The sequence below is a fragment of the Triticum urartu genome, chromosome 3A (genome assembly GCF_056163025.1).
Source record: "Triticum urartu cultivar PI428250 chromosome 3A, HENAU_Tu73, whole genome shotgun sequence".
Classification (NCBI taxonomy): domain Eukaryota; kingdom Viridiplantae; phylum Streptophyta; class Magnoliopsida; order Poales; family Poaceae; genus Triticum; species Triticum urartu.
Genome location: NC_141875.1, coordinates 5,753,954 through 5,813,968, shown reverse-complemented (window position 1 = coordinate 5,813,968; position 60,015 = coordinate 5,753,954). Strand labels below are relative to the sequence as shown.

Here is a 60,015-nt window from a genome sequence, read left to right as displayed (position 1 = left end):
ATTGATAGGAAACTCAGATACATGTGTGGATACATAGACAACATCATGTCCCTAGTAAGCCTCTAGTTGACTAGCTCGTTGATCAATAGATGGTTATGGTTTCCTGACCATGGACATTGGATGTCGTTGATAACGGGATCACATCATTAGGAGAATGATGTGATGGACAAGACCCAATCCTAAGCATAGCAATAGATCGTGTAGTTCGTACGCTAAAGCTTTTCTAATGTCAAGTATCATTTCCTTAGACCATGAGATTGTGCAACTCCCGGATACCGTAGGAGTGCTTTGGGTGTGCCAAACGTCACAACGTAACTGGGTGGCTATAAAGGTACACTACGGGTATCTCCGAAAGTGTCTGTTGGGTTGGCACGAATCGAGACTGGGATTTGTCACTCCGTGTGACGGAGAGGTATCTCTGGGCCCACTCGGTAGGACATCATCATAATGTGCACAATGTGATCAAGGAGTTGATCATGGGATGATGTGTTACGGAACGAGTAAAGAGACTTGCCGGTAACGAGATTGAACAAGGTATCGGGATACCGACGATCGAATCTCGGGCAAGTATCGTACCGCTAGACAAAGGGAATTGCATACGGGATTGATTAAGTCCTTGACATCGTGGTTCATCCGATGAGATCATCGTGGAACATGTGGGAGCCAACATGGGTATCCAGATCCCGCTGTTGGTTATTGACCGGAGAGTCATCTCGGTCATGTCTGCATGTCTCCCGAACCCGTAGGGTCTACACACTTAAGGTTCGGTGACGCTAGGGTTATAGAGATATTAGTATGCGGTAACTCGAAAGTTGTTCGGAGTCCCGGATGAGATCCCGGACATCACGAGGAGTTCCAGAATGGTCCGGAGGTAAATAATTATATATAGGAAGTGCTATTTCGGCCATCGGGACAAGTTTCGGGGTCACCGGTATTGTACCGGGACCACCGGAAGGGTCCCGGGGGTCCACCGGGTGGGGCCACCTGCCCCGGGGGGGCACATGGGCTGTAGGGGGTGCGCCTTGGCCTATATGGGCCAAGGGCACCAGCCCCTAGAGGCCCATGCGCCAAAGGGACAAGAGGAGGGGAGAGTCCTAAAGGGGGAAGGCACCTCCGAGGTGCCTTGGGGAGGATGGACTCCTCCCCCCCTTGGCCGCACCCTTCCTTGGAGGAAGGGGCAAGGCTGCGCCCTCCTCCTCTCCCTTGGCCCTATATATAGTGGGGGGAAGGGAGGGCAACCAGACCTAAGCCCTGGCGCCTCCCTCTCCCTCCCATGACACATCTCCCTCCTCCCGCAGCGCTTGGCGAAGCCCTGTTGGAATCCCGCTACTTCCACCACCACGCCGTCGTGCTGGATCTCCATCAACCTCTCCTCCCCCCTTGCTGGATCAAGAAGGAGGAGACGTCGCTGCTCCGTATGTGTGTTGAACGCGGAGGTGCCGTCCGTTCGGCGCTAGGATCATCGGTGATTTGGATCACGACGAGTACGACTCCATCAACCCCGTTCTCTTGAACGCTTCCGCGCGCGATCTACAAGGGTATGTAGATCCACTCCTCCCTCGTTGCTAGATGACTCCATAGATTGATCTTGGTGACACGTAGGAAAATTTTGAATTTAGGCTACGTTCCCCAACAGTGGCATCATGAGCTAGGTCTATGCGTAGTTACTATGCACGAGTAGAACACAAAGTAGTTGTGGGCGTCGATTTTGTTCAATATGCTTGCCGTTACTAGTCTTATCTTGATTCGGCGGCATCGTGGGATGAAGCGGCCCGGACCAACCTTACACGTATGCTTACGTGAGACCGGTTCCACCGACTGACATGCACTAGTTGCATTAGGTGGCTGGCGGGTGTTTGTCTCTCCCACTTTAGTCGGATCGGATTCGATGAAAAGGGTCCTTATGAAGGGTAAATAGCAATTGGCATATCACGTTGTGGTTTTTGCGTAGGTAAGAAATGTTCTTGCTAGAAACCCATAGCAGCCACGTAAAACATGCAAACAACAATTAGAGGACGTCTAACTTGTTTTTACAGGGTATGCTATGTGATGTGATATGGCCAAAAGGATGTGATGAATGATATATGTGATGTATGAGATTGATCATGTTCTTGTAATAGGAATCACGACTTGCATGTCGATGAGTATGACAACCGGCAGGAGCCATAGGAGTTGTCTTAATTTATTTATGACCCGCGTGTCAACATAAACGTCATGTAATTACTTTACTTTATTGCTAACCGTTAGCTATAGTAGTAGAAGTAATAATTGGCGAGACAACTTCATGAAGACACAATGATGGAGATCATGATGATGGAGATCATGGTGTCATGCCGGTGACGATGATGATCATGGAGCCCCGAAGATGGAGATCAAAAGGAGCAATATGATATTGGCCATATCATGTCACTATTTGATTGCATGTGATGTTTATCATGTTTATACATCTTATTTGCTTAGAACGACGGTAGTAAATAAGATGATCCCTCATTAAAATTTCAAGAAGTGTTCTCCCCTAACTGTGCACCGTTGCTAAAGTTCGTCGTTTCGAAGCACCACGTGATGATCGGGTGTGATAGATCCTTACATTCACATACAACGGGTGTAAGACAGTTTTACACATGCAAAACACTTAGGGTTAACTTGACGAGCCTAGCATGTACAGACATGGCCTCGGAACACAAGAGACCGAAAGGTCGAGCATGAGTCGTATGGTAGATACGATCAACATGAAGATGTTCACCGATGATGACTAGTCCGTCTCACGTGATGATCGGACACGGCCTAGTTGACTCGGATCATGTAATCACTTAGATGACTAGAGGGATGTCTATATGAGTGGGAGTTCATAAGATGAACTTAATTATCCTGAACATAGTCAAAAGGTCTTCGCAAATTATGTCATGGCTCACGTTTCTGTTCTACTGTTTAGATATGTTCCTAGAGAAAATTTAGTTGAAAGTTGATAGTAGCAATTATGCGGACTAGGTCCGTAAACTGAGGATTGTCCTCATTGCTTCATAGAAGGCTTATGTCCTTAATGCACCGCTCAGTGTGCTGAACCTCGAACGTTGTCTGTGGATGTTGCGAACATCTGACATACACGTTTTGATGACTACATGATAGTTCAGTGCGTAATGCTAAATGGTTTTGAATTGAGGCACCAAAGACGTTTTTGAAACATCGCGAAACATATGAGATGTTTCGAGGGCTGAAATTGGGATTTCAGGCTCGTGCCCACGTCAAGAGGTATAAGAACTCCGACGATTTTCTTAGCCTACAAACTAAGGAGAAAAGCTCAATTGTTGAGCTTGTGCTCAGATTGTCTGAGTATAACAATCGCTTGAATCGAGTGGGGGTTGATCTTCCAGATGAGATAGTGATGTTTCTCCGAAGTCATTGCCACCAAGCTACTAGAGCTTCGTGTTGAACTATAATATATCAGGGATATATATGATGATCCTTGAGATATTCGCAATGTTTGACACCACAAAAGTAGAAATCAAGAAGGAGCATCAATTGTTGATGGTTGGTGAGACCACTAGTTTCAAGAAGGGCAAGGGAAAGAAGGGATACTTCATGAAACGGCAATTCAGCTGCTGCTCTAGTGAAGAAACCCAAGGTTGAACCCAAACCCGAGACTAAGTGCTTCTGTAATAAGGGGAACAACCACTGGAGCAGAATTACCCTAGATACTTGGTAGATGAGAAGGCTGGCAAGGTCGATAGAAGTATATTGGATATACATTGTGTTGATGTGTACTTTACTATACTCCTAGTAGCACCAGGGTATTAGATACCGGTTCGGTTGCTAAGTGTTAGTAACTCGAAATAAAAGCTACGGAATAAACGGAGACTGGCTAAAGGTGAGCTGACGATATGTGTTGGAAGTATTTCCAATGTTGATATGATCAAGCATCGCACGCTCCCTCTACCATCGAGATTGGGGTTAAACCTAAATAATTGTTATTTGGTGTTTGCGTTGAGCATAGACATGATTGGATTATGTCTATCGCAATACGTTTATTCATTTAAGGAGAATAATGGTTACTCTGTTTATTTGAATAATACCTTCAATGGTCTTGCACCTAAAATGAATGGTTCATTGAATCTCGATCGTAGTGATACACATGTTCATGCCAAAAGATAGTAATGATAGTACCACCTACTTGTGGCACTGCCACGTAAGTCATATCGGTATAAAACGTATGAAGAAGCTCCATGTTGATGGATCTTTGGGCTCACTCGTTTTTGAAAAGTTTGATACATGCGAACCATGTCTATTGGTATATATGCATGAAGAAACTCCATGCAAATGGACCGTTTTGTACTCACTTGATTTTGAATCACTTGAGACATGCAAATCATACCACATGGGCAAGATGACTGAAAGCCTCGGTTTCAGTAAAATGGAACAAGAAAGCAACTTGTTGGAAGTAATACATTTTGATGTGTGCAGTCCAATGAGGGCTGAGGCGTGTAGTGGATATCGTTATGTTCTTACTTCACAGACGATTTGAGTAGATGTTGAGTATATTTACTTGATGAATCACGAGTCTGAATTACTGAAAGGTTCAAGTAATTTCAGGGTGAAGTTGAAAGATCGTCGTGACAAGAGGATAAAAGATCTATGATATGATCATAGATATGAATATCTTAATTACGAGTTTGGCACAGAATTAAGACATTGTGGAAATTGTTTCACAACTAATACGGCCTGGAACACCATAGTGTGATGGTGTGTCCGAACATCATAACTGCACCCTATTGGATATGATGCATACCATGATGTCTCTTATCGAATTACCACAATAATTTATGGGTTAGGCATTAGAGACAACCACATTCACTTTAAATAGGGCACCACGTAATTCCGATGAGATGACACCGTATGAACTATGGTTTAGAGAAACCTAAGCTGTCATTTCTTTAAAAGTTTGGGGCTGCGACGCTTATGTGAAAAAGTTTCAGGCTAATAAGCTCGAACCCAAAGCGGATAAATGCATCTTCATAGGACACCCAAAACAGTTGGGTATACCTCCTGTCTCAGATCCGAAAGCAATAAGGGATTGTTTCTAGAATCGGGTCCTTTCTCGAGGAAAAGTTTCTCTCGAAAGAATTGAGTGGGAGGATGGTGGAGACTTCATGAGGTTATTGAACCGTCTCTTCAACTAGTGTGTGACAGGGCACAGGAAGTTATTCCTGTGGCACCTACACCAATTGAAGTGGAAGCTTATGATATTGATCATGAAACTTCGGATCAAGTCACTCCCAAACCTCGTAGGATGACAAGGATGCGTACTACTTCAGAGTGGTACATAATCCTGTCTTAGAAGGCATGTTGCTAGACAACAATAAACCTACGAGCTATGGAGAAGCGATGGTGGGCCCGGATTCCGATAAATGGCTCGAGGCCATAAAATCCGAGAGAGGATCCATGTATGAAAACAAAGTGTAGACTTTGGCAAAACAGCTCGATGGTCGTAAGGCTGTTGAGTGCAGATGGATTTTAAAAGGAAGACGGACAATGATGGTAAATGTCACCATTAAGAAAGCTCAACTTGTCGTTAAGAAGTTTCCGACAAGTTCAAGGAGTTGACTACGATGAGACTTTCTCACTCGTAGCGATGCTAAGAGTCTGTTGGAATTATATTAGCGATTACTGCATTATTTATGAAATCTTGCAGATAGGATGTCAAAACATTGTTTCCTCGACGTTTTTTTTTTGAGGAAAGGTTGTATGTGATACAAACCGGAAGGTGTTGTCAATCCTGAAAGATGCTAATAAGTATACAAAGCTCCAGCAATCCTTCTAAGGACTGGAGTAAGCATCTCGGAGTTGGAATGTATGCTTTGATGAGATGATCAAAGATTTTGGGTGTATACAAAGTTTATGAGAAACTTGTATTTCAAAGAAGTGAGTGGGAGCACTATAGAATTTCTGATGAGTATATGTTGTTGATCAGAAATGATGTAGAATTTCTGAAAGCATATAGGGTTATTTGGAAAGTGTTTTTCAATTGAAAGCCTGGATTAAGCTACTTGAACATTGAGCATCAAGATCTATAAGGATAGATCAAAACGCTTAATGGTACTTTCAAATGAGCACATACCTTGACATGATCTTGAAGGTGTTCAAGATGGATCAGTCAAAGAAGGAGTTCTTGCCTGAGTTGTAAGGTATGAAGTTAAGACTTAAAGGTCGACCACGGCAGAATAGAGAGAAAGGACGAAGGTCGTCCCCTATGCTTAAGACGTAGGCTCTAGAGTATGCTATGCTGTGTACCGCACCTGAAGTGTGCCTTGCCATGAGTCAGTCAAGGGGTACAAGAGTGATCTAAGAATGGATCACAGGACAGCGGTCAAAGTAACTAGTGGACTAAGGAATTTTCTCGATTATGGAGGTGGTAAAAGAGTTCGTCGTAAAGGGTTACGCCGATGCAAACTTTAACACTAATCTAGATTATTCTGAGTAGTAAACTGGATTCGTATAGTAGAACAGTTATTTGGAATAGCTCCAAAGATAGCGTAGAGATTTGCGAAGTACATACGGATCTGAATGTTGCAGACCCGTTGACTAAAACCTCTCTCACAAGCAACATGATCAAACCCAGAACTCATTGAGTCTTAATCACATGATGATGTGAACTAGTTTAGTGACACTAGTAAACTCTTTGGATGTTGGTCACATGGCGATGTGACCTGTGAGTGTTAATCACATGACGATGTGAACTAGATTATTGACTCTAGTGCAAGTGGGAGACTGTTGGAAATATGCCCTAGAGGCAATAATAAATTAGTTATTATTATATTTCCTTGTTCATGATAATCGTTTATTATCCATGCTAGAATTGTATTGATAGGAAACTCAGATACATGTGTGGATACATAGACAACACCATGTCCCTAGTAAGCCTCTAGTTGACTAGCTCGTTGATCAATAGATGGTTACGGTTTCCTGACCATGGACATTGGATGTCGTTGATAACAGGATCACATCATTAGGAGAATATGTGATGGACAAGACCCAATCCTAAGCATAGCAATAGATCGTGTAGTTCGTATGCTAAAGCTTTTCTAATGTCAAGTATCATTTCCTTAGACCATGAGATTGTGCAACTCCCGGATACCGTAGGAGTGCTTTGGGTGTGCCAAATGTCACAACGTAACTGGGTGGCTATAAAGGTACACTACGGGTATCTCCGAAAGTGTCTGTTGGGTTGGCACGAATCGAGACTGAGATTTGTCACTCCGTGTGACGGAGAGGTATCTCTGGGCCCACTCGGTAGGACATCATCATAATGTGCACAATGTGATCAAGGAGTTGATCACGAGATGATGTGTTACGGAACGAGTAAAGAGACTTGCCGGTAATGAGATTGAACAAGGTATCGGGATACCGACGATCGAATCTCGGGCAAGTATCGTACCGCTAGACAAAGGGAATTGCATACGGGATTGATTAAGTCCTTGACATCGTGGTTCATCCGATGAGATCATCGTGGAACATGTGGGAGCCAACATGGGTATCCAGATCCCACTGTTGGTTATTGACCGGAGAGTCATCTCGGTCATGTCTGCATGTCTCCCGAACCCGTAGGGTCTACACACTTAAGGTTCGGTGACGCTAGGGTTATAGAGATATTAGTATGCGGTAACCCGAAAGTTTTTCGGAGTCCCGGATGAGATCCCGGACGTCACGAGGAGTTCCGGAATGGTCCGGAGGTAAATAATTATATATAGGAAGTGCTATTTCGGCCATCGGGACAAGTTTCGGGGTCACCGGTATTGTACCGGGACCACCGGAAGGGTCCCGGGGGTCCACCGGATGGGGCCACCTGCCCCGGGGGGGCACATGGGCTGTAGGGGGTGAGCCTTGGCCTATATGGGCCAAGGGCACCAGCCCCTAGAGGCCCATGCGCCAAAGGGACAAGAGGAGGGGAGAGTCCTAAAGGGGGAAGGCACCTCCGAGGTGCCTTGGGGAGGATGGACTCCTCCCCCCCCCTTGGCCGCACCCTTCCTTGGAGGAAGGGGCAAGGCTGCGCCCTCCCCCTCTCCCTTGGCCCTATATATAGTGGGGGGAAGGGAGGGCAACCAGACCTAAGCCCTGGCGCCTCCCTCTCCCTCCCATGATACATGTCCCTCCTCCCGCAGCGCTTGGCGAAGCCCTGTTGGAATCCCGCTACTTCCACCACCACGCCGTCGTGCTGGATCTCCATCAACCTCTCCCCCCCCTTGCTGGATCAAGAAGGAGGAGACGTCGCTGCTCCGTACGTGTGTTGAACGCGGAGGTGCCGTCCGTTCGGCGCTAGGATCATCGGTGATTTGGATCACGACGAGTACGACTCCATCAACCCCGTTCTCTTGAACGCTTCCGCGCGCGATCTACAAGGGTATGTAGATCCACTCCTCCCTCGTTGCTAGATGACTCCATAGATTGATCTTGGTGACACGTAGGAAAATTTTGAATTTATGCTACGTTCCCCAACACCTTCTTGATTTCTGTTGGGTTTCGTAGTAATTTCAAAAAATTTCCTACGCACACGCAAGATCATGTGATGCATAGCAACGAGAGGGGAGAGTGTTGTCTACGTACCCAATGTAGACCGACTACGGAAGCGCTGACACGACGTAGAGGAAGTAGTCGTACGTCTTCACGATCCAACCGATCAAGCACCGAAACTACGGCACCTCCGAGTTCGAGCACACGTTCAGCTCGATGACGATCCCCAGACTCCGATCCAGCAAAGTGTTGGGGAAGAGTTCCGTCAGCACGACGGCGTGGTGACGATCTTGATGTACTACAGCAGCAGGGCTTCGCCTAAACTCTACTACAGTATTATCGAGGAATATGGTGGCTGGGGGCACCGCACACGGCTAAGGAATAGATCACGTGGATCAACTTGTGTGTTTCTGGGGTGCCTCTGCCTCAGTATATAAAGGATCCAAGGGGGAGGGTGGCGCCGGCCTAGGAGGAGGGCGCAGGAGGAGTCCTACTCCTTCCGGGAGTAGGACCCCCCCCCCCCAATCCTAGTTGGACTAGGATTCCCCGAGGGGGAAAGAGGGAGAGGGGGGCCGGCCACCTTCTCCTAGTCCTAATAGGACTAGGGGAAGGGGGAGGTGCGCAGCCACCTTGGGCTGCCCCTTTCTCCTTTCCACTAAAGCCCATTAAGGCCCATATGGCTCCCGGGGGGTTCCGGTAACCTCCCGGTACTCCGGTAAAATCCCGATTTCACCCGGAACACTTCCGATATCCAAACATAGGCTTCCAATATATCAATCTTTACGTCTCGACCATTTCGAGACTCCTCGTCATGTCCATGATCACATCCGGGACTCCAAACAACCTTCGGTACATCAAAATGCATAAACTCATAATATAACTGTCATCGTAACCTTAAGCGTGCGGACCCTACGGGTTCGAGAACAATGTAGACATGACCGAGACACGTCTCCGGTCAATAACCAATAGCGGGACCTGGATGCCCATATTGGCTCCTACATATTCTACGAAGATCTTTATCGGTCAGACCGCATAACAACATACGTTGTTCCCTTTGTCATCGGTATGTTACTTGCCCGAGATTCGATCGTCAGTATCCAATACCTAGTTCAATCTCGTTACCGGCAAGTCTCTTTACTCGTTCCGTAATACATCATCTCACAACTAACATCTTAGTTACAATGCTTGCAAGGCTTATGTGATGTGTATTACCGAGAGGGCCCCAGAGATACCTCTCCGACAATCGGAGTGACAAAACCTAATCTCGAAATACGCCAACCCAACATGTACCATTGTAGACACCTGTAGTACTCCTTTATAATCACCCAGTTACGTTGTGACGTTTGGTAGTACCCAAAGTGTTCCTCAGGTAAACGGGAGTTGCATAATCTCATAGTTATAGGAACATGTATAAGTTATGAAGAAAGCAATAGCAACATACTAAACGATCGGGTGCTAAGCTAATGGAATGGGTCATGTCAATCAGATCATTCAACTAATGATGTGACCTCGTTAATCAAATAACAACTCATTGTTCATGGTTAGGAAACATAACCATCTTTGATTAACGAGCTAGTCAAGTAGAGGCATACTAGTGACACTTTGTTTATCTATGTATTCACACGTGTATTATGTTTCTGGTTAATACAATTCTAGCATGAATAATAAACATTTATCATGAAATAAGGAAATAAATAATAACTTTATTATTGCCTCTAGGGCATATTTCCTTCAATTTCTACCTCCGCAGCTTTCAGCATTGCGAAGAGCTCGGGAATAGTCTTGTTCATCCCTTGCATATTATAGTTCATCACGAAGCTCTTGTAGCTTGGTGGCAGTGATTGGAGAATTCTGTCAATGACGCAATCATCCGGAAGATTAACTCCCAATTGAATCAAGTGATTATTATACCCAGACATTTTGAGTATATGCTCACTGACAGAACTTTTCTCCTCCATCTTGCAGCTATAGAACTTATTGGAGACTTCATATCTCTCAATCCGGGCATTTGCTTGAAATATTAACTTCAACTCCTGGAACATCTCATATGCTCCATGACGTTCAAAACGTCGTTGAAGTCCCGATTCTAAGCCGTAAAGCATGGCACACTGAACTATCGAGTAGTCATCAGCTTTGCTCTGCCAGACGTTCATAACATCTGGTGTTGCTCCAGCAGCAGGCCTGGCACCTAGCGGTGCTTCCAGGACGTAATTCTTCTGAGCAGCAATGAGGATAATCCTCAAGTTACGGACCCAGTCCGTATAATTGCTACCATCATCTTTCAACTTTGCTTTCTCAAGGAACGCATTAAAATTCAACGGAACAACAGCACGAGCCATCTATCTACAATCAACATAAACAAGCAAGATACTATCAGGTACTAAGTTCATGATAAGTTTAAGTTCAATTAATCAAATTACTTAAGAACTCCCACTTAGATAGACATCCCTCTAATCCTCTAAGTGATCACGTGATCCAAATCAACTAAACCATAACCGATCATCACGTGAGATGGAGTAGTTTTCAATGGTGAACATCGTTATGTTGATCATATCTACTATATGATTCATGCTCGACCTTTCGGTCTCCATGTTCCGAGGCCATATCTGCATATGCTAGGCTCGTCAAGTTTAACCTGAGTATTCTGCGTGTGCAAAACTGTCTTGCACCCGTTGTAGATGGACGTAGAGCTTATCACACCCGATCATCACGTGGTGTCTGGGCACGACGAACTTTGGCAACGGTGCATACTCAGGGAGAACACTTCTTGATAATTTAGTGAGAGATCATCTTATAATGCTACCGTCAATCAAAGCAAGATAAGATGCATAAAAAAGATAAACATCACATGCAATCAATATAAGTGATATGATATGGCCATCATCATCTTGTGCTTGTGATCTCCATCTCCGAAGCACCGTCATGATCACCATCGTCACCGGCGCGACACCTTGATCTCCATCGTAGCATCGTTGTCGTCTCGCCAATCTTATGCTTCCACGACTATCACTACCGTTTAGTAATAAAGTAAAGCATTACATCGCGATTGCATTGCATACAATAAAGCGACAACCATATGGCTCCTGCCAGTTGCCGATAACTCGGTTACAAAACATGATCATCTCATACAATAAAATTCAGCATCATGCCTTGACCATATCACATCACAACATGCCCTGCAAAAACAAGTTAGACGTCCTCTACTTTGTTGTTGCAAGTTTTACGTGGCTGCTACGGGCTTAAGCAAGAACCAATCTCACCTACGCATCAAAACCACAACGATAGTTTGTCAAATAGACTCCGTTTTAACCTTCGCAAGGACCGGGCGTAGCCATACTTGGTTCAACTAAAGTTGGAGAGACAGTCGCCCGCAAGCCACCTGTGTGCAAAGCACATCGGGGAAACCGGTCTCACGTAAGCGTACGCGTAAGGTTGGTCCGGGTCGTCTCGTCCAACAATGCCGCCGAACCAAAGTATGACATGCTGGTAGGCAGTATGACTTATATCGCCTACAACTCACTTGTGTTCTACTCGTGCATATAACATCAACATAAATAACCTAGGCTCGGATGCCACTGTAGGGTTTCGTAGTAATTTCAAAAAATTTCCTACGCACACGCAAGATCATGGTGATGCATAGCAACGACAGGGGAGAGTGTTGTCTACGTACCCACGCAGACCGACTGCGGAAGCGTTGACACAACGTAGAGGAAGTAGTCGTACGTCTTCACGATCCAACCGATCAAGCACCGAAACTACGGCACCTCCGAGTTCGAGCACACGTTCAGCTCGATGACGATCCCCGGACTCCGATCCAGCAAAGTGTCGGGGAAGAGTTCCGTCAGCACGACGGTGTGGTGACGAACTTGATGTACTACTGCAGCAGGGCTTCGGCTAAACTCCGCTACAGTATTATCGAGGACTATGGTGGCTGGGGGCGCCGCACACGGCTAAGGAATAGATCACGTGGATCAACTTGTGTGTTCTTTGGGGTGCCCTGCCTCTGTATATAAAGGACTAGAGGGGGGAGGCTGGCCGGCCAAGGGAGGGCGCGCCAGGAGAGTCCTACTCCCTCTGGGAGTAGGATCCCCCCCCCAATCCTAGTTGGAATAGGATTCCTTGAGGGGGGAAAGAGAGAGAGGGGGCCGGCCACCTCTCCTAGTCCTAATAGGACTAGGGGAAGGGGGGAGGCGCACAGCCACCTTGGGCTGCCCCTTTCTCCTTTCCACTAAAGCCCACTAAGGCCCATATAGCTCCCAAGGGGTTCCGGTAACCTCCCGGTACTCCGGTAAAATCCCGATTTCACCCGGAACACTTCCGATATCCAAACATAGGCTTCCAATATATCAATCTTTACGTCTCGACCATTTCGAGACTCCTCGTCATGTCCGTGATCACATCCGGGACTCCGAACAACCTTCGGTACATCAAAATGCATAAACTCATAATATAACTGTCATCGTTACCTTAAGCGTGCGGACCCTACGGGTTCGAGAACAATGTAGACATGACCGAGACACGTCTCCGGTCAATAACCAATAGCGGGACCTGGATGCCCATATTGGCTCCTACATATTCTACGAAGATCTTTATCGGTCAGACCGCATAACAACATACGTTGTTCCCTTTGTCATCGGTATGTTACTTGCCCGAGATTCGATCGTCGGTATCCAATACCTAGTTCAATCTCATTACCGGCAAGTCTCTTTACTCGTTCCGTAATACATCATCTCACAACTAACATATTAGTTGTAATGCTTGCAAGGCTTATGTGATGTGCATCACCGAGAGGGCCCAGAGATACCTCTCCGACAATCGGAGTGACAAATCCTAATCTCGAAATACGCCAACCCAACATGTACCTTTGGAGACACCTGTAGTACTCCTTTATAATCACCCAGTTACGTTGTGACGTTTGGTAGTACCCAAAGTGTTCCTCCGGTAAACGGGAGTTGCATAATCTCATAGTTATAGGAACATGTATAAGTCATGAAGAAAGCAATAGCAACATACTAAACGATCGGGTGCTAAGCTAATGGAATGGGTCATGTCAATCAGATCATTCAACTAATGATGTGACCTCGTTAATCAAATAACAACACTTTGTTCATGGTCAGGAAACATAACCATCTTTGATTAACGAGCTAGTCAAGTAGAGGCATACTAGTGACACTAAGTTTGTCTATGTATTCACACATGTATTATGTTTCCGGTTAATACAATTCTAGCATGAATAATAAACATTTATCATGATATAAGGAAATAAATAATAACTTTATTATTTCCTTTAGGGCATATTTCCTTCATTTACATGGGCCGAGCCCATTAATTCAGCCCATTTATGTTTTTTTGTCAATTTTCATGAGCTACATAGGCCAAGCCCATCAATTCAGCCTATTTATATTTTATATATCAGTTTTCGTCAGCCACATGGGCATAGCCCAACATTTTAGCCTTTTTATTTTTGGGCCATGGCCTTTGTTTTCTAGTTTTTTCAGATTCTGGTAAGTGGATCCGAAATGTCAGGTTCTATTTTGTGGGTCCCTCATGTCAAGGTCATGTTCTTCAGATTTCAAATATGCCAGTGAATAAATAACAAATATTTAAATTCAAACAGACAGAACACTAGTAGAAAAAGGGCCTTTAGTCCTGGTTCTGGAACCGGGACTAAAGGGTCGGTACTAATGCCTATCCCTTTAGTCCCGGTTCAATCCAGAACCGGGACTAAAGGGCGCGGCCACGTGGATCTCCACCTTTAGTCCCGGTTGGTAACTAAAGGAAATTTTATGATTTTTTTTTTGAAATTTTTTTGAATTTTTTTTTTTGATTTTCAAATTTCTGAATTATTTTAACCTCTAGTCTGTAATCACCATCCCTCATCACTTCTCAATTTATCCTCTAATCACCCCTCATCATTCCAAATCATCTAACTTCCCGAACGGTCACCCATCCTCCCACTCCCCCAGCCTGAGCACGCTTAACTTCCGGGTTCTATTCTCCCTCGCTCCAAGTCTGCACTTGTTGTTTTCCTGACAATACTAAGATGTCAATCCTATTAACCTTCAGGAATTTTGCTTGAGCATGAAGTGACACATTTCATAGTTTTATTTTGAAACTATTGTTTTAAAAATCAATAATTATTTAGTAACACTAATATTTCTTGAATAATTAGTTTGACCATTGTTTGACCACAGTTTGACCACAGTTTGACCAGATTTGACCAAAATTGAAATAACAGAAATAATTATTTAGTAACACTAATATTCTAGAATAATTAGTTTGACCATTGTTTGACCACAGTTTGCCCACTGTTTGAATTTTTTTCGATTTTTTCACTCTAGATCTTAAAAGCCCCGTAACTTTTTTTCTATTAGGTTTTTGAGGATTTTGAAAATGTTTAACGGGGTTCGCCAAGTTAAATTCGGATGTAACTTTTCGAGTAGATGATTTTTCATATAAAAAACTTTTTCATCCGAGTTAGTATGCAAAAGTTATGCCCATTTTTACAAATTTCAGAGAGATTTTGCAAATAAAGTCAAAATTCACATTTGTAAATTTTCCCAACAACTAGACCACATATCACATGGGAAACTTATTTTCTTGACATTTCCATCATTTTCTTTTATTTTTTTTTAAACTGAAAAGGCGATCCACGGGGGGGGGGAGGGGGTAGAGTTTGAAAATGGGACCTTTAGTACCGGTTCGTGGCACGAACCGGGACTAAAGGTCTCAACCCCATTAGTCCCGGTTCGTGCCTCAAACCGGGACTAAAGGTCTAATGTTTAGTCCCGGTTTGAGGCACGAACCGAGACCAATGGTTGTGGGCCAGGAGCGAGGCCCATTGGTCCCGGTTCATCCCACCAACCGGGACCAAAAGGTCCAGATGAACCGGACCAATGGCCCACGTGGCTCGGCCGCCCCCCTGGGCTCACGAACCGGGACCAATGCCCCCATTGGTCCCGGTTCTGGACTGAACCGGGACTAATGGGCTGACCCGGCCTGGACCAAAGCCATGTTTTCTACTAGTGGAAAACACATGTAATACTTCAAATAACAACAGCCAGAATCAGTATGTAGCTCTTGCTCTACCAATAACACGTAATACAATTGGAATCACAATATTACAAGCTCTACAAGTGTGATAGCTGGCTACAGTAATTTACAACTCCACAATTGTCTTCAATCTTCTTCCGAATGGAGCTCCTGTCAATAGCGATCACAAACTGGGCACATGCTCCTGCCATATGAACCATATGCCATACTCACTAGACGACCATAGTCAGGATTAGGCTGTGACCTTCATTACAAACAGCAATATGAATTTCCATCCCTTCCACGGTCACCCTGTCAAGGATTGGTGCTGACTCGCATTAAAAAAGATATAAAAAAGATTCCATACGGACTAGCATTCTAGAAACTAACTAGTCAAGGATCACATATATTGTTGTAAAGGCATTCCATACTATTAAGATGGACCAAATTCATGCAGATACAACATGTCTCACTAGTTCAAAGCGGAGCCATAGGAAGCTTACCATTGCGCAATGGATTTATCAACAAAAGGGCCAGGTAGACGGCGAGACCAACACATATTATCCATCCTTGGGTCCTCCAGCTTCCAACGTGTTGCCTCCTCCTTGCCCTTCCTTCAAGAAAAATAACTTCCTTCAAGAAAAACAACACATGGTCAGCGCTGCCCTAATATAGCAATCAAGAGTGCTCTAACTTTTGACATGGTTAGCTTCTATTTTTCTGGACATTTGGATCAACATACATCCAAAACTAGCTAAATATGAGCACAAGCTTGACTCGTGTGACCAACAATTTATTGATGAAAATCATTAATCAGGAACTAAATATAACATTTCGACAATCAACAAATGTTTGGTAAAATGACAACTTAAAGAAGAAAATAGGCACTCAAGCTAGTTCAGTTTCAGAAATGTACCCCATTCATGAGACCAGCAGCAAAGAACGCAACCCAACCAACGAAGCACTTGAGATAGCCTCGGTTCACCACGGGCTGGAGAACTTGGCGGGCAACACCAACAGTAAGTCTTCGCTCCATTCGTGCTTGCACAGGTACGCCTAGCCAAGGGAGTAGTCCAGCACTCGTTCCACTGGGACTGCCACCGCACTGCCGGACTCGCATATACCTGCCAACATCACGATACTATAACATAATTATAATCAGAAAAAATCAAATTGATTCAAGCATATTACTTGCTGGGGGTACCATACAACATCATTATGTGGCTACAATTTGTTGCTTTCTATATACCATTTTCATCAATCTCAGATTTAACAAAGCAAGAACTACAAATGCAACGTAGCCTCAAATTTAATAGAGCAAGAACTACAAATGCAACATAGCCTCAAAAACTAAGTTTGACATGTCATTTTAAAGATGTGTCGACCTTTATTTATTTCTATTCTTGGATGAGAAGGCTAGAGCAAAGTTAGCTTTCTTGTCTGCGTAAGGATGAGAAATAATAACTGTAGTGTTGCAACATAAGGACATTACAGATACCATAATAAGTTTCAGGAACATCACATCTAGCACAGTTGCAGAGATGGCACAAAATTCTTCTATGCAATTTTCAACATATTTGTAATAATTTTCATAAGCAATGAATTATGACAAACAAATTATGAGTTATGAAGTGGTTTCAAACTATAACAGTGAAGGACTAGACCCGCAAAACACAACGATGTATAGGCACTAAACGTACAGCAAGTAATAAGAACAGACACCATAAATGATACTGATCAAGGATAAAAACAGGTAGGTATCATATAATTCTCATCACAATCATACATTGAATTCATTAAAGGCTACAGTTATAGAAGTATCATGCAACCAAAAGGGTTAAGACCATACACAAGGATCAGTGTTAGCGGAATTGAGATATATTTGTATAGGGTAATGAAAGGTGCCAATCCAGTGCAAGATAATAGAGCAAATATGTCAAAGTTATTTAGATTTGCTAATGTGTTTGTCACACTACCAAAATTCAAGATAAATCATGACAGGGAAACGAGTGAATTACAGCAAAGGAGGCATCTAATTTGACTACCAGTACCACAATCATTGAGTGAAAGCAAACACCAGAGAATTCAAAAAATTTCTGAACTGAATGCAAGCAAGTTTGATCATGACATAGAAAGTCTGCAGTCCGTAATTAGATTAGATGTTCTAACTCATGATCCACATACATAGAGACCTACTGGAATCTGCTTACGCTTAAACTAGAAAGAGAACAAAAAAAACTGAACCTAACTATGCAGCAGAGAGAGATAGCATGGGGGGACGACCTATGGACCAAATTGTCCTTCACCAGATCGTTCAAGGAAGCACAACAGCAGTAGCAGACCTTGCATGTTCCTTCACACAACCAGATCGGAGCAACCTGCAAAGAAACGCATGAATTATCATTCGTTCATTAGCAGTATTGGCCTGCCAAAATAAATCTCAGTTATATAATTCACTGTTGAATACAGAGAAAGATAATTGCTTCTATGCAAAATGTTACACATCAGTTTATCATAAAACACAAATGGAAGTAGCAGAAGGATTTAGTAAAATGCTCACATAATAGATCATATCAGCCGAGCTTGCAAAGGCTTAAGATCTAACTGGCCGAATGGATTTGTAATAAGGTATTGGATTTATCAAAGTGTGTAATTATACATCAAGGTTAGCAGGTGCAAGAAATCCATCAGATGGATCATGGCATGCGCCACAAAATTTGATACAGTTTTTATTGAAGACAGTATGTACAGTATGAGCAGTGCAAAATAGAAACATCTCTTGTATATATCCTAATTTACCAGTTGTTTAGCACCATGGTACAGCCGTACAGGTGAGAGCTTAGTGCAGCAGTCACAGGGATCAAAAGGAATTACAGAATAAAACAGCAAGGCTGTTAATTCAGATTCAATGTCAAGGCTGAACATACTAGTGATTACATAACTGAACGAGCCAAGGCTATTCATTCAGGTTCACAGGAAATCAACAAGATGGCCGAGATCGGGACCAAGCAATATACAGAGGTGGTGGGATCGGGGGGCGCGCATGCGCGATACCTTGGAGGTACTGTTGCTGCTGGTGCTGGGGCGGCTGGTCGCCCTTGGCGGCGGCCTTCTTCCTGGCCTTGGAGGGCTTGTCGGGGTCGTCATCGTCTCCTCGCGCACGGGCGCACTAGCCATCATGGTTCCGGCGACCTTCGACAGAGAGGAGGGCGTCGGCGTCCTTGGAGTGGAAGCAGAGGAGGCCGAGGGAGCGGAGACGAGCACGAACTAGTTGCTGCCAGCTCCTCCAGCTCGCTGCCAGCGCAGGCGAGCCTCAGCCTCCAGCCCGCGCCGTCGTCCCTGCTGCGGCGGACTCTCACCACCTCCGTCCCAAACCGGACCGGCCCGAGGAGCTCGAACCGCCGCGCGAACTCCTTGGGGTACCATAGCACCGGGGAACTTGCTCGGGTCAGCGGAGGAGCGGACCGCGACGACGACCACTGCGTCTTGAAGATCCTGGCCGCGATCTCCTCGTTCTACGGTGGCAAGTTGGATCTGGGAGTGGGGAGAGGATCTGAGCCGCACGTCGTGGAGCAAGTCCTGGCCGCCGCTGAGCTAGATCTGGGCGCCGCCTGAGCAGCTCGGGAAGGGGAGAGGGTGGGGGCGGCAGCAGTGCGCCGATGGGAGAGAGCCTGTGCCCGCTGGCGCTGAGCAGCGCCATGGATCTGAGGGGAGAGGGTGCGGCTTTGCTTTCTTGGAGGAGGAAGGGTGCCGGGTGGGCTGGTTGGTTTGGTTGGATGGGAGAAGGGGAAGGGCGAGAGGAGTAGGGCGTGGGGGATGCCATGGACGGCGGCGTGCTCCGCCGAAGGGAGGTGGCGGCCGCGATCTGGAAGGAGGAGGTAGCATGGTAGTCAGCGGCGGCTGCGTCGCCGCAGAAGCTGTAGAGGAGCATGGTGCGTGGCGGTGGGACGTGAGAGCTTCGAGAGGTGGGAGGAAGAGGGGAGGGGGAGCTCGATCTGAGGGAGGGAGACGGCGGTGGGAGGGATCGATGGCGGTGGTGGGGAGCGCCGTCGATGGCGGCAGCGAGGAGATGGGGGGGAGGGGTGCGATGGGAGGAGGGGATCGATGGGATCTGGGTAGGGTTTGGGTAGGTGGATGCGGGTGGGGTTTTCTTTTTCATTTTCTTTTTTTCTGTACATAAATGGATGGATGTGGTATGGAGAGATGGATGGATGGATGGGCGCCATGTCATCGATCTGTGTGACAATGAATTCCACCAATGGGAATAGAGCACATATGATTGTGTTTTTTCTTTTGTTTTTCTTCTACTTTTTCACATGAAAAAAACAAATATTGATCTCATATTGTGCAGAAGAGTTCATCTTCAAATGCCAAACAATGTTTCCTAAGAAAGTTTTCATTTTCTTTAGATGAAAACTCAATTTTTCAATTTTCGAGTGCCCAAAATGGGTTTAATTGTGAAGGGCCTACCAAATAATTGTTGCCAAATTGGACCAAATCAATTTTCTAAAATACTAGGCCATATTTAATGCACAATTGATCAAATGGTTGGGTTTCAAAAGCTTTTATCCACCTCTGGTGAAAAAGACAAATTGCCGCTGATTCAACAGGAAGCGAGTCAAATTTGAACTGTGGCTGCCTCATAGTTTCCTCTTTATTTTTTCCAAAAATTATTTCTAGGTACATAAGTATATACTTAATCAGAGAAACATCAAAAGTTTTCCAAGATTCAACCACTAGCTAGGAACGGTCAAGCCCGCCGTTTTGACCGCATTTTGAAACGGGCATAAAAAAATTCAAAAGAATTCAAAAAATTGGAAAACCTTCGCATTGTGTTATTATATGTGACCAAGTTTCCAGGAAAAATAATAAACTTGTAATATGGAAATTATTTCAAAAAAAGTGTTCTCAGAAATGAGCTGTCATGCGTGAAGATTCATGGCTTTCAAACCAAATGATCAATCTTATGGCCAAATTCATGGCAAAGTTTGTTCAAATGATCTCATATTGTGCACAAGGGTGCATCTTGGAATTCCAAACAATGTTGACTAAGGGAGTTTTCATTTTCTGTGCACGGAAAATTCATTTTCCATTTTTCGAGTGCCCGAAATGAGTTTTTTTGTGAAGGGCCTACCATATATTTGTTGCAAAATTGGACCAAATCAATTTTCTAAAATACTAGGCCATATTTAATGCATAATTGATAAAATGGTTGGGTGTCAAAAGTTTTGATCCACCTTTGGTGAAAAAGACAAATTACCGTTGATTCAGTAGGAAGTGGGTCAAATTTGAACTGTGGCTGCCTCATAGTTTCCTCTTTATTTTTTCTAAAAATTATTTCTAGGTACATAAGTATCTATTTAATCAGAGAAATATCAAAAGTTTTCCAAGATTTAACCACTAGCTAGGAACTGTCAAGCCCGTCGTTTTGACCGCATTTTGAAACGGGCATAAAAAATTCAAAAAAATTCAAAAAATTGGAAAACCTTCGCATTGTGTCATTATATGTGACCAAGTTTCCAGGAAAAATAATAAACTTGTAATTTGGAAATTATTTTAAAAAAGTGTTCTCAGAAATGAGCTGTCATGCGTGAAGATTCATGGCTTTCAAGCCAAATGATCAATCTTATGGCCACATTCATGACATAGTTTGTTCAAATGATCTCATATTGTGCACAAGGGTGCATCTTGGAATTCCAAACAATGTTGCCTAAGGGAGTTTTCATTTTCTGTGCACCGAAAATTCATTTTCCATTTTCCGAGTGCCCGAAATGAGTTTTTTTTGTGAAGGGCCTGCCATATATTTGTTGCAAAATTGGACCAAATCAATTTTCTAAAATACTAGACCATATTTAATGCACAATTGACAAAATGTTTGGGTGTCAAAAGTTTTGATCCACCTCTGGTGAAAAAGACAAATTACCGTCGATTCAGTAGGAAGTGGGTCAAATTTGAACTGTGGATGCCTCATAGTTTCCTCTTTATTTTTTCCAAAAATTATTTCTAGGTACATAAGTATGTATTTAATCAGAGAAACATCAAAAGTTTTCCAAGATTAAACCACCAGCTAGGAACTGTCAAGCCCACCGTTTTGACCGCATTTTGAAACGGGCATAAAAAATTCAAAAAAAAAAAAATCAAAAAAATTGGAAAACCTTCGCATTGTGTCATTATATGTGACCAAATTTCCAGGAAAAATAATAAACTTGTAATATGGAAATTATTTTTTAAAAGTGTTCTCAGAAATGAGCTGTCATGCGTGAAGATTCATGGCTTTCAAGCCAAATGATCAATCTTATGGCCACATTCATGGCATAGTGTGTTCAAATGATCTCATATTGTGCACAAGGGTGCATCTTGGAATTCCAAACAATGTTGCCTAAGGGAGTTTTCATTTTCTGTGCACGGAAAATTCATTTTCCATTTTCCGAGTGCCTGAAATGAGTTTTTTTTGTGAAGGGCCTACCATATATTTGTTGCAAAATTGGACCAAATCAAATTTCTAAAATATTAGGCCATATTTAATGAACAATTTTTTTGAGGGTATATTTAATGCACAATTGACAAAATGGTTGGGTGTCAAAAGTTTTGATCCACCTCTCGTGAAAAAGACAAATTACCGTCGATTCAAGAGGAAGTGGGTCAAATTTGAACTGTGGCTGCCTCATAGTTTCCTCTTTATTTTTTCCAAAAATTATTTGTAGGTACATAAGTATCTATTTAATCAGAGAAACATCAAAAGTTTTCCAAGATTCAACCACTAGCTAGGAACTGTCAAGCCCGCCGTTTTGACCGCATTTTGAAACGGGCATAAAAAATTCGAAAAAATCAAAAAATTGGAAAACCTTCGCATTGTGTCATTATATGTGACCAAGTTTTCAGGAAAAATAATAAACTTGTAATATGGAAATTATTTTAAAAAAGTGTTCTCAGAAATGAGGTGTCGTGCGTGAAGATTCATGGCTTTCAAGCCAAATGATCAATCTTATGGCCACATTCATGGCATAGTTTTTTCAAATGATCTCATATTGTGCACAAGGGTGCATCTTGGAATTCCAAACAATGTTGCCTAAGGGAGTTTTCATTTTCTTTGCACGGAAAATTCATTTTCCATTTTCCGAGTGCCGAAATGAGTTTTTTTTGTGAAGGGCCTACCATATATTTGTTGCAAAATTGGACCAAATCAATTTTCTAAAATACTAGGCCATATTTAATGCACAATTGACAAAACGGTTGGGTGTCAAAAGTTTTGATCCACCTCTGGTGAAAAAGACAAATTCCCGCCGATTCAGTTGGAAGCGGGTTAAATTTGAACTGCAGTTGCCTCATAGTTTACTATTTATTTTTTCCGAAAATCATTTCTAGGTACATAAGTACCTATTTAATCATAAATACATGGTTTGGTGGCGATACGTCGAGGTTTGGGCGGTGACCGAGGCCCCCAACTCTAGAGCGCGTAAACTCGCATGCTCGCCGCGTGGCCACCGCGTAACTGTGGCGTTTCCATGTGTTCTGGGCAGCCTAGGCATGTCTAGTGGGTTGGGCACTCCCCAGGTAGGTTCTACGAAGAAAATCACAACATGAGATTCTCACGAGGAGACCGATCGATGCTCAAACATGAATTAGCAGTCAAGTGTTTGATTAGCGGTACGGGAAATGCACATGGCCAATGGGCGTGAGTTTTGGCTAAGGATGATCATCTACTAAGGAGAATGTCTTCACACATTTTTAGCTCAAAAGGAGGATCCTAGGTGGTACTTGCTTTGCAAAGTACCACGCTCGACAAAAATATGATTGTTGAAGATAGGCTCAAAATAATGAATGGATTGAGCTGAAATTTGGTGGAGAATGGTTATTTGGGCATAGGAAAGCATTGTAGGAAATTGATACCATTTGGACATGCCAAAGTAGTACTTCCTTCACAATGCTCTTCTATAGACAAAAACTTGGGAAAACTAGTGAGAGAGATTGAATGAATGAAATGAGCTAAAAATTGGTGTAGGTAAGTTACATAGGTATGGTCATGCGCTGGTAAATTTTCAGATCATTTGGGTAAGCCTAGCTAGTACTTACTTCACAAAGCTTCTCTCGAGGTAGAAACTTTGGAAATTTCCTGAGAAAGATTTACTAGGAAAATTGAGCTGAATATTATCATGTGGAAATGATTTGGATATGGAAGAGTGCCCGAAAAGTTTGAGGGTAATAGGAGGGGTATATATAACACTTGCTTTGCAACGTGCCAATTTGGCCATAAAATATAAATTGAACCTGGGCTCACATAGCTGATTTGACTGAGCTGCAATTTGGAGGAGGGTGATAATTTGGGCATATGAAGGAACTGTATAAATTTCATGTCATTTCGAGATATAAAAAAGGTACTTCCTTCACAATGCTTCTAGGTGGACAAAAACTTTGGAAATTTTCCGAGGAAGATTTGCTAGGAAAATGGAGCTGAATTTTGTCATGCGGTAATGATTTGGATAGAAAAGAGTGCCAAAAAATTCCGAGGGCAATCAAGAATATATAAATAGCACTTCCTTCATAAAGTGCTGTTGTGAACAGAATAGAAAAATGAATATTGTTGAATTAGTTTTGAACTAGGCAAGGAAGGATTTTTACATATTTGATGAAGATATGACCCAAAGAATTTATGAGATTTTTTTGGGAATTTTGGGAATGACAAAAATATAGGTTGCTTCACAACCTAGGGCAAAAACTGCCACATGGACATGACACATAGGCAAAACTGATGAGGTGGCGCCTAGTCATAGCAACCCACCACAATTTACAGGGTTATGACCATCTATATTGGTCATGATCAGCTAGAAATAAGGTAGCAGACCAGTGCTATCTGCTTTATGACCATTTCGTGTAAGGAAATTACGTCCTTTCTGACCAAAATAATCGTTATAGTTTAGGGTTTGGAGCCCCCCGAACAGCTTTTGACCAATTGGTCTGAAATTGTCATAGATCTAGGACCAATTCTTTTAGGGTCACTGACAGAAGGTCACTAGTTGACATATTTCTTGTAGTGCATGGTCACGCCCATGGTCGCCTGCCTGGCCCCGCCGCGCTCGCCCGCGGGCGCCCTGCTCTCTGCCCGCGCCCTGGCCGTGTCCACCTGAGCGACGCCGCCGTGGACCACGAGAAGGACTCCGTCGAGCTCCTCCTCGCGCGCCGTTGCATCGAGCGAAACGGCTCGTTCCTCGGCATTTGCAGTGGCTCGCAGGTGCTCAACGTCGCCTGCGGCGGCTCGCTCTACCAGGACGTCGGGCACGGGCACGCTAGCACGCGGCGGCGGCGGCGCATGCACGCAAGCCAGCCAGCCTGGGGCCTCGCAAGGACTGGATTGCTTTTTTAAAAAAACCAAGGATCCGATTGTTTTTTTAGCCGGCTTATGTGTGGGCCAACTCCGTCAGAAGCGCGCTTAAAAGAGCTAAATCGGGCTCTTTTCAGATTTGGTAGTTTTTTTATCACGGTTTAAAAAAAATTGATAGTTTTTCGCATAAAATCGTAAAGTGATAGTTTTTCGTCACGGTTTCATTAATTGTGATAGTTTTTGGTTAAATACTCAATTGATTTGGTACACCTCAAAATCAGTACCTATTGCCCACACCTCAAAATCACACCAACCACCGATCAAACCTCAAAGTCTTACTAGGGGCTGGCGTGTGCCCATCAAACCTCACAATCGTACTACTACCCCAGGGGCGGGGCTGGCGTGCCATCATCTTCAGACAAGAAACAAACGGGATACATATATCTAACCGAAGTGAAAGAGCTTTCATATGAATTCCCTGTTCCCTCCTAGGACCCAAGACACGAATTTTGCCACCTGCTGCTGCCGCTGCATGGTTCCAAAAGGAAGAAGAGCACACGGATTTGCAGGGATTTCAGGATGATTGTTGTTGGATTGCCTTTCGTCTTCCTCATTCTTGTAAACCTACGTGCTACTGGAGTGTTCTGCACGTACGTGATCATGACGCCCCGATGACCTCACCGTGATACCTCCATTATTGCCGCCGATTCTCTCCACTCATGGCCCATCCCCACCACCAACGGGGAACAGATGCCACGACACCGACCTCCTCCGCTCTATCTATATCCCACGCCCACGCCCACGCCCACATTCCCAGATCAACACACGACTCCAACCAAACCGGCACCGACGACACACGCAGAGCAACAGAGATGGAGGAGGCCAACGGCGGCGTGCTCTGCCGCGGCGGCACGGCCGAGGCGGGGGCGGGGGCGGAGGCTGGCCGCGCGCCGCACGTGGCGATGCTGGTGACGCCGGGGATGGGCCACCTGATCCCGCTGGCGGAGCTGGCCAAGCGCCTCGCGGCGCGGCACGGCGCCACGGCCACGCTCATCACCTTCGCCTCCACCGCCTCCGCCACGCAGCGGGCCTTCCTCGCCTCCCTCCCGCCGGCCATCGCCTCTCTGTCTCTCCCTCCCGTCGACCTCTCCGACCTGCCGCCCGACGCCGCCATCGAGACGCTCATGTCCGAGGAGTGCGCCCGCGTGGTGCCCGCGCTCACGGGGGTCCTCTCAGGGCTGAAGGAGACGACAAGGCTGGTCGCGTTCGTCGCCGACCTCTTCGGGGCCGACTCCTTCGACGCCGCGGCGGCCGCCGGCGTGGCGAGGAGGTACCTGTTTTTCCCGACGAATCTTCACGTCCTCACGCTCATCCTCCACCTTCCGGAGCTCGACGTCTCCATGCCCGGCGAGTTCCGGGACCTCGCCGAGCCCGTCAGGCTGCCCGGCTGCGTGCCCATACCGGGGCCGGACATCCTCTCGCCGCTCCAGGACAAGTCCAACCCCTGCTACCGCTGGATGGTGCACCACGCCAGGCGCTACCGCGACGCCGAGGCCATCCTCGTCAACTCCTTCGACGCCGTCGAGCCTGACGTCGCCCGGGTCCTCCGTGCCCCACAGCCCGGCCGCCCTCCGGTGTACAACATCGGCCCGCTCATAAAGACCGACGCCGTCGAGACTGACAACGAGCCGCGTGCACCGTGCCTTGAGTGGCTGGACCGGCAGCCGCCCAGGTCGGTCATCTTCGTCTCCTTCGGCTCCGGCGGCTCGCTTCCGGCGGAGCAGATGCGGGAGCTCGCGCTGGGGCTGGAGCAGAGCGGGCAGCGGTTCCTGTGGGTGGTGCGGAGCCCGAGCGACGAGGGCGCGGTGAACGCCAACTACTACGACGCGGAGAGCAAGAGGGACCCCCTGCCCTACCTCCCGGAGGGGTTCGTGGAGAGGACCAAGGGGGTGGGCCTCCTCGTGCCGTCATGGGCCCCGCAGATAAAGGTGCTGGCCCACGAGGCCACGGGAGGCTTCCTGGTGCACTGCGGGTGGAACTCGGTGCTGGAGAGCCTGGTGCACGGCGTGCCGATGGTCGCCTGGCCCCTCTTCGCGGAGCAGCGGCAGAACGCCGTGATGCTGAGCGAGGGGGTCGGCGCCGCGATACGGGTGCCGGACACGAAGAGGAGGGAGGAGATCGCCGCGGCGGTGAGGGAGGTGATGGCGGGGCAGGGCAAGGGCGCCGAGGTGCGGGCCAAGGTGGCGGAGCTGCAGAAGGCGGCGGCGGAGGGCCTCCGCGAGGGGGGCGCCGCCACGACGGCGCTGGATGAGGTGGTGCATAAATGGATCGGCGGTGGGGACAAGTAGGTGTCGGCAGTTGGCCCACCCAGCTTCAGGCCCTGTTTGGTTCCAAATAAGTCACCAACTTATAAGTCAAAAAGTGTAAAAAATGACTTATTTTGCCAAACAGACTCAACTTATAAGTCAACCCAACTTATAAGTCGTAAGTTGCTTCACCCCAATTTAAAACTTATAAGTCACCCCTTTTGCATGGGTCCCACCACCTTTACATAAAAAACAAGGTGAGAAGGTGTGCTCAGGTGACTTATAAGTCAGGTGACAATCAAATAGGCGTGACTTATAAGTCATTGGTTTTAAGTCACTTGACTTATAAGTCGGGTGACTTATTGAAACCAAACAGGCCCTCAATATGGTTGTACGGCTTGATGGTTTCTTTCCATGTTTCAATCACCATCATTGCATTTGTCCTATAATTATTATTATTTTTTGCGGGGTATTTGTCCTATAATTATTGGTAGGCAGAACGGGTCCCACGCATGTAGAGAAAGACATTCTTATTTTACATTTGTAACTGAAGGAATGCACATTTTTTTCATATATAAATGGAATCATGTTAATGCATTCATTTTTTGTATTTGAAGAAAGAAAACATACAAATTCGATCATCACCAAGAGGGAGCGGCTCAAATCATCTTGGACTTGGCGAAGCCCGTGCCACTAGATAGAACCTCTCTAGAAGACTTTTTTTTTTAGAGAGAGCTCTCTCTAGAAGGCTTTGGTAGACCCGTGCTGGTGCTACGTCGCGATCACATACAGGAGGAGGTTCTTGGACGAAACGGCCAGCCGCAAGAGGCTGCCAAGGAAACGGCCAAGGTAGTCCAGGAATGAAAGACAGCACGTGGACCCTCTCTGCAGCGCATGGTGACCACGTGGATGTGCGCGCGTGTGTCGTCACATGAATGGAAGCAGACTCCGTGCACCACTCAAAAAAGTGCCCGCGTCAAGATTCGCCGCTTATTGTGTGTATACTTAGCTAAGTGTTCGTGTGTTGCCACGGAGACAATCATATTTCAGTGATTCCACATCAATTACTCTCTCCGTAAAAAATATATAAGTGTTTCACTATTATAGAGACGTCGTGAGTGCTTTTTCTATGGCCCGTTCTACATTGACATTGTTGAGTACGAACATGTGGCAGAATGTGAAGACGGTAGTATAGCGAACAACAGAAATAATGAAAATTACATCTAGATTCATAGACCATCTAACGATGAAACTAGTTAGAATAAAAAACGAATGATGTTCTCCATAATTCACGAGATCCTTCTGTCCAACGCTAGACGACACTTCTTGCAAAAAAAGAGGCTAGATGATCTTTTTCAGAAATTGGATGTTTTTTTTGTTTTAAGGAAATGAGTAGAAGGAAGGTATAGTACTGATTTTGTTCACATTATTTCAAATTACTCTATATGCATTGGTTTTTGTTTTGTGCGGCATTGATTGATATAGTTTAAAAATTCTACGGTAACCAAACAGGGATGATGACGTGGGCAGGAAAAAATTGAGGAAGAGGTGAGGTGAATCTACCAATTCTTCTTTAATATTAGAAGATTATTAGATGGACAAAAATTCTACATGCTACCATGCGTAGAAATCGGAAATTTTGTTACTATTCATGCATTTACAAGACTTTGTGGCATATTAACATTCTAGTTCTACATTTTTTATGTCATTCGACTTGATTTTGTAGAAAATAACCATTGGATGGCTAGAATATTTTTGTTCTGTTGTATTGGTTCGACCATTATATAGTACGTACATGAATGTTGGAGTCCCAGGCTCTGCCCTCAACCACGTCCGCCACCTCCATGTCGTCCACCATGACCTCCCTCCGCCTCCCCCGACCTTCTACTTCTTGAGTGGCGCCGCCTTTGCCTTGTCTCGGAGTTGATCTTTCGGGCGAGCGTGATCGCCAGATCCTCCACCGCCGTTGTCTCCGGCATCTTCTTCTGCGGGTCCATGGGTCGGCGGCGCCAAAAAAGGACGGGAATTGGGTGGAGAGGGACGGGATGAAAGAGGAGAGAGGAAATTTTTGCCGTGGAAATAGTGCGGCCAGCTACAAAAGCGCGGGCTCTATCTCAATGTTGGGTGGGGCCGAGGATGTCGGAGTCCTACTTGCTCCCTCGGGCGGCACGCCGGAGCGATGTTATGCGGCGCCATGAATGCGTCTGCACTGAGGACCGGAGGAGGTACCTGTCGAACCGACGGTCTCCACGTGTGACCTTGCGGTCAATCTTACCTGGCACCCGCATTCGGACATCTCCATATGCGCCCAGATATAGGCCGGATATGAGGAGTGCCGGTCAGTTCAGGCATTTAGGGTGGCTATGGGGTGCCCGGTTGGAAGCCTTTTTTTCTTTTGAATATTGACCGAGCTGCCAGCTCGTTTGGGGGCAGAACAGGAGTCTGGTTGTAAATGCTCTCACCTCACCTAATGGAGGCATGATTGTGAGACGGGACTCGACGAGATCAGCAGCCGCACGGTGGTTGGTGGTTGTGGTCGTAGCATCACAGCAGCTCGCAGCAGACAGACACCGTCAAACTCAGTCGCAAGAGTAATGCGAAGCATGCAGTACCAGTTTGATGCTATGGCTGCCACGCTAGTCAGTTGCGCGATGCAATCTTGTACACTCCACCCTCTAAGATAATTTGTGTAAGCATCATAGAATTGCCAAACCAATCAGAGTGGCGCAGCGGAAGCGTGGTGGGCCCATAACCCACAGGTCCTAGTAGAGGGAGTACATAGGATGCATGGATTGATATTTGCTGGCGGTAGCCCCACAAAAAGAAGTTTCACCCAAATTGGAAGTGTTTGAATTTAATTTAAATAGGTTTAAACTAGAGGCCTGAGATTTAAAATGCCTATCGCACATGTTCATCTTTTCACTTTACTGGCCTTCACCAAAATTCTCATATTTTTAGGCATTACTTGACTGCTTCATCTAACTAGCTGAGCGGCTGCATGCATTGAGATGAAGCAGCCGCAACGTGAACTCGTTTTTGCTAGGGTGAATTCCGTATATGCCACTCAAAACTTGCTCGTATCCGCATATGTCATTGGAAATTTCCCTCTGTCAAATATGCCACCGAAAATTTGCACCGCATACAGATATGCCACTATGGCCAGTTTGACCGTTAGTTGACTGTCAAGTGGAAGGTGAAAAGACGATTTTACCCCTGGGCGTTCTTGTGCACTGCAGCACCAACTTTATCGATCCAGTACTGCAGCGTTCGATGCACTGCACAGAATACTTTCGCGTCCAGTACTGGAGCAACTAGTGCAGCGGGCGACGTACTGTAGTAACAATTACTGTAGCGCATGATTTTTTTGAATGTGTCCTTCTATATTGCGAACAATTTTTAATAATATTTTTTGAAAGTGAACAATTACTGCGACGGAGCCAGTGTTGCCAACAATTTTTTTAAAGTGAACAAAATTTGGAAAAAGTGGGTGGCACAGTTTTTTAAAAAAATCGCATGCTACAGTAATTGTTGCTACAGCAGGCTCCGTCCCATATTGCGAACATTTTTTTAAAGTGAACAAAATTTGAAAAAAAGTGGGCGGTACAGATATTCACATTTTTTAAAAAGTGGGCGCTACAGTGCATCAGATGTTGCAGTGTCGCTCGGTTGCTACAGTGTAGGTCAGGGGCAAAATTGTCTTTTCACCTTCCACTTGACGGTCAACTAACGGTCAAACTGGCCATAGTGGCATATCTGTACGCGGTGCAAATTTTCGGTGGCATATTTGACAGAGGGAAATTGCCAATGTCAGATGGGTGTACGGGCAAGTTTTAAGTGGCATATACGGAATTCACCATTTTTGCTACGCTGATCGGCTATAAACAAGCGGCTGCATGCATAAGTAAACGGAGATCGCCAAATAAATAAGAAGATCAGAGTGGCGGAGCGGAAGCGTGGTGGGCCCATAACCCACAGGTCCCAGGATCAAAACCTGGCTCTGATATTTTTTCCGCTGGGTTTTTTTCCTTCTGATTTTTCATTGGGATTGTTTGGCCCGTTTCATGCGTGGCCCATTTCGCTTTGTAGGATTGTTTGGCCCGTTTCGGCTATCCGATTAACCTGGGAAAAAAAGAGGAAAACCATGTTTGACGTTCTCTGCGTCAAAGTATCGGCCAGCCCACTATGCCACAACGAGACTATCGGTTTTGAGAACCTTCTTCCCTGATCATTTTTTCCTTTTGATTTTTCCTTTTCTTTTCTCTTTTTCTTTTTTTCCGTTTCTATGTTCATTTTTATTTTATTTATTTTCGTGAATTCACAATTAGCAAAAACACAAATATTCAAAACAATTTCAGAATTTGGAATTTCTGCTTTTTTAGAAAGTGTTCGGAATTACAAATATTTTCGCGTTTTGTAAAATGTTTGGAATTTTAAAAAAATGGTCATTTTTTATAAAAAAACGTTCAACTCTTTAACATTTGTTCAAAAAATGTTTCAAAATTATTAAATTGTCTGTTGTTTCAAAAAATGTTCACACATTTCCAAAATTTGCTCACATTAAATAAAAAATGTCCACAATTTCAATTTTTGTACATTTATTTTATTATTACTTTTTAAAAAGTTGTTCATGATTTCATATATTTAGAAAGCGAACAATTTTGTTTGTTTTTCTAGAAAAGTTCCTTGATTCAAATTTGTTCATATTTTTTCTAGAAACCTTAGTGTTTTTTCAAAAAATGTTCGTGTTTCTGAAAATGATTCAGAATTGTTAAAAATTATAGCTACAATAGCTTGGTTCGGAAGTTTGTCGCGTTATTCAGAAAAAATTCAAATTTTTCAGACATTATTTTTCCTTTACCAAATTGTTCACAATTTCTAATAAATATTCAAAATTCTTCAGAAAGTATTTGGACCTGGCGTTGCAGTTAATTCTTAAATATTCATATTTTTAGTTTGTCGCTTACACTCGTCAGCTCAACTAGATAGTAACACCAATTCACCAATGCGCCAGCCCAGTCAAAGCTGTGCGTGTGTGTGACGAACCTATTTGATGCAAAATGCGTCAAATAGGACTCCCAAAAAAAGACTTGGATCAATATGGGGGGGGGGGGGGGGGGGGGGGGGGTGGCCCTCCAATACTTCTAAATAGCTCGATCGCTGCAGCGGGTGATGTTGGAGTTCCATTGGTTCGGTTCAATGTGATTCCCAAGGGTAAACAGGAAGAAGTATCCGTGCCCCAGAAGATGGGTTTACTTTGATATAAGAACTTAAAAACCATGCTTCATGGGTCCAAAAACTCGGCTTCAATGTTCATCGAGATGTCAGCTTTGCAATAAGAACGCGCGGCGCAACTCTGCTCTTTTGCAAAAAAGAGAACACATTGTAATGAAATGAGTACCGGCATCCATGGGAAGCTGACATAGAAATCCCCTCCCCCTCTTCTGTCCAGGTTGCATCACGCATGACTTGCGCAATGGTCCAAGCCGATCGACTCGTGCTCCTCACCGATGATGGTGCGCCGTAGGTCCTCGATGCGCATCCCTAGCATCTCTGCCTCGCCCTTGAGGAGCTCCGGCCAGGTGGACACACCATTCTCGATCACCTTTGTCGTCTCTCGTGCCCTCGCGCATGGCTGCTTCGAGCTCAGTGTCCAATGGGATGGACAACTTAGTGGTGTCGGACAGGCCAGCACCAGAGCGAGGAGAAGGCGAGTGCCTTGGAGCCATGTGTCGCGCTCCTGCCATGGAGATGAAGGGGAAGCTAGGGATTGTGCTCATAGCCGGCGAGTGAATGTGGATTTTGGGATTACTTACGGGTAGAAAGGATAGGATGGAGGTCCTCTTATATATGCCAGTGGTGATAGGAAGAAAATGGCGGGAAGGGAGGCGTGACAGATACCGGGAGAGGCAGTGTGTGGTGGATGAAAATCTTTTTAAACCCTTGACTTTTTCCCCTTCATATCTTGGTCCAAGGTTGGGGAGGGGGGGGGGTCGTGGAAGCATGTGATTTCTTTGTGCGCTTGCCATTGCTGTCGTTTCGACGGTATTCACAAGGGTTATTTAAAAAAATCTCACTAGAACTTGAACTTACAGTTGCACTTTAGTCCTTATTTGTAACGCCCCGAGACCGATGTGCCAGGTGTCGTCCAGTTATTCGTTGTTGTTACCATGTCATTGCTTGCGTGTCATGCATTGCATATCATGTCATCATGTGCATTTCATTTGCATACATGTTCGTCTCATGCATCCGAGCATTTTTTCCCGTTGTTCGTTTTGCAATCCGGCGCTTCGTTCTCCTCCGGTGGTCAATTCTACCTTTCTTCCATGTGTGGGGATTAAACATTTTCGGATTGGACCGCGACTTGTCATGCGGCCTTGGTTTACTACCAGTAGACCGCCTGTCAAGTTTCGTGCCATTTGGACTTCGTTTGATACTCCAACGGTTAACCGAGGGACCGAAAAGGCCTCGTGTGTGTTGCAGCCCAACACCCCTCCAATTTGGCCCAAAACCCACCAAAACCTGCTCCATCATCTAGAGCGTTCGATCACGATCGCGTGGCCGAAAACCGCACCTCATTTGGACTCCCCTAACTCCCTCTACCTATAAATATGTGCTCCCCTCCCGAAATCGCGGATGAAACCCTAACTTCTTCCTCCTCCCGCAGTCGGACATGTCCGTCCCGCCACCGGACGTGTCCACCGCCGCCGCCACGTCGCCTCGGCCAATAGCCGCCCGCCACGTCACCAAATCCAGCCGCATCAGCCACTCCAGGCGCGCCACGTCGCCGCGCACCGCGCCCACTTCGTCGGGGCCCGGCGGAGCCCAGATCCGGCCCTCCCCGGGCCCGAGTCGGGCCGCCGCTTCCCGCGCGTGCCGCCTCCCGCGTCCGTCGTCTTCGCCATTTCCGGTCGCCGGACTCGCCCCGCCAGAGCGCGCCGCCTCGCCGGCGCGGCTCCCCACGCCCGCCGCCGGCCGCTGCCATGTCTTCGCGTCGCCGCCCGCATACGGCGCCGCCTCTCCGCCCGTCGCCTCGCGCCGCCTCCCGGAGCGCGCCGCCGCCGTCGACCCTTGCCGGAGGCCCGCCGCCCGCGCCCTCCTTCGTCGCCTCGCCTCGCCGGCGGGAACCGGCTTCGCCGCCCCTGCCTCCCCGATCCGATCGAGATCGAGGGAGCCGACGACGCCCCCGTTGACTCTTCGTGGGCCCCGTCTTCGGCCCAGCACGCCGGCCTCGTTAGGCCCAGCGCCAAGCCGGCCCAGCTCCACTCCCTCCGGCCCGTTATATTTTTTTTTCACGAGGGTATATATATATATATTTTCTTTTCTCGTCTAAGTCCTCGAGTTTTCCAGTTTCATGTGCACATGTTTGTAATTCCGTAACTTTGCATCCATAGCTCCGATTCATGCATATAACATATCAAAATGTTCAACTCAGAGAGTACATCATTTCATTCCATTGCATCATTTTCATTTGAGTTCATCTTGATGCCCGAAATGCTGTTAGAAGAGGGCTACTTGAGTTATTTGTCAGATCTGCTACTCCATTTAGGTTTTTGTCATTTTTGCCATGATTAATTTGTGCATGATATGCCCTGATGCTCTATATGTGTTTTGTTAAGGGTTTTGTCATCTTTCCAGAGGTGCAACCCATGTATTTTTGTGATGTGTGTGGTGACTTGTGCAAGCTTGCAAAGTGGTGCACTTGCTAATTCTGTTTTCAGGGACTTAGTGATTTCACTAAGTCCTGGAGCTGTTTATTTCATGATGCCATGTGTTCATGTTGTTTCCTAGTGATCCGTGCCTCTTTTGAGGATGATCAGTAAGGATATTTTATTAATCTTGTAGTGCTCTATCCATCCATGTCTTTGTTTGCAATTATGGAGAAACCTAGCTTGAGTCAATCGAGCTCTACTTTTGCTACTTTGTGAATCTGGGCAGATTGTCAACTTGTTTGCAATTTTGCCGGTGATGTTGTAGTTGATTCGTGCATGCTATGCCATTGTTCTTGCCATGTCTAGCTTGAATTTTGTGCCTTCTTGATGGGTGTATACTTGTCTTGCCATGACTTGCACCGTAGTGAGTGCATCGAGCTCGTAAACATGCCTACTTGAGTTATATTTCAGCATGTGCCAGTTTTCACTAAGTCTGAAAACTGATTATGTTTTTGCTATGTTCACATGCTTGCAATTGTATTTTCTGATCCCTTTTGGCTCAAGGTCACTAAGGGGACTTTTGTTAAGCTCTTTGAGTAGCTCCATGCCATGCTTTACTTTGCCATGTTCAGATCCTGTAGCATGTAGTTTTGTTGCTCCGAAGAGGGCTACCTCATCTGAAATTCCAGACAAGTGTTAATTTCACCAAGTCTGAGATATGTTTGCCATATGCATTTTTGCCATGCTTGTTTGAACCTATTAATGGATGAATTGGCCGTAGCTCAGTGCTAGACTTTTGTTAAGCATCTTGTGTGCATCCCTGTCATGTATTTTGTTGTCATGTTTGGTTGCTGTAGCATGTTCATTTCGTTGCATTTAGAGGCCTACTTGCTGTAAATCGCAGACCGGTGCCATATTTGAATCGCTTGCCATTTCCAAACCGTAACTCCGATTCCGGTGATCTTTATATCGTTTTCAAGCGATTTCATCTCATCTTTCCAGTGGCATACTTGGTTTTCCAAGTTGAGGCTAGCTTCATGCATTCCTTGTCTAATCATGCATATGCATCGCATACCGCATCCCGCATATCATATCATGTTCATGTGTTGGTTGTTTACTATGTTGTGTGCTTCTTTTCCGGTGTTTGCTTCTTCGGGTTGGTTCCGATAACATCGCGTTTGTGAGGACCCGTTCGTCCACGTCCGTTTGTCTCCTTCATGGACTCATTCTTCTTCCTTGCGGGATTTCAGGCAAGATGATCATACCCTCGAAATCACTACTATCTTTGCTATGCTAGTTTGCTCGCTCTTTTGCTATGCCTATGCTGCGATACCTACCACTTGCTTATCATGCCTCCTATATTGTTGAACCAAGCCTCTAACCCACCTTATCCTAGCAAACCGTTGATTGGCTATGTTACCGCTTTGCTCAGCCCCTCTTATAGCGTTGTTAGTTGCAGGTGAAGATTGAAGTTTGTTCCTTGTTGGAACATGGAGATGTTGTTCCTTGTTGGAACATGTTTACTTGTTGGGATATCACAATATATCTTATTTAATTAATGCATCTATATACTTGGTAAAGGGTGGAAGGCTCGGCCTCATGCCCGGTGTTTTGTTCCACTCTTGTCGCCCTAGTTTCCGTCATATCGGTGTTATGTTCCCGGATTTTGCGTTACTCATGCGGTTGGGCTATAATGGGAACCCCTTGACAGTTCGCCTTAAGTAAATCTCTTCCAGCAATGCCCAACATTGGTTTTACCTTTTGCACTAACAACCTACCACCTTCCCTTGGGTTCTGCAGATTCAAGGGTCATCTTTATTCTAACCCCCCCGGGCCAGTGCTCCTCTGAGTGTTGGTCCGAACTGAGCTGCCTGCGGGGCCACCTCGGGGAAACTTGAGGGTTGGTTTTACTCGTAGCTACTCTCATCTGAGTGTGCCCTGAGAAAGAGATATGTGCAGCTCCTATCGGAATTTGTCGGCACATTCGGACGGTGTTGCTGGTTTAGTTTTACCCTGTCGAAATGTCTTGTTGTACCGGGATACCGAGTCTGATCGGAATGTCTCGGGAGGAGGTCTATTCCTTCGTTGACCGTGAGAGCTTGTGATGGGCTAAGTTGGGACACCCCTGCAGGGATTTGAACTTTCGAAAGCCGTGCCTGCGGTTATGGGCAGATGGAAATTTGTTAACATCCGGTTGTAGAAAACATAAAGTAGACCTTAATTAAAATGAATCAACCGCGTGTGTAACCGTGATGGTCTCTTTCCGGCGGGGTCCGGGAAGTGAACACGGTTGTTGGAGTTATGCTTGACGTAGGTTGTTATAGGATCACTTCTTGATCATACTTTTATCGACCGTGCTTTGCCTTCTCTTCTCGCTCTCATTTGCGTATGTTTAGCCACCATATATGCCAGTCGCTTGCTGCAGCTCCACCTCATACCTTTACCTTACCCATAAGCTTAAATAGTCTTGATCGCGAGGGTGCGAGATTGCTGAGTCCCCGTGGCTCAAAGATACTTCCAAAACCAGCTTGTAGGTGCCGATGAGTCCTTGCAGATGACGCAACCAAGCTCAAGGAGGAGCTCTATGAAGATCTTGTCCTTTATGTTGTTTCGTTCTAGTTGTTCAGTAGTGGAGCCCAGTTGGGGTCGATCGGGGACTTTTGTCGCATTTGGGATTCTTCTTTTGTTTTGGGTTCCGTAGTCGGACCTTGATTGTATCTGGTTGATGTAATGCTTTATTTATATAATTGTGTGAAGTGGCGATTGTAAGCCAACTATGTAATCTCTTTCCCTTATTATATTACATGGATTGTGTGAAGATTACCTCATTTGCGACATATGCCTTCAATGCGATTATGCCTTTAAGTCGTGCCTCGACATGTGGGAAATATAATCGCATCGAGGGCGTTACATTATTGAACTGAAATATTCACATCAAGGGAACCAAATCCCAAACTTCGTTGTTCCCCTCCCTCATATTTGGTGTGGTCCTCACAAAATGTGACACCATAATCTTTGAGCTTGCAGTCCATGATCATAATAATGATTTACTCTTGTATATCATTTTTAGACAATCTCGCAAAGCTTTATTACATCATCACATTATTTATAAGGAGGAACAGAAGATCATCATGTTGGCCCAACCAAACATGACAGTCACCTCTTAAGTTTAAGACATACTCTGCTAGATTGCGAGCCTGAAAATTTAAGTCCGTAAGCTCGTGATAACAATTTAGCCTAGTAGATCTGTGCCCTCCCAAATGGACGGCGTCACTTAAAGGCTCCACCAACGTCGACGTTCACGAGGTGTCAGTTCACATTCTTTTTACTCGAAAGTCTATGAAAAGTTGACGACACCGACAACATGGGCATCTATCATACATTAAAAAGATGTAAATTCATTTACACATTGAGAAACAAAGCCAATCAAATTTTCTGTTACAACAACTAATCCAAAAAATATTCTGAGTAGTAGTCTGGTCAACTATTAATTGCACACAAAAACTCGCATTTTCAGGATATATATATATATATATATATATATATATATATATATATAGACAATATTTATATAGAAGCTCTATAAATTTTGATGCAGATTAAAATTTTCTAGAGGTGTGTACCTAAGCAAAATTCCTTTATTATCTTTCTGTTTTTTAATAATGTTTTTAGGTTTAAAAACAACTATCGGTAAATACGGCCGACGTCGTTGAAATCTTCTCCTCTATTTTGACTCTCTCTCTCTCTCTCTCACGACTCACCCGTGACGGCGGCGGCGTCCGGCGGCCGACCCCGCGACCCGGCGCCGGCACGGCGAGGAAGAGAGGCTCGCGGCGTGGAGAGGTCCCTCTGCTTCGGCACCACGCGCGGACGCCGCTCGGCCTCGAGATCTCAAGGTAATTCCCCCAAGAAACGCAGCGCCGTCCCAAGCGGCGGACTTTTTCCCCCCTCCGGATTCGCCGCCCTCCGCTCACCCTGCCCTGCCGCGGCGCCACGCCGGAGCAACCCCTCTCGGTTCCTCTCCGGCGACCTGCGATCGGATTTAGTTTTTTTCTCCTGTTCTGTCTGTCCCCGATGTGAGCCCGTTTCCGGTGGACCTGGATTTCAGATGCGGCTGGTCGGCCTGACGGGCGGGATCGCCTCGGGGAAGAGCACCGTCTCCGGCCTCTTCAAGTCCGCCGGCGTCCCGGTGGTCGACGCCGACGTCGTGGCTCGGGTAAGCGTCCAGCATCAAACATGGCCGTGCGGAAATAAATATACATCGCTTGTTAGATTGTACCAGTACTGTGCAAAACTTTGTTTTCATGATGTGTCCATTGTGTTCTGTCTACGGAGGTACCGATATTTGTGAGCATTGTTGCTGTTTTACTTGAATTCAGTCACAGCTAAGGTAGCATTATACCAGAACAGAGTGTGGCAATTTTATTTTTGTAACAAGTTTGATTACGTCTGGATAGGTTGCCCACATCAGGTATCTGTAGAGTGGGATAGGCACAATTTTCTGTGATGAAAAAAGAAGATGTTTTTTTTCAAGCTAAAACAAAATTCACCCTCGTTTCAGTTAACTTACCGATTGTGCTCAGTGAGAACTGCTTCCGCTTTATCGCGTTGATATTAATTCCCCTTCCCATCTCCCTGGGAACTGATGGCTAACACTACATATTTATTTCAACTTTGTGGAGGGCAAAGACATATGCGGGTCTTACCTTGGGAGTTTTTTCATCCCTGATACTATTCCCAGTAACGAGGAATGGAACCGGTAGTTAATAGAATGTGATGGTGATGGCCAATTTAGTCATATCCCCTGCTTTGTCAGCCGGTGAGGATCATAGGATGGCAAACCATAATATATATTCTTTGCTTCACTAAATTACCTGCTGCCATGCATCATAGCTCTTGAAAACAAATGAAATATGAAGAACTATATGGCCTTCATCTATGTAACATGTGTATGCTGTAGCTAAAAAGGCAGCCCTCGAGAGAATAGTTCTCATTTTGTCTCCATGGACAAAGGAAACTCCCGCGGACAATGTTTAAGAGAGGTCGGGGTAGACCAAATTTGACATGGGAGGAGTCCGTTAAGAGGGACCTGAAGGATTGGATTATCACCAAAGAACTAGCTATGGACAGGGGCGCGTGGAAGCTTGCTATCCATGTGCCAGAGCCATGAGTTGGTTGCGAGATCTTATGGGTTTCACCTCTAGCCTACCCCAGCTTGTTTGGGACTAAAGGCTTTGTTGTTGTTGTTGTTGTTGTTGGACAAAGGAAACTCCCACATGATCCGGGATCCTAGGATAAGAAGGGAAAGGAAAATGCAGACGAATAAGAAGCCACAAGCCGGCATGATAGCAATGCCTGGCAGAAGCTCGGCAATACGTTGGGTGGAATAGTGGAAGTTAAGGCCTTTAATTCCCAATCCCATGCTCAATCAGCCCCATGGGAGTAGATTGGAGTCAGTTGAGGCCAAAAGTCTCCATCCTCTGTCTAGCTGGAACTCTGAATCTGTTTTCAACTTCTCATCAATATCTTACCACTGCTGGGATATCCCTGGATCAAAAATAAATGGAACCATATCAGCACAATGACTGGTATGACGCAAATGTTATACTTTGGGCCTTGAGACGAGTTACGCACACTTTGTTTTCATGGTTTAGTACTTGAGCTTCAAACTGCATGCTTGTTACTACCTCCGTCCTAAATTAGTTGTCTTAGATTTGTCTATATACGGATGTATCTAGCACTAAAACGTGTCTAGATACATACGTATCTAGACAAATCTAAGACAACTAATTCGGGACGGAGGGAGTACTATTTTAGGCTAATTGTCTGTTATGAGATCTCCCCAGATGCTGTGTAAAATGACTTCCATGTTTTAAACTTTTTGTTATGAGCCTTATGCTGATTACGGGCGCACGCATTTACAGAATGTAGTGCAGAAAGGTACTGGAGGTTGGAAGAAGATTGTGAAAGCTTTTGGGAATGGCATTCTGTTGGAAAATGGAGAAATTGACAGAGCTCAATTGGGTCAGGTTGTTTTCACTGACCCAGAAAAACGCAAGCTTCTAAACCGGTACAACTTCTACTGGCATAAAAATCGCCTTTGATTTTCTTTCTTTCTTTCTGTTATGTTTGCCCAATACATTTTTATTCAGTTTATTTACGTGGCAGTTACATTTTTCTTTCATTTTTGCTATGTTGGCCAATAGATTTTTGATCCAGTTTATATACTGTACATGGCAGTTACTACATAAATACTGCTTTCAGGAAACAGTTCCACCTATTTATGGTCTCACATCTTGTCATGTTCTGGTTTCTAGAAAAATGTCATGCTTTGGTTGCATATTCAGTTCATTGTTAACTCTGTGCATAAATATCGAGTTGTGTTTCATACATGGATGATGAAATGTGACACGATTTACCTTTAACAATACTGTTTATGTCATTCCTAAAATAGAACACCAAAGCAAAGTGGGTAGACCAACATACATTTCATTGCATGCTTATACTTTCTCATGAATATAGTCCCTGAAATATTAAGGATTCTTGTTTGACCTACATTTGCCTCGATTCTGATCCCTGACGACATTTTGGTTTCTCCATTGCGTCTACTTTCAGTCTTCTGGCCCCACACATTTCATGCGGTATATTCTGGGAGATACTAAAACTCTGGGTGAAGGGATGCCTGGTTATTGTCGTCGACATCCCGCTCCTGTTTGAGACAAAGATGGACCGATGGACGGACCCCGTGGTTGTCGTATGGGTGGATCCCAAAACACAGATCGAGAGGCTCATGTCAAGAGACAGTTGCGGCCAGGAACAGGCTCAGGGCAGGATCGACGCCCAGCTTGCGTTGGACTGGAAGAAGTCGGAAGCCGACATAGTGATCGACAACTCCGGCTCGCTGGACGACACGAAAGAGCAGTTCCAGGAAGTGCTGAAGCAGGTGTCTGGTCCCTTGACATGGAAGGAGCGCATGATGTCCAGGGATGGCCTTCTCTCTATCGTCGTGTGCACGGCGGCGGGGGTTCTACTTGCTCAGAAGAATCTGCTGTGATCTTTTCACGCTTAGGAAGTTAAGGTAACTAGGATTGGACTAAGATTGATTGGTTGAAAATTTCGAAGGGTCAGTGCAGAGCACTAGGCGAGCACGATTACTGTCCTGTCATGTCTGGAGTTATTATACCACAAGTGCTGAATTTCGAGTGAAATAAAATTTGTAACTGCTTGCTTGTGCATCTCTGTGCAGTTTTCATAGGATTCATGTTTTATTCTTATCAAAGGAATTACTTGTACAGGTTTGACGAAATTCCTTTGAAAATTGAATCATTCAGTCCCAAATACTCCAGGTAGCAGCAATAACTATCACTATGTAAGAGGCTATTCCCAGGTCTTGTCTATGTGTCTGGATTTTGTTTGCCTTGGAGCCCTGCAACTGGGCATAGAAAATTCTAACATGCTATTCCAACATGCTCTGGCAGATCCTCTGTTTCAAGGCAATTAGGAGCACATAGGATAGTCATAGATTGCAAGTAAAAATGATTCATCTGCAACATTTTGTATTCAATCTGTTCACCAGAAGTAGCCACATAAAACATAATATTGCGTGCATTATACAACCAGATAAAAATTGCAGAACTACCAAACTCCACTTAAGATCAATGCAACATAATAAATAGAAGATCAGTGGAACATATAAATAAATAAATAGCTTAATGTCATTCATCAACCACCAACAAGCAAACAAGCCCTCTGTTTGCATGAGTGCACAATATAACTTACATCAAGAAACCCCACAAACTGAGAAACAGACATCATTTGTACAGAGACAGCACATGCCACTCTCACATCTGTGAATAAATACGCAAAGTGAGATGAAATAATTAGGACACAAAAACCCTTGTGACTGACCTCGCTCACGGCACATTCACACCCCGTGTGCATAACTTATTATCATGACATATAACTTAACCACCGCAAACCTCGATCGAAGCCGAAGTCACTCTCATAACTTATGGAGAAAAAAAGCCTTCTCCCCCTCCTGGACTCAGATTTCACCATGACCCATGAAGCCAAAAGAATCTAGCAGTGAATCAGGTACTGCAGGAGGAAGAAGAAGCAGATGCTGCAACTAGCACACGGCGATGTTGAGCGCCGATAGCTTGTGGGCATGGTTCTTGTTGGGCTGCTTCTTGGATGAGCTTGCTGCAAGATGTTGCTGCTGCTGCCGTGGCTTGCTGCTGCTGCTGTGGCATTTGCAGTTGCTGTCGTGTCTGTCGCGACTTGCGCGGCAGCAGGGCCTCGTGCTCTCGCTCTCCTCCGATGAGTGCGAGGTGTTCATGGCGGCCTTCTTCCTCCCCAGCTTCGGCGACTTGGGACGGGTCGTGGGCAACTGCAGGCAAGCAAGAAGTTCATTGTGTGAGAGGAATCAATACTACAAACTTTTCAAGATCAAAGCGTTTTCTGAAGACCAATGGACTAGAAAATTGATATTTTTTCGGCATCTACCTACCTTCTTGTATTCAGCCTTGGGAGAAGGTGCCTCATGGTAGAAGCTTGGGATGGGTGTGGCTTTGAATGTCAGGCTTTTCCTGAGAAGCCTGAGAGCCTCCTCCTGTTCCCTCTGCAGATTCATTCACAATGTAATAGATCAATGAGAGTTTGGTTCTGAAAACTCTTCAACATGTACACAAAATAGGATCCGTCGATCATCATGGAAAATGCTGAAACAAGACAAATTACCTTCAACCTAGCTTCCAGCTGAATCCTCTGTTCCTCCATAGCTTGATGTTTCTCCTCCAACTTTGAATAGTACTGCAACAAACCATCAAACAAATAAAGGATGAGAACCTTTCCCCTATCCCTCGCCATGTCTTGTATCTTTCATGTCACAAAGTAACATATACCTCTCTGCGCTTCTCGGCACGTTCAGTACATCTGAAGACCGGGCTTGACGGGACAGTAGTAGTCTTTCCATTCGACGATTTTCTGCATGCAGAAGATTGTTGAACTAAGCATTTTGGAGGAGACGGGTGATACAAGCGTATAACATGTGTGCTTAGGTTGCGAAGCGCATACGAGTTAGTGAGAGTGGAAGCATTCCAGTCATCCGGATGACTGTTTCTGTTTGTAGCTTGTAGTGGCTTCCTTGTAGTCGCAGACGCGCTTCTCTGTAAGAAATGTGTGCAGGACATACATAAATAACAAGTATAGAATTACGCATGTTGTTATGCTAAAAGATCTTTTATAAAGATAATGGGCAAGGAACTGAAGACTCATGCAAAACAACAGGAAGAAAAGAGAGATTACCTTCATCTTCTTCGTCGAGCTTGTCAATACGCACTTTGCGTTCTGATAGACATTTCCATTTCCATTTCCAGTCAAGTGCTTGTCATTGGGTAGGTCTGGAGGGTACCCACTAACATCTCCTGGCTCTGACTGAGCACCTTTTTTTGGTTGCACATCTTCCATAGATGTGACCGAGGTGCTATCACTCGCCACTGTTTCTGTCGCTGGAAACGTATCTTGATTCTCTTGTTCGTAAGCACTAATTTCAACACCATGTTGCAACACCTCTCCTTTCTCGACGGTGACAGGAGAGGCTTCATCTGCAGCAGGCTCTGCAGTACATAGAACCATTAATTGTCATTAGGCTGCTCCAGACATTTAGTACAAGATGATCCATCCAGTTGATCAGATATTTAGTACAAGATGATTCATCAAGTTAAACTGAACAATTAACTACAACAAGCTTACCGTCATTGGTCTGTTCAGTGTGGCCAGTGGCTGAGGAACCATCATGCTCAGTGTCTCCATTTACATCAGCAGCCTCTAATGGTTCCGAGACGCCATTCTCAGATTGTGCACCCAAAGAATTTTCAGCATTGACAGTGCCCGAAAGTTCTGCTAAATTGTCACCCTTATCATCCGGCGATTCCATGTTGTCGCTGGACGGAGGGATAAGGGAAGAATCCAGCTCCTCTTTGGAAGATTGGAGTACAACCTCAGTACCCATAAATAGTATTGCTGCACAAGATAAATCATCTTTAATAAGTAATTATTGCTATTGATAACTCAATACTATGTATAACATGCAAAAAAGAAATATGCTTTTCCCTTCTTTGGAAGAATTGAAACCGACAACGCAACAAAGAGAGAAAATCTTGTATATACCCTTCACGTGGACACTATAGTTCCTTACCACCTTCCAGGAAAATGACATGCAAGGTTGGGAAAGAATTGATGTGTGGAGTTTGACAACCTATCTGACATGATAACCGATAGCGACCAAATTAGGCTGTCATTCTAATCCAGATCCTCCAATCATTTATGTACTGGTTTGCCGTCGGTATTATCAAACTGAGTTGAGCATATATATAAAAGGAAAAAGTGAAAGCAAAAGGGGAATCAAGGGGACAAAGGTAACGCAAAGAATTGACCCCCGTACGTGCTGATTTGAACTAAAGAAAGGAAAGAACCAGAGGATAAGACAACACATGCGAATCTCGAATTGGATCATATATATTTGGTGGGTTCGCGTACGAACGGTTATATTAGAATGCTAGCATTTACAATTGGGCAGTGTCCTTTGAGACTCTTGGAACTGCATGCCCTGAGCTGTACTTGTTGTATTAGTTTAGGACTTAGTTGCTATGACCCGTTAGTGACATAGTTAATTAATACTTGGAAGCTTGCAATCATTTGTGATAAAGCATATAAAAAGCTTGCTTTACTGAAAGAGTTTGGTCATGCATCGTCCTAACGTTACTATATCTAGATAGCTGATAGCAACAGCCGGCGCAAGGCCAATCTGCTCATGTCGAGTTCAAGCATGCATACAAAAAGTTGTCTACAAGTAAACAAAAAAGCTTTTTAATAACAATTTGCTAGTCGGTAGTTTTGACCGTGATCATCTTATCATGCACCACATTCCAAACTAGCGCGGGCTACAGATCCCGTGGGACAGCGACACCGTGGCAACCAAAATCCTGCTCGCACATCGCAATATTATCACACCAGAGAAAGCAAGATGATTAGATCCGACTAAACCGGTCATCCATAAACAGCATTTGGGCTGCAGAAACAGGGATTAAATCTTTGCTGATCCCTTATCTAACGGCGAGCAATCTAACGATGAAGGGAAAAGAAAGAGCCGGGATGGAACAGATCGAGACCATAAGCAAGCAAGCAAGCAAGGGAGTGTCCTTTAAAATTCTTGGAACTGCCTGAGCTGTACTCCTCTATTAGTATAGGACTTTATTTGCTATGGCCTATGACATAGCTAATGAATACTTGGAAGCTTGCAATCATTTGCGATAAAGCAACATGATGACAAGCTTGCTATACTGATTGAGTTTGGTCATGCATGCATCTTCCAAACATTGTAGTAGTACTACTGGTACATTATCAAGTCCAGAGAACTGGCCATAGAGGTCAGCAACAGCCGGCGAGCTTAAGTATACAAAAGCTTGTCTAGAAACAAAAAAGAAAAAACAATTTATGAGCTCTTCAATAACGTTTTGCTAGTCGGTAGCTTTGACCATGGTCATCTTATCACGCACCAAAGTCCAAACTAGCGGCAGCTACAAATCCCACAGGACAACGACACCGCGGCAACCAAAATCCTGCTCCCACATCGCCATATGATCACACCAGGGAAACACAAGATGATTGGAATCGACTAGGCCGATCGTCCATAAACAACATTTGGGTTACAGAAACAAAGGAGCATATGTGTAAGTAAATCTAGATGATCCCTTGTGCAATGATGATCTAATCTAACGATGAAGGGAAGAGAGCCGGAGCGGAACAGAGTTACAGAGACCATAAGCAAGCAAGCAAGAGAGCAAGAGGGGATGCTTGGATAAACCCCTTTGGGAGGGATCGGCACCGCACGGCACGGCGCGTACCTCGCGATGATGTCTCCTGGCCCTTTGGTCACCTTTCTTTCGTCTCCTCCTCCTCTCTCTGTCTCCTGGAATGAATGATCGGGTTAAGGATGCAGAGGACTGTGGATGTGGTATTTGTAAGAGGAGGCAGGCAGGGAAGTTGGAGCTGGAGGATGTGGAGAAGGTGTGGGTGGGTTCGTTCTCCGTTGGTTGGTTCCAACTTGTTGCAACTTTGTAAGGGAGGGAGTTGGGGTATTAGCTGAGGGGCAGCTTTCGGCTTGCGTTTTGCATGGGGTCCCCTGCGCCCCAACGCATCAGCCGAAACGAGCCAATCATCCACAGCACAGCCGCTCGGCGGTTGAACCGTACTACCACATTGCTATGTTAGCCCGGCCGCTACAGCTGCTTCGGTTCTGCTTCCTCGGAGCCCAGCCTGCCCCACGGCTACAGCTTCGCACGCACGCACGCCCGCCGGTGGGGGTGGCGGTGACGGTGGGAACCCGCCACGAAAGGGCCACGGCAACCGGCGCGGGCTGGCTGGGTGCACTGTAGCAGCTCGCGGGGTACCGTCGAGGGGGGTGGCCCGGGGACAGCTCCGGCGTCGGCGTCGGCGAGCCCCGTCGTTCGATAGGATCAGGATCTCACACGCACGCACGCACTGTACGCGCGCGCGCGCGAGCGAACCTGTCTATCTGTCTATATCTAGCTCAACCATCCAACGTACGTCGTACGTACGTATGTACATTCACTCTTTCAGAAGGGCCACGTACGTTTTTCGTACGTGTGCGGCACCTGATGCTCGCTCGCGTGCATACGCATGCTTGGCTCCGCTCGGTGGTCCAACCAAACAAGTGCATTCCACGTTTTTCATATCTCAAAATTGCTAATACGTCGTACCAAGTTTTACCCATTTGCATATACTCCGGTTGGAACCGGCAAGGGTGTTGGAAATATAAGCAAATTATTACGAGATTTAATCCGAATAAACAGAAGATAAATCATGACCACAGCAGCAGAGATTAAACTAATCATGCGAACTAGCATAACAGATGAACATATCACATCTAGGTCACATACTAGAAGCATGAATTCTACCACGATCTCGAACAGGAAGGATAGAATCACATACGGTGCAGCGGGTGCAGCACCGCCGGCGTTGACGTTGTCGCCCATGTCGTCGAGGACGAGGTTGCCGAGGTCGGGGAAGAAGTCGTCGTTCGCGAAGTCGTCGCTGCCAGCAGTCGCGCGAGTGCGCTCCCCAAAAACCTGATCGCCCCTCTCCCGTACAGGATCACGAGAGGCGGGGTTCCGGAGGCCTGCTGTCCCTTCTCGCGGTGCACGCCGGAAGGAGGGATGGAGAAGACTTACTTGGCGGCGCAATGATCTGAAACGGTGGTGAGAAACCATACGAAGCGGCCGCGGCTAGGGTAGACGTCTGCCTGACTATATAGTGCGGGCCGGGTAGGTCGTGGGAGTAAACCCCACGTCCGAGTCGTCACGATCCAAAAGAATCGGAAACGGTTCAGTAATTAACGCGTCCGTTAATTATTAATTAATGACTCATTAATTTTCCCATGCAGCAAAAATATAGACAACGTGCATAGCTCCGTCCTCGGCTCGGCTCAATCCCGCAACCCGCGTCGCGTGAGGCATGGCGTGGCGTGGCGTGGCGTGGCGTGGCGAGGCGAGCGAGGAGGAGGAGCGCGCGTGTAGGTCTCCTCTTCTCATGCTCATACAAGTGGTAGAAGAGCTCACCTTATAAAGAGGTGCAACTCTCTCTCAACTTCCGGGATGGGACTAAACTTTAGCCTCACTCACTCCACTCACATGTGTGCATAAATGGGCCAAGAGAATTTCAGAATTTTAGTTGGGCTTTGGGCCAAAGGCCTACTAGCAAAATTCCAACAATCCCCCACAAAGTCTCATTGGCACATCTCATCATTTAGTTCCAAAATATTGTTTTATATATCGGTGCTTAGTGGAGACTGTGAAGTTGAACTTCCACTTTTTATGCTACACTAGATCACAACTTGAATAGTGGACTATGCCTTGAACTACAAGTTTTCTATGAAACTAGTTTCACACAAATTCTTGACCGATACTGGGCTGCCGCAAGGCTTCCCTGCGGGTGGAGCGTATACGTCATACTCCAGGGCCTTTCATGAATTTATTAGAGAACACCCAATTCTCACAGACTGCGACGTTAACAATCAAATTCATATAGGTGTGTTCCTCACAACATCTCTGCTTACCCGAATAAGCCACTTGGAACACATTAAGATAAGTATCAACCTGCCATGCAGATCAAGAGAGTATTGCATCTTCACGGAGTGGGATAATTAATATAAGGATACTCTCCTCCCAGTTGACCAACAGCTTGTCTCCCACTTCTACTTCACGGGATCTCCGATCACATAGAGTGGTTTACCACTATGGACAACTCATGCGGTGGGTCTCAAACCCATCTCCATCGATGCATTATCTATCACATTACATGATAGACCCTTTGTGAAGGGATCTGCCAAGTTTTTCGACGTTTGGATATAATCCAACGTAATAACTCCGGAGTTCCTCAATTTTCTGACAGATTTTAGTCTCCTCTTCACATGCCTTGAGGACTTCATATTGTCCTTAGAACTGTTTATCTTGACGATCATAGTTTGATTATCACAGTTCATCAGGATAGGGGGTATTGGTTTTTGAACCATAGGTAAGTCCATCAAGAGTTCACGAAGCCACTCTGCTTCAACAGTGGCAGTGTCTAATGCTGTGAGTTCTGCTTCCATAGTTGACCTCGTTAAGATGGTCTGCTTGCAAGACTTCCAGGAAACAGCGCCACCACCAAGTGTAAAAACATAACCACTTGTGGCCTTAATCTCATCAGCATCAGATATCCAGTTTGAGTCACTATAACCCTCCAGTACCCTTGGATACCCGGTGTAGTGAATCCCATAGCTCACGGTGCCTTTCAAATAGTGCATAACTCTCTCAAGCGCATGCCAATGATCATCTCCCGGTTTTGACACAAACCGACTCAGCTTGTTCACAGCAAAAGAGATGTCAGTCCTCGTGGCACTCGCCAAATACATAAGTGAGCCAATAATCTGAGAATACCTCAGTTGATCTCTAGCAATCCGTCGATTCTTTTGAAGCAACACACTAGCATCATATGGAGTTGGAGAAGGCGTGCAGTCGCTATACCCAAAACGACTCAAGACCTTTTCCACATAATGAGACTGAAGCAGTGTGATCCCACCATTCTCATCTCTCAACAGCTTGATGTTTAAGATAACATCAGCTACTCCTAGATCCTTCATCTCACAACAGCGAGATAAGAAATCCTTAACCTCCTTGATTAAATCAAGTTTGGTTCCAAAGATCAATATGTCGTCGACATACAGACAAAGAATAACTCCTTCGCCCCCACCATAGCGATAGGAAACGCACTTGTCACCATCGTTTACTACAAAGCCGGCAGCAGTTAATGTTCTTTCGAACTTCTCATGCCACTCCTTAGGAGCTTGTTTAAGGCCATATAAAGACTTTAATAACTTGCACACCTTTCCTTCTTGACCAGGTACTACAAAACCATCTGGCTGATCCATGTAAATTTCCTCCTTCAACTCTCCATTGAGGAAAGCCGTCTTAACGTCCATTTGATGAACGAGAAGACCATGTGAGGCAGCCAGTGATAGTAGCACCCGAATTGTGGTCAGTCTAGCCACGGGTGAGTAAGTATCAAAGAAGTCTTCACCTTCTTTCTGGGTATAACCCTTGGCCACAAGCCGTGCCTTGTACTTTTCAATCATACCATCAGGTCTAATCTTCTTCTTGAACACCCACTTACATCCTACAGGTTTGCACCCATAAGGACGGTCAGTGATCTCCCAGGTACCGTTAGCTAAGATGGAATCCATCTCGCTACGTACAACTTCCTTCCAGTAGTCAACATCAGGAGATGCATAGGCTTCTGAAATAGTCCTAGGTGTGTCATCCACGAGGTACACAATGAAATCATCACCAAAAGACTTTGCAGTCCTCTTTCTCTTACTCCTCATAGGAGTTCCATTGTTACCCTCAATAGGATTCTCAACGTGTTCCATCGCAATGGTGGGTTCAGGAATTACAGTGAATTCCTCACTAGATGGAGTAGATATCTCCTGATTTGATGAACTCAACATATTCTTCATAGGAAATATGTCCTCAAAGAAAGTTGCATCATTTGATTCCATAATCGTACCAACATGCATGTCGGATACCTCAGATTTTATTATCAAAAATCTATAGCCGATGCTATGAAAAGCATAGCCCAGAAGAACACAATCCACGGTTTTTGGTCCAAGCTTGCGCTTCTTGGGAATTGGTATATTGACTTTCGCCAAACAACCCCAAGCACGTAGGTAAGAGAGTTTCAACCTTTTCCTTTCCCATTCCTCAAATGGAGTCATGGTCTTATGCTTTGTGGGAACTCGGTTTAGGACATGACACGCAGTCATTAGCGCTTCCCCCCACCATTCCTTGGATAGACCCGAAGTGTCTAACATGGTGTTAACCATATCAGTTAGAGTTCGGTTCTTTCTTTCGGCTACCCCATTTGACTGGGTGAGTAGTGAAGGAAATATGCCATAGAGGCAATAATAAAGTTATTATTTATTTCCTTATATCATGATAAATGTTATTATTCATGCTAGAATTGTATTAACCGGAAACATAATACATGTGTGAATACATAGACAAACAGAGTGTCACCAGTATGCCTCTACTTGACTAGCTCGTTAATCAAAGATGGTTATGTTTCCTAACCATGGACAAAGAGTTGTCATTTGATTAACGGGATCACATCATTAGTTGAATGATCTGATTGACATGATCCATTCCATTAGCTTAGCACCCGATCGTTTAGTATGTTGCTATTGCTTTCTTCATGACTTATACATGTTCCTATGACTATGAGATTATGTAACTCCCGTTTGCCGGAGGAACACTTTGTGTGCTACCAAACGTCACAACGCAACTGGGTGATTATAAAGGAGCTCTACAGGTGTCTCCAAAGGTACATGTTGGGTTGGCGTATTTCGAGATTAGGATTTGTCACTCCGATTGTCGGAGAGGTATCTTTGGGCCCTCTCGGTAATGCACATCACTGAAGCCTTGCAAGCATTGCAACTAATGAGTTAGTTGCGGGATGATGTATTACGGAACGAGTAAAGAGACTTGCCGGTAACGAGATTGAACTAGGTATGGGATACCGACGATCGAATCTCGGGCAAGTAACATACCGATGACAAAGGGAACAACGTATGTTGTTATGCGGTCTGACCGATAAAAGATCTTCGTAGAATATGTAGGAGCCAATATGAGCATCCAGGTTCCGCTATTGGTTATTGACCGGAGACGTGTCTCGGTCATGTCTACATTGTTCTCGAACCCGTAGGGTCCGCACGCTTAAGGTTATGATGACAGTTATATTATGAGTTTATGCATTTTGATGTACCGAAGTTTGTTCGGAGTCCCGGATGTGATCACGGACATGACGAGGAGTCTCGAAATGGTCGAGACATAAAGATTAATATATTGGAAGCCTATGTTTGGATATCGGAAGTGTTCCGGGTGAAATCGGGATTTTACCGGAGTACCGGGAGGTTACCGGAACCCCCCGGGAGGTATATGGGCCTTAGTGGGCCTTAGTGGAAGAGAGGAGAGGTGGCCAGAGATGGGCCGCGCGCCCCTCCCCCCTTGGTCCGAATAGGACAAGGAGAGGGGGCCGTCCCCCCTTCCTCCTCTCTCTCCTCTTTCCCACCTCCACGAATCCTATTCCAACTAGGAAAGGGGGGAGTCCTACTCCCGGAGGGAGTAGGACTCCTCCTGGCGCGCCTCCTCTTGGCCGGCCGCCCCCCCTTTGAGCCTTTATATACAGAGGCAAGGGGCACCCCTAGAGACACAAGTTGATCCACGTGATCATATTCTTAGCCGTGTGCGGTGCCCCCTTCCACCATAGTCCTCGATAATATTGTAGCGGTGCTTAGGCGAAGCCCTGCGACGGTAGTACATCAAGATCATCACCACGCCGTTGTGCTGACGGAACTCTTCCCCGACACTTTGTTGGATCAGAGTCCGGGGATCGTCATCGAGCTGAACGTGTGCTAGAACTCGGAGGTGCCGTAGTTTCGGTGCTTGATCGGTCGGGCCGTGAAGACGTACGACTACATCAACCAAGTTAACGCTTCCGTTGTCGATCTACAAGGGTACGTAGATCACACTCTCCCCTCTCGTTGCTATGCATCACCATGATCTTGCGTGTGCGTAGGAATTTTTTTGAAATTACTACGAAACCCAACAGTGGTATCAGAGCCTAGGTTTTATGTGTTGATGTTATATGCACGAGTAGAACACAAGTGAGTTGTGGGCGATATAAGTCATACTGCTTACCAGCATGTCATCCTTTGGTTCGGCGGTATTGTTGGATGAAGCGGCCCGGACCGACATTACGCGTACGCTTACGCGAGACCGGTTCTCCCAACATGCTTTGCACAAAGGTGGCTAGCGGGTGACAGTTTCTCCAATTTTAGTTGAACCGAGTGTGGGTACGCCCGGTCCTTGCGAAGGTTAAAACAGCACCAACTTGACAAACTATCGTTGTGGTTTTTGATGCGTAGGTGAGATTGGTTCTTGCTTAAGCCCGTAGCAGCCACGTAAAACTTGCAACAACAAAGTAGATGACGTCTAACTTGTTTTTGCAGGGCATGTTGTGATGTGATATGGTCAATACATGATGCTAAATTTTATTGTATGAGATGATCATGTTTTGTAACCGAGTTATCGGCAACTGGCAGGAGCCATATGGTTGTCGCTTTATTGTATGCAATGCAATCGCGCTGTAATGCTTTACTTTATCACTAAGCGGTAGCGATAGTCGTGGAAGCATAAGATTGGCGAGACGACAACGATGCTACGATGGAGATCAAGGTGTCGCACCGGTGACGATGGTGATCACGACGGTGCTTCGGAGATGGAGATCACAAGCACAAGATGATGATGGCCATATCATATCACTTATATTGATTGCATGTGATGTTTATCTTTTATGCATCTTATCTTGCTTTGATTGACGGTAGCATTATAAGATGATCTCTCACTAATTATCAAGAAGTGTTCTCCCTGAGTATGCACCGTTGCCAAAGTTCTTCGTGCCGAGACACCACGTGTTGATCGGGTGTGATAGGCTCTACGTTCAAATACAACGGGTGCAAAACAGTTGCACACGCAGAATACTCAGGTTATACTTAACGAGCCAAGCATATACAGATATGGCCTCGGAACACGGAGATTGAAAGGTCGAGCGTGAATCATATAGTAGATATGACCAACATAGTGATGTTCACCAATGAAACTACTCCATCTCACGTGATGATCGGACATGGTTTAGTTGATTTGGATCACGTAATCACTTAGAGGATTAGAGGGATGTCTATCTAAGTGGGAGTTCTTTAAGTAATATGATTAATTGAACCTAAATTTATCATGAACTTAGTACCTGATAGTATCTTGCTTATGTATGTTTGATTGTAGATAGATGGCCCGTGCTGTTGTTCCATTGAATTTTAATGCGTTCCTTGAGAAAGCAAAGTTGAAAGATGATGGTAGCAATTACACGGACTGGGTCCGTAACTTGAGGATTATCCTCATTGCTGCACAGAAGAATTACGTCCTGAAAGCACCGCTGGGTGCCAGGCATGCTGCTGGAGCAACACCAGATGTTATGAACGTTTGGCAGAGCAAAGCTGATGACTACTCGATAGTTCAATGTGCCATGCTTTACGGCTTAGAGCCGGGACTTCAACGATGTTTTGAACGTCATGGGGCATATGAGATGTTCCAGGAGTTGAAGTTAATATTTCAAGCAAATGCCCGGATTGAGAGATATGAAGTCTCCAATAAGTTCTATAGCTGCAAGATGGAGGAGAACAGTTCTGTCAGTGAGCATATACTCAAGATGTCTTGGTATTGTAATCACTTGATTAAACTGGGAGTTAATCTTCCGGATGATAGCGTCATTGACAGAATTCTCCAATCACTTCCACCAAGCTACAAGAGCTTCGTGATGAACTATAATATGCAAGGGATGAATAAGACTATTCCCGAGCTCTTCGCAATGCTGAAAGCTGCGGAGGTAGAAATCAAGAAAGAGCATCAAGTGTTGATGGTCAACAAGACCACTAGTTTCAAGAAAAAGGGCAAAGGGAAGAAGAAGGGGAACTTCAAGAAGAACAGCAAGCAAGTTGCTGCTCGAGAGAAGAAACCCAAGTCTGGACCTAAGCCTGAAACTGAGTGCTTTTACTGCAAGCAGACTGGTCACTGGAAGCGAAACTGCCCCAAGTATTTGGCGGATAAGAAGGATGGCAAGGTGAACAAAGGTATATGTGATATACATGTTATTGATGTGTACCTTACTAATGCTCGCAGTAGCACCTGGGTATTTGATACTGGTTCTGTTGCTAATATTTGCAACTCAAAACAGGGACTACGGATTAAGCGAAGATTGGCTAAGGACGAGGTGACGATGCGCGTGGGAAACGGTTCCAAAGTCGATGTGATCGCGGTCGGCACGCTACCTCTACATCTACCTTCGGGATTAATATTAGACCTAAATAATTGTTATTTGGTGCCAGCGTTAAGCATGAACATTATATCTGGATCTTGTTTGATGCGAGACGGTTATTCATTTAAATCAGAGAATAATGGTTGTTCTATTTATATGAGTAATATCTTTTATGGTCATGCACCCTTGAAGAGTGGTCTATTCTTATTGAATCTCGATAGTAGTAACACGCATATTCATAATGTTGAAGCCAAAAGATGCAGAGTTGATAATGATAGTGCAACTTATTTGTGGCACTGCCGTTTAGGTCATATCGGTGTAAAGCACATGAAGAAACTCCATACTGATGGACTTTTGGAACCACTTGATTATGAATCACTTGGTACTTGCGAACCGTGCCTCATGGGCAAGATGACTAAAACGCCGTTCTCCGGTACTATGGAGAGAGCAACAGATTTGTTGGAAATCATACATACAGATGTATGTGGTCCGATGAATATTGAGGCTCGTGGCGGTTATCGTTATTTTCTCACCTTCACAGATGACTTAAGCAGATATGGGTATATCTACTTAATGAAACATAAGTCTGAAATGTTTGAAAAGTTCAAAGAATTTCAGAGTGAAGTTGAAAATTATCATAACAAGAAATAAAGTTTCTACGATCTGATCGCGGAGGAGAATATTTGAGTTACGAGTTTGGTGTACATGTGAAACAATGCGGAATAGTTTCGCAACTCACGCCACCCGGAACACCACAGCGTAATGGTGTGTCCGAACGTCATAATCGTACTTTACTAGATATGGTGCGATCTATGATGTCTCTTACTGATTTACCGCTATCGTTTTGGGGTTATGGTTTGGAGACGGCCGCATTCACGTTAAATAGGGCACCATCAAAATCCGTTGAGACGACGCCTTATGAACTATGGTTTGGCAAGAAACCAAAGTTGTCGTTTCTGAAAGTTTGGGGCTGCGATGCTTATGTGAAAAAGCTTCAACCTGATAAGCTCGAACCCAAATCGGAGAAATGTGTCTTCATAGGATATCCAAAGGAGACTATTGGATACACCTTCTATCACAGATCCGAAGGCAAGACTTTTGTTGCTAAGTTCGGAAACTTTCTGGAGAAGGAGTTTCTCTCGAAAGAAGTGAGTGGGAGGAAAGTAGAACTTGACGAGGTAACTGTACCTGCTCCCTTATTGGAAAGTAGTGCATCACAGAAAACTGTTTCTGTGACACCTACACCAATTAGTGAGGAAGCTAATGATAATGATCATGAAACTTCAGAACAAGATACTACTGAACCTCGTAGATCAACCAGAGTGAGATCCGCGCCAGAATGGTACGGTAATCCTGTTCTGGAAGTCATGCTACTAGATCATGATGAACCTACGAACTATGAAGAAGCGATGGTGAGCCCAGATTCCGCAAAATGGCTTGAAGCTATGAAATCTGAGATGGGATCCATGTATGAGAACAAAGTGTGGACTTTTGTTGACTTGCCCAATGATCGGCAAGCAATTGAGAATAAATGGATCTTCAAGAAGAAGACTGACGCCGATGGTAATATTACTGTCTACAAAGCTCGACTTGTCGCAAAAGGTTTTCGGCAAGTTCAAGGGATTGACTACGATGAGACCTTCTCACCCGTAGCGATGCTTAAGTCTGTCCGAATCATGTTAGCAATTGCCGCATTTTATGATTATGAAATTTGGCAGATGGATGTCAAAACTGCATTCCTGAATGGATTTCTGGAAGAAGACTTGTATATGATGCAACCAGAAGGTTTTGTCAATCCAAAGGGAGCTAACAAAGTATGCAAGCTCCAGCGATCCATTTATGGACTGGTGCAAGCTTCTCGGAGTTGGAATAAACGCTTTGATAGTGTGATCAAAGCATTTGGTTTTATACAGACTTTCGGAGAAGCCTGTATTTACAAGAAAGTGAGTGGGAGCTCTGTAGCATTTCTGATATTATATGTGGATGACATATTACTGATTGGAAATGATATAGAATTTCTGGATAGCATAAAGGGATACTTGAATAAGAGTTTTTCAATGAAAGACCTCGGTGAAGCTGCTTACATATTAGGCATTAAGATCTATAGAGATAGATCAAGACGCTTAATTGGACTTTCAAAAAGCACATACCTTGACAAAGTTTTGAAGAAGTTCAAAATGGATCAAGCAAAGAAAGGGTTCTTGCCTGTGTTACAAGGTGTGAAGTTGAGTCAGACTCAATGCCCGACCACTGCAGAAGATAGAGAGAAAATGAAAGATGTTCCCTATGCTTCAGCCATAGGCTCTATCATGTATGCAATGCTATGTACCAGACCTGATGTGTGCCTTGCTATAAGTCTAGCAGGGAGGTACCAAAGTAATCCAGGAGTGGATCACTGGACAGCGGTCAAGAACATCCTAAAGTACCTAAAAAGGACTAAGGATATGTTTCTCGTATATGGAGGTGACAAAGAGCTCATTGTAAACGGTTACGTTGATGCAAGCTTTGACACTGATCCGGACGATTCTAAATCGCAAACCGGATACGTGTTTACATTAAACGGTGGAGCTGTCAGTTGGTGCAGTTCTAAACAAAGCATCGTGGCGGGATCTACATGTGAAGCGGAATACATAGCTGCTTCGGAAGCAGCAAACGAAGGAGTCTGGATGAAGGAGTTCATATCCGATCTAGGTGTCATACCTAGTGCTTCGGGTCCAATGAAAATCTTTTGTGACAATACTGGTGCAATTGCCTTGGCAAAGGAATCCAGATTTCACAAGAGAACCAAGCACATCAAGAGACGCTTCAATTCCATCCAGGATCTAGTCTAGGTGGGAGACATAGAGATTTGCAAGATACATATGGATCTGAATGTAGCAGACCCGTTGACTAAGCCTCTTCCACGAGCAAAACATGATCAGCACCAAGGCTCCATGGGTGTTAGAATCATTACTGTGTAATCTCGATTATTGACTCTAGTGCAAGTGGGAGACTGAAAGAAATATGCTCTAGAGGCAATAATAAAGTTATTATTTATTTCCTTATATCATGATAAATGTTTATTATTCATGCTAGAATTGTATTAACCGGAAACATAATACATGTGTGAATACATAGAGAAACAGAGTGTCACTAGTATGCCTCTACTTGACTAGCTCGTTAATCAAAGATGGTTATGTTTCCTAACCATGGACAAAGAGTTGTCATTTGATTAACGGGATCACATCATTAGTTGAATGATCTGATTGACATGACCCATTCCATTAGCTTAGCACCCGATCGTTTAGTATGTTGCTATTGCTTTCTTCATGACTTATACATGTTCCTATGACTATGAGATTATGCAACTCCCATTTGCCGGAGGAACACTTTGTGTGCTACCAAACGTCACAACGTAACTGGGTGATTATAAAGGAGCTCTACAGGTGTCTCCAAAGGTACATGTTGGGTTGGCGTATTTCGAGATTAGGATTTGTCACTCCGATTGTCGGAGAGGTATCTCTGGGCCCTCTCGGTAATGCACATCACTGAAGCCTTGCAAGCATTGCAACTAATGAGTTAGTTGCGGGATGATGTATTACGGAACGAGTAAAGAGACTTGCCGGTAGCGAGATTGAACTAGGTATGGGATACCGACGATCGAATCTCGGGCAAGTAACATACCGATGACAAAGGGAACAACGTATGTTGTTATGCAGTCTGACCGATAAAAGATCTTCATAGAATATGTAGGAGCCAATACGAGCATCCAGGTTCCGCTATTGGTTATTGACCGGAGACGTGTCTCGGTCATGTCTACATTGTTCTCGAACCCGTAGGGTCCGCACGCTTAAGGTTATGATGACAGTTATATTATGAGTTTATGCATTTTGATGTACCGAAGTTTGTTCAGAGTCCCGGATGTGATCATGGACATGACGAGGAGTCTCGAAATGGTCGAGACATAAAGATTAATATATTGGAAGCCTATGTTTGGATATCGGAAGTGTTCCGGGTGAAATCGGGATTTTACCGGAGTACCGGGAGGTTACCGGAACCCCCCGGGAGGTATATGGGCCTTAGTGGGCCTTAGTGGAAGAGAGGAAAGGTGGCCAGAGATGGGCCGCGCGCCCCTCCCCCCTTGGTCCGAATAGGACAAGGAGAGGGGGCCGGCCCCCCTTCCTCCTCTCTCTCCTCTTTCCCACCTCCACGAATCCTATTCCAACTAGGAAAGGGGGGGAGTCCTACTCCCTCCCAGAGGGAGTAGGACTCCTCCTGGCACGCTTCCTCTTGGCCGGCCGCCCCCCCCTTTGAGCCTTTATATACGGAGGCAAGGGGCACCCCTAGAGACACAAGTTGATCCACGTGATCATATTCTTAGCTGTGTGCGGTGCCCCCTTCCACCATAGTCCTCGATAATATTGTAGCGGTGCTTAGGCGAAGCCCTGCGACGGTAGTACATCAAGATCGTCACCATGCCGTTGTGCTGACGGAACTCTTCCCCGACACTTTGCTGGATCGGAGTCCGGGGATCGTCATCGAGCTGAACGTGTGCTAGAACTCGGAGGTGCCGTAGTTTCGGTGCTTGATCGGTCGGGCCGTGAAGACGTACGACTACATCAACCAAGTTAACGCTTCCGTTGTCGATCTACAAGGGTACGTAGATCACACTCTCCCCTCTCGTTGCTATGCATCACCATGATCTTGCGTGTGCGTAGGAATTTTTTTGAAATTACTACGAAAC

General features: G+C 45.2%; 3 protein-coding genes across 3 annotated transcripts; 2 read left to right on the top strand and 1 right to left on the bottom strand.

Annotated features, from left to right (window-relative positions):
• Positions 1-25,517: 25,517 nt before the first annotated feature.
• LOC125542292 (UDP-glycosyltransferase 72B1-like) lies at positions 25,518-27,624 on the top strand. Its single transcript, XM_048705259.2, has one exon. It carries the CDS (start codon positions 25,573-25,575, stop codon positions 27,199-27,201), a length of 1,629 nt encoding a protein of 542 aa, XP_048561216.2. The 5' UTR covers positions 25,518-25,572; the 3' UTR covers positions 27,202-27,624.
• A 10,879-nt stretch (positions 27,625-38,503) lies between these two features.
• LOC125542286 (dephospho-CoA kinase) lies at positions 38,504-42,043 on the top strand. Its single transcript, XM_048705252.2, has 4 exons — positions 38,504-38,704; positions 38,917-39,024; positions 40,733-40,878; positions 41,424-42,043. The coding sequence occupies exons 2-4, from the start codon at positions 38,917-38,919 to the stop codon at positions 41,860-41,862; spliced, it is 693 nt and encodes a 230-aa protein (XP_048561209.1). The 5' UTR covers positions 38,504-38,704; the 3' UTR covers positions 41,863-42,043.
• Positions 42,044-42,501: 458 nt separating this feature from the next.
• Positions 42,502-46,925, bottom strand: LOC125542287 (uncharacterized). The gene is made up of 8 exons (XM_048705253.2): positions 46,715-46,925; positions 44,562-44,831; positions 44,115-44,425; positions 43,884-43,975; positions 43,712-43,793; positions 43,548-43,619; positions 43,318-43,428; positions 42,502-43,197 (listed from the first exon to the last, which is right to left on the bottom strand). The coding sequence occupies exons 2-8, from the start codon at positions 44,818-44,820 to the stop codon at positions 42,937-42,939; spliced, it is 1,188 nt and encodes a 395-aa protein (XP_048561210.1). The 5' UTR covers positions 44,821-44,831; positions 46,715-46,925; the 3' UTR covers positions 42,502-42,936.
• Positions 46,926-60,015: the final 13,090 nt, after the last annotated feature.

What these genes read in the sequence shown, in the direction of transcription:
- LOC125542292 (XM_048705259.2), top strand. Translation starts at nt 25,573, where the DNA reads ATGGCCCATCCCCACCACCAACGGGGAACAGATGCCACGACACCGACC.
- LOC125542286 (XM_048705252.2), top strand. Translation starts at nt 38,917, where the DNA reads ATGCGGCTGGTCGGCCTGACGGGCGGGATCGCCTCGGGGAAGAGCACC. An exon ending in ACGCCGACGTCGTGGCTCGG is followed by an intron (nt 39,025 to 40,732) that starts GTAAGCGTCCAG and finishes ACGCATTTACAG; the next exon opens with AATGTAGTGCAGAAAGGTAC. An exon ending in AAACGCAAGCTTCTAAACCG is followed by an intron (nt 40,879 to 41,423) that starts GTACAACTTCTA and finishes GTCTACTTTCAG; the next exon opens with TCTTCTGGCCCCACACATTT.
- LOC125542287 (XM_048705253.2), bottom strand. Translation starts at nt 44,820, where the DNA reads ATGGGTACTGAGGTTGTACTCCAATCTTCCAAAGAGGAGCTGGATTCT. An exon ending in AGCTGGAAGCTAGGTTGAAG is followed by an intron (nt 43,429 to 43,547) that starts GTAATTTGTCTT and finishes ATGAATCTGCAG; the next exon opens with AGGGAACAGGAGGAGGCTCT. An exon ending in CCAAGGCTGAATACAAGAAG is followed by an intron (nt 43,198 to 43,317) that starts GTAGGTAGATGC and finishes GCTTGCCTGCAG; the next exon opens with TTGCCCACGACCCGTCCCAA.